The 72,089-nt window shown below is 36.5% G+C and overlaps 6 protein-coding genes and 1 non-coding gene across 7 annotated transcripts; 2 read left to right on the top strand and 5 right to left on the bottom strand.

The window, feature by feature from the left end:
• Window positions 1-5,634: 5,634 nt before the first annotated feature.
• Window positions 5,635-7,865, bottom strand: LOC131662385 (small ubiquitin-related modifier 1). The gene is made up of 3 exons (XM_058932154.1): window positions 7,708-7,865; window positions 6,031-6,180; window positions 5,635-5,949 (listed from the first exon to the last, which is right to left on the bottom strand). Exons 1-3 carry the CDS (start codon window positions 7,792-7,794, stop codon window positions 5,884-5,886), a joined length of 303 nt encoding a protein of 100 aa, XP_058788137.1. The 5' UTR covers window positions 7,795-7,865; the 3' UTR covers window positions 5,635-5,883.
• Window positions 6,801-6,945, bottom strand: LOC131593881 (small nucleolar RNA snoR135). Its single transcript, XR_009281257.1, has one exon. It is a non-coding gene; the product is annotated as a small nucleolar RNA snoR135 (small nucleolar RNA).
• A 4,751-nt stretch (window positions 7,866-12,616) lies between the features above and the next one.
• On the top strand, window positions 12,617-15,303 carry LOC131656577 (uncharacterized). The gene is made up of 7 exons (XM_058926267.1): window positions 12,617-12,772; window positions 12,882-13,031; window positions 13,102-13,182; window positions 13,373-13,522; window positions 13,929-14,009; window positions 14,199-14,528; window positions 14,599-15,303. Exons 1-7 carry the CDS (start codon window positions 12,653-12,655, stop codon window positions 15,130-15,132), a joined length of 1,446 nt encoding a protein of 481 aa, XP_058782250.1. The 5' UTR covers window positions 12,617-12,652; the 3' UTR covers window positions 15,133-15,303.
• An 18,734-nt stretch (window positions 15,304-34,037) lies between these two features.
• Window positions 34,038-35,690, bottom strand: LOC131656575 (uncharacterized). The gene is made up of 3 exons (XM_058926266.1): window positions 35,504-35,690; window positions 35,032-35,423; window positions 34,038-34,753 (listed from the first exon to the last, which is right to left on the bottom strand). The coding sequence occupies exons 1-3, from the start codon at window positions 35,679-35,681 to the stop codon at window positions 34,139-34,141; spliced, it is 1,185 nt and encodes a 394-aa protein (XP_058782249.1). The 5' UTR covers window positions 35,682-35,690; the 3' UTR covers window positions 34,038-34,138.
• A 36-nt stretch (window positions 35,691-35,726) lies between these two features.
• Window positions 35,727-44,197, bottom strand: LOC131658849 (uncharacterized). Its single transcript, XM_058928099.1, has 6 exons — window positions 44,093-44,197; window positions 43,383-43,856; window positions 42,729-42,878; window positions 36,216-36,299; window positions 35,793-35,963; window positions 35,727-35,749 (listed from the first exon to the last, which is right to left on the bottom strand). The coding sequence occupies exons 1-6, from the start codon at window positions 44,154-44,156 to the stop codon at window positions 35,727-35,729; spliced, it is 966 nt and encodes a 321-aa protein (XP_058784082.1). The 5' UTR covers window positions 44,157-44,197.
• A 10,743-nt stretch (window positions 44,198-54,940) lies between these two features.
• LOC131658848 (uncharacterized) lies at window positions 54,941-56,494 on the top strand. Its single transcript, XM_058928098.1, has 2 exons — window positions 54,941-56,128; window positions 56,483-56,494. Exons 1-2 carry the CDS (start codon window positions 54,941-54,943, stop codon window positions 56,492-56,494), a joined length of 1,200 nt encoding a protein of 399 aa, XP_058784081.1.
• A 12,829-nt stretch (window positions 56,495-69,323) lies between these two features.
• On the bottom strand, window positions 69,324-70,796 carry LOC131658847 (uncharacterized). Its single transcript, XM_058928097.1, has 2 exons — window positions 70,407-70,796; window positions 69,324-70,256 (listed from the first exon to the last, which is right to left on the bottom strand). The coding sequence occupies exons 1-2, from the start codon at window positions 70,794-70,796 to the stop codon at window positions 69,324-69,326; spliced, it is 1,323 nt and encodes a 440-aa protein (XP_058784080.1).
• Window positions 70,797-72,089: the final 1,293 nt, after the last annotated feature.

Below are 72,089 nucleotides of genomic sequence, written 5' to 3'. Positions count from 1 at the left end.
TGAACTAGGTCGACCTGTCAGATGCAAAGTTGGTAAAAACTCCATTTTCTTTGAGTCATTCACTTGTGCTCTTGTATTTGATTGCTTGTGATATTTGCCATGAATCAAAAACTCATTTGTGAGTGTATGCTTGTTCTTACATTAATAACCCATTGGCCGTCTACCCTTTTGAGATGCCAAGGTTCTAAATAAGTTGGAGCGCGCAGTATTTCTTGATGCATTTCGAACTACATCTTGACACGATCGCTTTGGTGCATCTCCACGACGTTGAACCGTATGATTGCAGTAGTTGCAGTCCAAACTAATGCATCCTCGGGGTTGGGTTCATGGTCCAAACCCAAATATGGTCTCAAGATAAACTGTGGATAAAATTAAATTAGAATAATGATAACTTAAAAAAGGCCTAAGTTAAAAGTAGAAAAGTTTCGAGTTAATGCGTGCATCATCCGGGCCAAGGTGATCCAAAAAATTACGATATAGAGCCGCATTACTTCTTGGATTCTTGTTGTAATCCATACTCGTTACACAAAACCTAAAGGAATGAATAAAACAATTAATTATGTACATCTATTTAGCGAAGAGAGAAATAATAAATTATTTACGATATAGACTTACCTTGTTGCATAGGGGAACGTGAACGGATTGTGGTTGACAGGGTTAAGGGACTCCATTCTCCATCAACCCCATGCTTGGAGCAAGAAAGGGCATCCATAAAAAGTACATGTGTCGTTTGTTGCATTTTTACATAATGAACTGTATAGATAGGCTAAAACGGCGGAACCCGAACTATACATATTTATTTTATCAAAGTCCCCAAGCAAACTTAAATACATCATATTGATACTATTCCAGGTGCTTTCGGGGAATAACATGGTTCTAAATAGTATCATAATATAATTTCTGGCTTTAATTATTTTAGCTTCATAAGACAAATTTTCATTCAACTAAAGAGACCCATAATACGATTTAAGTTCGGTTAGAAAAATACCTTGGCCCCTAGCAACAGTTATATCCACCATTTCTTTTCCCAACATTTCATCGCATAGAAAATTGCGTTGTTGAACCGACTTATTCGCCTTCTCACCATCAATAGGGAGACCCACTAACATGTGCATGTCCTTTAATGTGATGGTACATTCTCCAATTGGTAAATGAAAGGTGTGTGTGTCGGGTCTCCACCTTTCCAACATTGCATGAATAAATTTGGCATCGATCGTGCAGTTCGAGATCTTAATAACATGTCCAAAAATGGCATCTTTTAAGAGTGGGACGATCAACGGATCCGGAGCAATGTACGCGTGTTTGTGGCATCTAAATCTTTTAGTATTCTAAATTCAAAAATGCAAATAATATAAATGAAAAACATGTGCGACTAAATATAAATGACTAAAATAATTATTTTATAAATATAAATAATTAAATATATGATTAAAACTTACAAACGTGGCAATGTTTGCTTTTTTTCCTCTATGAGAATCGCTGATCATGAGAAGAGACATATTTGAAATTGTATTAGGTAGGAGAAAAATTGTATCAGAGAGAGTGAGGATTGGTGATGAAAAAAAAGTGTCTGGGGCGCCATATTTATAGGCAACTTTGTATAGAGGTGAGTTGTTTGCAAGAAAAGTACGTGTCACACACAAGCCAAGTCAATTGATGACTACATGCAAACTTAGGGGGAGGCGCCATTCAAAGTGGTGTGGGACAGGTTAGGATGCAGAGTGGAGTGCAGGCTAGGGAATCTGGCTAGTGTGCAGGAAAATGGTGCAAACTCAACACACAGATAGTGTGCAGGCCTACATGGGAAGAGCCATCCCAATTGGCGCCTATGTGCATTTTAAAAGGGAGACGCCATTTCACTTGGCTTCCCCTTGGCCAGCCAATTTTGTATTTTTCTGTTCAACTACACCTATTTATTCTCCTACAATATTTTATCAGTGCAAACACCCAAACACTCAATCACACAAACAAAATGTCATGTGCACCACAATATATTATCAAAGCACGTTTCAATGGTGAGACATACCATTGTGATGTATCTGGATTTTTATTTAGAAACACCGATAACATTCAATTTTGTTTAAGTAGAATAGTTCATTTCTTGTATTTCATAAACATCTAGAGGTCAAACTTGAACGAGGTCCAGTGTCACACTTATTCTGCCAACATTCGGTTTTTATTTGTGAAAACAAAATCAATTTTTATATGGTAGAGGTTCAAGATGACGAGGACCTTCAAAATATGTTTTTCAATCATGAGTATTCTGGGTACGAATCGATTGAGTTGTACGTTATGCTCCAAGATCCTCAGTTGTCACAACCAATTGAGTCACAAGTGGTTGAACCCATCGAGGAAGAACTAGCTGAAGTAGATGTCGTTGACGAAGAAAAGGAAGATGAAGAGTTAGATTTTGATAACATGGTAAACGATGATTTCGAAGACGATGGGCTACCTGAAATACCTCCAAATGAAATCTACACACCACCTTCGCACATGAAAAACTTCAACATGGGTGGAGATTAACCGTCATCATATGTTTTCAACAACCCTTATATGTAGTTAAATGAAAATTTAAAAGAGAAAGACAAATTTTCTTCAAGAGAAAATTGTGTGCGAGCTATAAAAAAGTTTCACATGTTAAACTCTGTCGATTTAAGGATAGATCGAACAAATGCGAATAGGTACAAAATAAAGTGTGTCCACCCAGAGTGTATGTTCAGGATCACCGCATCATACAGGATAAGAAGTGATTGTTGGGTGATAGGCTCTATGTCCACCCACACTTGCGTTAATTCTACTCAATCACAAGATCATTGTAACTTAAGTTATGATCTAATATCTCAAAAAATTATCCTCTCGTCAGTAATGATCCGTCATTGAAGGTGAAAACAAGAATCTCTCACATTGTTACAGTTTACAACTATACTCCCTCATACATGAAGGCATGGTTAGCAAAGACAAAGACTATTGAGAAGGTATACGTAAACTGGGAGGATTCATACAAAGAATTACTGTGCTACCTGCGTGAACTTCGCACGTATGCTCCTGGAACAGTTTATATTATGGAAACATTGCCTGCATATGCCCCGAACGGTTCTTGTGTCAACGAAAATGGAATATTCCATCGACTGTTATGGGATTTTCAACCTTGCATCACATAATTTATGTCCTGCAAACCTATTATTCAGATAGATGGGACGTGGTTGTTCGGTAAATACAAAGGCATGCTACTCATGGCAGTTGCACAAGATGGAAACAATAACATTTTTCCAATTGCATTTGCTCTTGTCGAGGGAGAGACGTGTGGTGGTTGGAGTTTCTTTCTCAAGAATCTCCGAACACACGTGGCTCTGCAACCTGGTCTCTGCTTGATCTCTGACAGACATACTTCTATTGAGAGTTCATACAATAATCCAGCTAATGGTTGGCATGGCCCGTTTTCTACGCATGTCTACTGCGTTAGACATATGGTATAAAATTTCACGCGGAAGATCAAAGACAGAGCTCTTTGGAAAATAGTTATGAACGCGGGGTATGCATTAACATAACCTTCGTTCCAACAATATCACAAGGAGATCAGATTGTCAAATTCAGATGCAAATAGGTGGATTGATAGTATTCAAGTCGAAAAATGGACGAGGTCATACGACAAGGTGCCTTCAAAGGCATACGAAACCTCCCAGTAACCGCTTTGGTCCAATCAACATATTTTAGGATGGCTTCATTGTTTGCAAAAAGAGGTGAAATGTGGAATGCGGTGTTACAATCGGGACAACTATGGAGTGAAAGCAACATGGAATTTTTTAAGGCAGAAAGTGCCAAAGCCCACACTCATCATGTGACAAGATTCGACCGACATAACCACAACTACATTGTCAAAGAGACAATCGACCACAACGAAGGATGCCAAGACAAGAGTATAGGGTTATGCTACCATATCGTTGGTGCGATTGTGGAAAGTTTCAAGCCTTTCGTATGCCTTGCTCTCATGTCATTGCGACATGTATGTATGCTCATCAAGATGCATTACTACTTCTATCTCCCATTTACAAGGCAGAGACTTTGCTCAACGTATACAATAATGGCTTTTCAATGGTAGCAAAACCGGATTATTGGCCTGCTTACGAAGGGGAAATAGTTTGGCACAACGATCAAATGCGAAGGAATAAAAAGGGTCGTCCCAAAAGCAAGCGTATCACAACTGAAATGGACTCTCTTGACCAACTAGAAAGAAAGTGTGGTTTATGCCGTCAGGTCGGGCACAACCGAAAAAATTGTCCCACTCGTACTACTAGTTCGACAACAAAAAAATTATATTCACAATATCTGCACTTTTTTATTATTTCAACAGAATGTTTTTTATTACGGACATTTATTACAACATACCAAACACAAACAAGACATTAAATGCCATAAAGACTAAAACAAGAACACAAACACCAGATAAACCAACGACACATACGCCACATAAAAATAAAAGCAACAACGCTACAACAGAGCTAAGAAATTACAACCGTCAAAACAATTTCATCGGATTCGTGCATCATCGAGATTACGTCTCTGTCTGTTTTAACTTCCTCCAACCAACAGCGAGGTTTTCCAATTGCAAGTGAAGTGGTCGTTCTTCTTTGGATCCTTCTAATTTGTTCACCATCTTCGATGTCTCCGTCTAACCATCGCATCAATTCTCTCTTCAGACGCTCCATAGAATGAATGTGCCAAAATTTCATTTTCATCGGAGGTTTGGTGGCAGAGAAAATAACGTACCCATCTCTCGTGAAAATTATGGGAAACGACATGACGCAAAATAAGAAGAGAATGTGAGAAAGTGTGAACAATGTTGGAGAAATAGATGTTTTATTTATAGAAAAATACGAATCCATGTAGGAGCCAAATCAATTGGCGCTTCTTCCCAAAATTATAAAAGAGGCGCCATCTCACATGACTAAGTCAAAAACACATGGCCTGAGGAGCCATCTCATTTGGCGACTCCTTTAAAAATTTAAGTGGTATCGTCCCTCCATATTAACGTATTCTGAAACATGATTATTTACATAATTTACTCCGAAACGTAATTATTTATGTATTTTATTTAATATTTGGTTATTAAAAAAATAAATCTCAATTGACTAATTCATCATTCGAAGAGACAAAACCTACTACTAGACGTAAGTTATTCTAATATATTCATATTAAATTTGATTTATTCCAATACAATCGAAGAAAACATGGCATCTATGTTTGGAGTTTAACTAATGTTTTTAATTTATGTTTCTTTTTTAATAGTTCAAATTCCATGTTATCTAAATGGCAAAATATAGATATAGTCATATTTGTCTGCATTAACATTATTCAAATTCAAAGTTTGTCAGGCATTCATCATGCACCTATTACAAGCATATATAGATCTGGGGAGAATGATTTTAAAAGCAAAAATGCTTCTTAAACTTTGACCCTTTTCGTGTTTAGATAGGAAGTGATTTCCCAGTAACAATATTTACAGACTACCCCCAAAGACGAAATACGAACCATCAAATTTAAAATTCACATACATGATTACTATCAAGTCTAATCCCTTAAAGCCAGCCAAGAGAACATGAGCAAAAAAACCCAATACATGCCTCATAGTAGAGATATATAAACACACATGAATTTATTGAACAAGCTCAAGAGAAATGAGTATGTAAAGCTTTCACAGGTAGAAACATTATAATCCACTCATAATCATATTAACAGAGGAAGCATTGCAGCACTTACAACGTTCAGCCACAAAAGCCGTATCATATGATAGTAGATAATAAAAGATGCATTATATGCATAGCCTAGCTCTAAGTTAAAAACTAATTCTAATCATAATATAGCAGAAACATATCGTTGTTTCTTTCAGACAACAGAACCTCCTGTCTGATGAAGCATGGCATCAATTTCATCCCCATCTTCCATTTCAAGCTGCAACAAAATATATTTTAAGGTCATAAAACATGAATGTATAATTGTTAGCGGTGAAGTAATGATGTTGTAAACACAAACCTCGTCTGGAGTCTGCTCTGCACGGAGCCGACGCCCATCGAAGAGAAAAGCAATGGAGTTGAAGTCCACAGATTGACGATCACAATAAGCATTCATAAGCTTTTTAAGTTGAGTGCTTCTCTTGATCCTGAAGAACACTTCATTCCCATCCTACAGCATCCAAAAACCGACAAATTTAGAATGCATAACTTTAATGCTAATTTCATATCTCCATATTATTGACAGTATCTCGGATAATGCTAAAGTAAATAACACTTGTATTGGATCTCAAATCCAAACACAGTATCCAGCAAGCACCAAGATAGAAAACTCATTCAATTACTATCAAAATTCACAACTTTTGAATAAAAGTAGAACAACCGTCCAATCAAAAAGGAAAACCAACACAAATTATAAAATACAGAAAACAATAGTGGAACAAAATAAGGAGATCTAATAAGTGATGATAACTTGATAAGTGAAGATAGGGAATAGATGAGAAATTACACCGGATGGGGGGTTTAGGGATTTTCCAATGTACAAAACATACTAACTTATGCTATGTAAGACATACAAAAAGTCACCGCTATGGCAATTGTAGCAAAATCGCAAACGCATTTTGGTTTTCGTTGCGGTTGATCCAAATGTGTGACACTGGCTATTTAACAGTGTCTAAATTCAAGTGTCTAAATTCAAGTTGCGTACATTAAGAGATGCACCAAACAACGAAATATTCAAACTTTAATGCAATCCTAATTCATGTGTACTTTTATTTAATTAAAAAAAGAGAGAGATGTAGAGAAAATGATTGTTGTGATTTTCAATGATAAAAGATGAAACACAACTGCCCATTCTCTCAAATTGATATTGCAAGGGAACACTTTCGGAAGAATGCATTGATCATAGCACAACACCGATACACACTATCCCTGCTCTCTAATGAAACATCAACTATTTTTTCTGAAGAAAGAAATATATAAATAACAATCTGTGTTATTAAATAGCAGCACCATCGCCGTTATGGCAGATATACATGGAGGTTTTTGGGCTTCCAACATGATAAACACAAATACATCAAATCAAAAAGTTTACCACAGGGATTGATTACATAAACCTGAGAGACCCTAACAGATTGTTTCAAAGGCTTCTCGACGAAATCAATAGATTATACCAAAACAAGTTCTTAATGTTAAAAAAGTGTCTGCAAGTATCAGAAAGTGTTTGAAACCAACACTGACGCCTGTTATAACCTAACAGGTGTCAGTATCGGTGTACGTGCTTCATAGTTAAAAACAGTCCGATACACATTTGCATCATGATTTCTACAAAATTTACACTTGAAAGATACACAAATTCCCGGAGTAACATACATAAGGAAGAAGAACTACTGCACTGGTTAAAAAGGTTGAGAATAATAAAATTAAATTCCTAGCTTAATACCATAATTAAGAAACAATCATCAATTAAAACAAAATTAACAAAAAAAAAAATAGAAACAATTAATTAAAATCTTCAAAAATTTAAAACCTATACATACAATCAAAACCAACCATCATCAAACCCATCACACAACCAAATTCAAAACATGGAAACACGCATGCATCAACAAACAACCATTAACACCATAAAAGAATTTCAAATATCAAATATGAAAAAATATGCAAAACCCTAGAAATTGAAGGAAGAAATTTCACGAACCTGACCCTTAACTTTAAGGTTGATATGTGCGCCGCCCTGATCAGTGGGCTTCTTGTCTTCTTCGTTGTTGGCCACACCCGACGACATATTCTGAATTTCTGACTGAACAAACCCTCTTTTCCGTCACCGCCGACAATTGCTATATGTGTGCTTTTAAACGCTGATGGCTCTCTTATAGGAGGGATGAATCGACGGTTTCGATTCTTTCGCTTTGGGTGGTTCAATTGTTTCTGGGCCAGGAAAATACAGAATTGCTTTGGGCTTGGCCCGATATATTTTATTCATATCTTTTTTTAAGATAATCTTATTTTAATATATATTTTTATAATCTAGATATAGTTCAAAATATTCATAGTATATTATTTTTATGATACAATTTTAAATTATTTTTTAGAATTTAATTGAAATACATCAACAGTGTAAAAAAGTTTTACACTGTTAGTGAATTATAGTCGTTAAATTTTTTTTAGACGTTTGACTTTCTCTTTACCCACATATAAAGTATTACTTGTGAATGGTTGTGATGCACTAACTATGTAAAATATTTTACATTGACACTGCATAAAAATTATTCTCTATTTTCTAATATTCTGGAGTTAATTATATTTATACATGTAGTAGGTGGATATAGATTAATTCTATTAACATCTATTATGATTTATTATACATTAATCATCTTTATATTATATTAACTGTATGAATATTTATCGAACATCATTACATAAATCAACTTTTGCTATAATATTTTATTTAGAATTATGATTTTATCAAAATAGTTAATTTCAAAATATTTTATAATTTCTCTTCTTGTTTTACTAGATCTTCCTATAAATTGGGTCCCTTCCTTTTGGCATTCTCAATATTGACATGCAAGGCGAGGCTTTTGGCATTCTCACTATTGAGATAAGGTCATTTTCTTATGGCTTCAATATCAACATGTATCATATTAGAAGTATTTGTACCAACTAGGTTCCCATAGAATTGTAGGATTTCTCTTTCAATATCCTTGAATTCCACCAGTTTTGTTCCAGCACTATCTTCCAGCCTATTCAAAGTTGTTTGCTTATTCTTTTCGTTGAGGTTGACATAGAAGTACTTGTTATTTCCATCCCCAAACTGTATCCAGTCAATCTTAGCCTTCTACATAAGAATTTTCTCTTCACTATCAGTCTAGAGGATTACTTCATCAGTCATCTCTTTCACATTTCTGATGCATCTTTTTATTTAGTCCACCCAAAGGGCCCTGCAGTCTCATACACTTCTGCCAAATTGTATACATAGGTCTACCCTGCATATTTATATCACAATTGGTCTTAACAATCTTACCATAATCAGGGTATTCACCTATGCAGTTGAGGAATTTGAATCTAGGTTTCACCTTCTGACCAGTGCTAGCATTTTGTAGTGTGAGTCTCAAGGGGGAATGATCTGAAATATGAGGATTCAGAATTTCCATATCACTATCAGGGTACTGTAGGAACCATTCAGTGTTGCAAAAGGCTATATCTATTTTTGAATAAATCACACCTGTAGTGTGTTTATTAGATTAAATATAGGTATTCCCTCTTGTAGCATGTTCTGTAAGCCCAACTATAATCATCATATTTTCAAGGTCAATGTATTACTTATTCCGAACCTCCTTTCCACCTGCTCTATCAGTGATTTTAAGAACATTATTAAAATCTCCAATAATGGTCCAAGGCCCTTTGAGGTTCCAACTTTGTTCTTCAATATCATCCCACAGTTCCTTCCTTTTAGTGATATGGTTGTGAGCATATATAGGAGAAAGATAGTGGGCAAATTCCCCTATTTGGTTATAAACCTCACAATGTATGACTTGGTCATTTGAGTGGATCAGTTTCAGGTCCCAACAGGTAGGGTTCCACATGATCCATATCCTACCATTCTCATGGTCCTTATAGTTATCTAAGTAATTCTAATGTTTACCCATCTTATTCCTAACATGGTCTACATTATTGAATTTAACCCTAGTTTCTAAAAGAGCAACACAACTAACCTAAAGCTGCTTGAGGTGGGCTCCAACCTCAATACCTCTAGCTTTTTTTATCGATCCCTCTAATGTTCCACCTAAGCATCGTGGCACAATAGTCCCCCCTCAAAGCATTCTTTGACCTTGAGGGCATCAAAACCATTAGTACAACTCACTATTATCTCTGGAGCCTTTTTCCCTTTCAGATGGCTTATATTATCCACAGTCCTCCATTCCTCCTGAGATACTTCATGTGTTACTTCCTCATTTGGTTTCTCTGGTCCTTTAATAGATTCAGGTGCATTACTCTGTTTGGCTTTCCATGTAGGTTTTTGCTCCATACGTTTCATAGGTATATCCACATTTGTTTTGCATATATGTCCAACTTTGTTACATTTACCAAAGAATGGAGGCTTCAACTCATATTCATTTCTCTATGTCAATTTCCCTTCAGTTTCATCCCTTATCACAATTTCATCCTTCAGTCCAACTGTTACATCCACTTCAATTAGTACTCTGGCATATGATACCCTCAGCTTCCTTGTCGTACATTCATCCGTCATAAATGGCTTACCAATAGCACTAGCAATCTTCCCTATACTTATAGCCCCATAATTTCAAAGGAAATTAGGGAAAAATCACCCTAATTGGGAGAACTCGTAGCACATCCTCCTCCAATGTGAAATTCGGTGTCCATTCATGAAGTAGCACTGTCTTCTTAAAGATCTTATATGGGCCACACATAAGAACCACATCTCTCTCCTCCTTTGACTTAAATCGAACTAGGAAGTAGCCCTCCTCATTGTAATACAACTCCGGTAGGGTGACAAAGTTCCACACGCTCATCATGAACTTCTTGACCACGTTCATGGACAATTCGTCTCCAATGGCATACATAATGAGAGCATCCGCGTAAAATTATATTCTAGATTGAACATCTTGGGGTTCAATAACCACCTCGACTTCACTATTTACCAAGTTTAGTGCAGTGTATTCCAGTCCTATTCCATTTGAGGGGAGTTTATTTCCTTTTATTACATCAACCTACAGTTGTGGCTGCTTCAATTGCTTTTCTTCCTCTTCAGTTACCTCTTCTACTTCGCTTCTTTCCTCCACAATGGGTTCAAGGATTGACATCTCCGTGACTTTGATTCCTTGTGTGGTAGGATTATTTCTCTCCCTTTCACTTGAGTTTGTTGTTGGCGAAAGAATCTTAACTCTCGCTGGTGGAGTCTGCGCCGCCTTCTTCTTTGGCCGACCTCGACCCATCACAAACCCTAAAAACGATGTTGTTGCAAACCCTAACTCTCTAAAGCTTCTTCTATTAAATCGATCCCTAGTCCAAAGACTAGGAGTTTAAATCTCCTCAATAGTCGAAGATCTAGAGACCTAACAGAAATGGTGCTTTGCATAAGATACGCCTAAGCCGGAAATCGCTAGAGCTCTTTCAACCAAAGACCTAATTTATTTATTAGAAGTAGTTATGTTTTCTTTTTGTTCTTCTATCATGTCATAATATCATAGAAAATGATAGATTATAACGCATTATATTTTAGTTATATTGACTAATCTAATTTATTAATTATATAATTTAGCAATTCAAACTTGTAACTTTGCATTTTTAACCTAATTTTTACTAATATAAATCTATTATTGATAATGTAACAAATATATATTTTAAAAAGAACATAACAAATAAATAAAATTGATAAATACATAATTATTATATAATATTTTCTACATTTTAGTTAATGTAAATAAATCTTTTATTAGAATTATTGGACTAATATTTTGTGTGTACTAATTATCATATAAAAAATAATTATTTTTTCTGTGTTTGTTTATATTTTGTTAAAATGAATTTGATAAAAACTAATTAAAATTGAATTATAATAATTAATTAGCACTTAGAATTTATTGGATAATTCTATGTTTAAAATAATTAACATATTAATAGATTTTATTTTTGTTACATAATAGTCAACTAAATTTTTTAATGATAAATAAAAGGCATAAAATTAAACCCTTTAATAATTAGAACAACCCATTAAAAGAATGAAATATTAAAAATGTATTTTTATTTCTTTGTCTTCTTTAAGATTTATTTCTATTTATAAAACTAATGCATTAAATTACAATAATTTTTATTAATACAAATTTATTAGTTTTAAACTTGATATGTCAAAATAAATTTTAAAAAATCAATTATAATTAAATTACTTTATTTTCATTTTCATATACCACAGCAACATAAAAAAATTCGATAAGTATTAGTACTTTTTTTGGTTTGCAATGAATGCAAGATTATAGGCCAGTTTATTTCAGCTTTAAAAAAATAATTTTTTTGTATTTTTAAAAATAGATTTTTCAAAACTGTTTTTTAAAATATTGTAAGTTTTTTTATATTCGGATTTTTAAAAATAAAATACTAATTTTTACATCTTATAATATAAACATACATTACTGAAGACCAAAATTTTGTCATAATTGCAATTTTTTCAAAAAAATTATATTTCAAAAATAATTTTTATGAAAATTTATTTGAAATAATTTCAAAATTAAGTGATTTTTTGAAAATTTGATATCCAAATTTTTTTCTATCAATAGATAAAATATTGTATAATTTTTTTTCACAAAATTATGTAATATTATAAAAACCATTTTAAGAAAAATTAAAACAAACGGGTCCATAATATTCTGAGAATAATAAAATAAATTATATAATATATTTATTATTATTAAATACAATTATTATTAATAACAAATATTTCTCACAAAAAAAAATTATAATTAACCAAAATTGATCACATAAAACACATTAATATAAAAAGATTCCGAAAAATAATGGATCATAAATAACACATTATTTTCAAACTTTTACATTGACATCTTTTAAAATAGTTTTTTACTACTTTAAATTTATTATTTACTATTGTCAAATCTTACCACTACAGAATGCAAAACAGCGTTTCTGTGAGTCCATCCGAGAATTTCAAAATGAATTCGGCCATTGTTCTTGATGAAACGGACCCAACCTCCCAAAACAACCACGTCGAATTCACACTCAAAACCTTGGTTCGTTGGAATTCGGTTCTTCACTGTTATTTTTCCATATCATTAATCTCAGTTTTTGTCGAGAATTTCCAAAAACACGAATTTTCTGATTTTTTTTCATATGCTGTAGATCAAGAAGAAATTTTTGTATAGAATGAACAGAACCACTCAACTGACAAAGCTCATGAATCATTCAAGTGATCTTCACGCTTTGGATCCTGAATTATGTAGATTTATCTATAAAGGGAAGCGGCTATGCAGAAAGGAGACTCCAAATGAGGTTTGTGTAATGCTTTGATGTTGATTGGTTATGCTCTTGGTTTATGACTTGGAAATGTATTTTGCTGCAGCTGCACATGGAGGATGGGGATATAATACATCTCGTGCACCGTATTGGCCCCCCAACCGTAGACCTCAAGGTTAAAGATCAGGTTTGATCTTTCCTTAAGTTTCTAGGGTTTCGGTCATATTATTAGTTCATGTTATTATATAAAGGATTGTATTATTTTTCTTTTAAGTTGTTAATGGCGTGGATCCAATGTGGGGCTCCAGAGCAGGGTTGCACTGTACCTATGGCCTCTGGTATATTATAAGTTTATTTTCGGAGTTTTTATTTTGTAGGATGGATATGAAGCTTCCTTCACAATTCTTATGGAATCTCGATTGGAGATGCTTATGGGTTTTTACTGTCGTCAACCTCGTTTGGAAATTAGTGGTGTAGTTTTTCTGTACAATGGGTGTCTCATTCGGGCAGATCAGACTCCAAGTGAGGTTTGTATTTGATGACATTTGTTCATTGTTTCACTTTGGCATTTGTTAATTTTGGGCCAAAGAAAATGCATGATCACAATACTATGATTATGATGGGTTGGCTATTAATAATAAAGTTTGGTGTAGTCAAAATTAGGCTGTTTGTGAAAATCTTTAGCTCAGGACAATCGTTGTTGAATTAAACATAATTAACCTTGGATTCGAATTGCATAATCCATCCGAATCTTTGTCCCAATTTATTTCAAAATAACACCTCTTATTCGAATCACCGACGACATGCAATAAAATGTAATTTTATTTTGGTTCCCATAGCCCATTAACAACATATTACTGTTAGTAATAGTTATACTGGTTTTGTATTTGTTTACATTCTTTGTTTATGACTTGAAATATGCATTTTATGTAGTTTCACATGCTGAAAAACGATGAAATATATGTGGTTTCCTATGATCAGATTGCACTCATCGAACTAAAGACAAAGTGTCAGGTTTGCTCATTACTTTCATATCTCGACTTTTGCTTTTGTGTGTATATTTTGATGAATGCTTGATTATTAACTTGAGAGATTAAAAACTGAATGATTTGTATCAGTTCGAAATAATTATTAAGATACATTGTAGTTCAAGTAATTACAATAATAACAAAGTCTAATTGTTCATGCTTATTTTTATGATAGATGACTGCTAATGTCGATGATAATGACTCAAAGCTTTGGCCTGATTTAGAAACTAAAGCTTTCATAAACATTATGGTTAACGACGTTACATTTGGATATGGTGGATATGGATATGACTGTAAGTCAAACGACGTGTGGACCTCAAGGACTGCTGCGTTGAATTTTGTTACAAATCGTTGCTATAAAAAAGAACAACTAAAGGCAAAAATGCATAGGCTACAAACCATGTATCGTGAATTTCATTCACTCTTGCAAAACTCTGGATTTAGGTGGAATGCCGAAACCAACACTATTTCTGCAAATGCAGAGGTTTGGCAAAATTATCTTCAGGTATGGGATTCAAATTAATTTTACTTGTCAATATTGTTAATGTATTGAGAATATGCTTATATTATTTTAGGCACATGATAAAACTGCCCAGTTTCAAAAGAAAGGGTGTGACCACTATAAATTGTTGGAAATCATATTCGACAAAAATAATGCTAGCAGAGTATATCATCGTTTGCCCACCCAAGGCTCCGCAAATACAAATGGAGAAAATGAGTTTGATAATGAGCCCCTTAAGACCGAGAGTGAGGGTCATGTACATGTTGATAATGATAGTTCGGACGATTATATACAAGAAGTTGAGCGCATCAAGCACAAAGGAAAACGAAAACTTTCAGTAAAAGATCATCAAATGGGAGATGCCCGTGCTGCATCTGTGGCAAGAGCTAAGAGGTATAAGGGTAAAAATGTGGAGGCTGCTCTTTCGAATTCAAATGTAATGTCATATTGTTCTATTACTAAGTGTGTGGCTAATCTTGAAGAGATAGAAGACATTTCCGACGATATCTATGTGAAAGCTTTGGAAAAGTTTAAAGATTGTGATTGGAGGGAAATGTTTATTGCCATGTCTAAGGATAGGAGACGTGGATGGCTATTGAGACTTTAAGGATACAATTTTTTTTGCATGTGTGTTACTACTTACTAGTAACGAGGCATACTTCTCTTAATAATTTGTTTATGGTATTAATGGTTATGTTCTTCTTTCTACTTGGTGCATAATTGTAAGTATAATTAAGGGATATGTTTAATGAAGAGAAAATTATTACATTTTTATTTCTATATTTGATCAAAAAATATGCAGTTGAATAAAGAATCATAGAAATTAGTTGAGGAAGCTATAAAGAATACATTATTAGATCTTTAAAAATGAACCATTTGGCAGGCTGGGAGAGACGCTGAATGTCTTGGATAAGTTGGTATGTTTGAATTTCTTATAGGATTGGGGAAATCATATAAGCTATATTATCCTTTATTCTAAATATAAAATATCATTGATGAAAATAAATCATTCAATTAAAAAAATTGTTTGTAATATTAAATTTATTGGAAATTAATTTTTAAAAATAAAATCAGTTTATGTTTTGTATTTATTATTTTGTCCGTCTTTATAATAAATTTTTTAAGTGACAATTAATTGAATATAAAGAAATATTGCAAATGAAATACTTATATTGAGATAGAGAGAATGCGAATTGTAAAAAAAATATAATGCGTGTAAAATGAGAGATTTAGTGCTCATTGATGACAAATATTTTGACTTAAACTTAAGAATACTCTCGAAGCGCTATAATTAATTTATATGTGAGTAAAATGAGAGATTTAGTAAAAATGATGAAAAAAAGAAAGTGAGGTCAAAATTTGTTTTATGGATGTGAAAAAGTGATAGAGAAGTTCTAAATTTACAGGCCAATGCGTGGAATAAATTTGGAAATGAATGTATTAATCGATTTGGCTAATCGATCATTGACCTCCAATAATCAATTGTTCAAACCACAAATGGAAGGTTTTGATATTTAGCTGTTATCAATCATTAAGAGATTATCTCAATTGATTTAGACTTAATTTAATGAAAATTATCGATTAGGTCACTAGGTCTAATCGATTATTCAGTTGGAAAAAAACTTTCAATCAATCCGACACTCCCCTAATCAGTCGGCTAGGACCTAAAAATATTTCCAGGTGCTTTAAATAAAATATGACTGGCTTCTCAAAAAAATTTTAGTGTGTGTATGATTTTGCCATAGTATTTCCAGAAATAGCATTGTGTTTTTACAAGATACTGACCACTCAAACGGACACGACCAGACAAACTAATCCTTTTTCATCCAAATCGTTAATGAAATTCAAGACAAAACGAGCTAATGAAAGAAAATATTATTTTAAAAGAAAAAATAAATAGTTTTGAAAAAGAGAACTTTGATCTTAGGAGTAAAAGTGGTGTTTTAGAAAAAGAAGTCATTATTAATACTCATATGAACTCAGAATGTGTTTCAAACAAGTATGAATCTTCTTTTAAAAAAATTCTGGTCAAATATATAAACAGCAACAAGATGGCTTCCATGATCTATGGTGTCAGTGGAAATGGAAGAAAAGACATGAGGTAATACTAAACCAAGAGATGAAATGTATTACCCTAAAGTTATAGATGACATGTTGAGTACTCCTACATCCCTAGACTCTCACTTCATCTATGGTCACACACATGACATTGATTATGCACAAAGACTCTCAGTTGATAAAACCTTTGGGAAAACTAACCTTAAAGGATCCAAAAAGACATGGGTACCTAAAGATAAGATAATCTTTGTTGCAGATGTCCTTAGCAGTCAAGTCATCACACCAGTCATGGTACCTGGACTATAAATGCTCTCGACATATGACGAAAAGAAGGCATATGTTTCAAGACGTGGAACTTAAGCCTGGAGGTTCTGTAGGTTTCAAAGGTGATCAGAAAGGAAAAATCACTGGCTCCAGAACTATTAGTAACAGTTCTCTACCTTCTATTTCTAATGTTTTATTAGTTGAAGGATTAATGCATAGCCTTTTGTCTGTAAGACAATTAAGTGACAATAATTATGATATTATCTTCAATTAAGAGTCTTAACGCTCTAAAGGCTACAGAGTATACAATAGTGAAACACGAACTATTGAAGAGTCAATTCATGTTAAGTTTGATGATAAGCATGACCCTGAAAAGTCAAAGCTAGATGAAAATTTGTAGATCTTGATATCTCATGTTCAGACTCTGAAGATAAAGATTCCAAAGATAAAGACTCTGAGGTCAGGAACCCTGGACGCGCTTAACTAGAAGTAACCAACACTCCAGCACCTCTAAGAAAGCACAGGCAACAAATCCCACATCATGAGGAATTGAACATATGGAATAAAACTGAACATGTTAGAACTAGATCTTCATTCAAACAAGATGAATAAACTCTTTAGGGTCTGGTGTCTGTCATAGAACCAACATCTATCAATGAAGCTCTTCTCGAATCTAAGTGGTGTCATACCCCAAAATTTGCCCTCCTATATTCAATCAAATGTTCTTCATTTCATCTCCAATAACTCAAGGCTCTAAGGTTTTCTCAAGTCATCCTCTCATATCCAAAACTAGGGTTTTGTATTTTATCAAAGGTGTTTGAATCTCTGAGGCCTCGAATGAACCTCAAGGTATCTCATATGTCTCAAAGTGTCTCCATGTCAATTATCAAGCTTCAATCCCAAGGATTTCCCATTCAAATGCTCAGATGATCAATAATCGACTATGTTGGCCTAAAAGTCAACCATAGTCAAAATACAGTCAAACTTCAAGGTTTTTGGTCAACATAAAGTATTTGAGATTATATCCATCATTTGATCAAAGGTTGATCATGATCCATCAATAGAAACTCAGAAATGAACAAATTCGAATGGTTCAAATTAGGGTTTTTATAGGAAAAGTCAACTCAACTTTGACTGACCATAACTTCCACATGGAGTATCAAAAATTTCTCACTCAAAGCCTATTTTGAAGGAAATGTGATTCTCCACAATTTTGTCTCTCACAAGCCAAGGCTATAAAAGCTTCGTTTGAGAGATATGGTCCAATAGATTACAGGTCCTTTTAAAAGTCAACAAAAACACCTTTTGGGTCAAAGCTCATAACTTGAGCATAGAAGCTTCAATTGAGATGAAACCAAAAAGGTCTTTTGGAGGACTCTTTGAGCTTTCTAAAAAGTCCTAGAATGCATTCATATGATTAAAATTGAGAGAGATGCGCATGGTTGAAGTTGGGCAATTTTCAAGATATGCATGAAACCCTAATTGCCCAAAACTTGGTTTTTGAACTAATGGGCCTAAGATTTTCACTTCAAACATATTCATGACCCAGATGAAGACCTCTAAATCCATCCCCATATTTTCATCATTTTTATTTATATTTATTTGAATTTTAGTCAAATTAAAATGCAAATAAATTAAATAAAAATATAAAATAGATGGATAAAATCTATGCTTTGGTATTGGATCATATTTGCAGCCCAATTAACACCATGAGGGTCCACAAAAACGTACAAGGCTAGGGCATAAGGAGATACTTCAAAAATAGCAACTTTGGTGATAACTTTCGCTAAGATTTTAAGGGTTTAAAACAAGAGACCAAGCCCAAAAAGAAACCCTAAAGGGAAGCATATATATTCTAAAATATTTACAAGGAGAGGGGGGACGAAAAATCTGGTTTAGAAACCCTAGGGTAAACTTTCAAAAAAGGAGAATTTTGAAGGACGCGAAAGGATGATTTCCAGCAAAATCTGATCGATTCTAACGACTGCATCTTCGTCCTAAAGTAATCAGTAAGCACCTAAAGCTATTGCACAAGCTTGGAGCGCCCTAGAACCGGTCATCTGAAGAGCTCCGATTTGGTGAAAGGTCTTGAATTCGATTTCGATTGTATATGCATTATTAACACGTTTATGGTCTTTATTCATGTTCAGGATCGTATTTAGAATAGGTTTAACGTGCTTCATGGGAGTTTTGAAGCCCATAGCATGGCACGCCATTGTTAGGGTATAATGTATCTTGGGACTCGGTTTCGCAGTTGCAGGGTTTTCAGGTCAAATGAATGATTCCATCAGACTCGTAGCCCCCAAAATAGGGGGACTATGTGTTTTCTTTTTTCGTTATGGCTCTTTTCTGCAGGACGGCCGTCACGACAAGCCGGAGAAGATAACCGGAAATTACTGTTCCGACGGCGTCGTTTTGGAGAAGAGTCCAATAGCTTGCGTGGCGCAACACTACTGGAGGGTCAACAATCTCACTTCTCTCTCTCTGTCATTGGCTGATGCAACACCAACTAGGGCCCACGCGCGTGGCCTTTGACTTGTTCCTATAGTATCTTTAAATTATTCTTTTTTCATTTTTCTGGGTTATTTCTTAAACAACAAAAACAGCTAGCGCAGTTGGTGAACGTGGTGTGTATGATTCAAAGGGTGGTGGGTTCGACCCTCAGCCAAGACAATGTCTTTTTCTCAATTTTCTTTGTAGATTCACACCTTCAGATCCGACGCGCTGCCACCCTGTGCAACCACGGTACACCCTCATCAATGCACCATTGGATCTCCTATATGCCTAATCTAACGTCTAGGAGATGCCTGTGTACCATGGACACTTCAAGGCCAACAACATATGATCATAGCCAGGTTCTTTATATAATTTTTATTATTATTGTTTAATTATTTAGAATTAGATGATGATTAAATATGGTTTAATTTAATTTATTTAAATCAGGATTAGGAAAATATAATTAAATTAGGGTTAGGATTATGATAATTAGTTTCCTGATTATTCGACTATTTCGAGTAATTTGATTTAATTAATTTTAAATTAGTATAAATCACATAGACCCTATAAAAAGTTACCAATGCATTAGGATTCGCCCAATCCCATTGGCCGCTTAGCCCAAAAATTAGGATTAGGGTTTTCCAACCAACTTAGCCAAACAATTTAATTTATTATTCGCTTCGATTAAATCAATTGATCGCGGTGGGTAATAATCAAATAATTACTTAATTCCTAAATATAAATATAAATAACAATTTATTCTGCTAAATGGTTTTAACCGAAGCTATTGGTTACGATGATTAGCATTTCCCCTTTATAAGAATTCGTTATTATTTGTAATCAAAGCCATTGATTATGAGGAGTAACGGTAATTAAAATACACACATTTGCTATTCGTGATAATCGAATCAATCAATTATAGTGGTTAGCAATCCTCCCTTTAATTCGTTAGCCATGGTAATCAAACCTATTGATTATTGCAACTAATGGTGACATATCAAATCAGGGTTGTACGCCCAAATCTTAAAACACTCAAACCAAAACTACGGATTTTCATCCCTTCGATCAGGCAATTCAAAATGCCTTTCAAATCACAAATTCAAAAACTACGATAGGCCATTCAAAAAGCCTTCAAACCATATCAAATCAATTCAAGGCGTACAACCCTGTGCCCGAACTACGTTGACTCTGATTCTCCATAAGGAGATACGTAGGCACTTGGATAACCAAGGCGAGTCCCCCTTCCTAAAATCTCAGTTTTTCCCCTATTCAATTCCTTAGCTATTAACCTTAACTTTTAGCCATAAAACCTTTGCCTTAACATAAAACCTTAGGAAAGGGTTGAGGGTGCCTAACACCTTCCCTCAACCTGATTATAATAATCTTACCCCGATCTCTTAACTTCGTAGGGTTTTCTATTCGCCCTTCAGAATAGGTGGCGACTCTAAAAGTCTATATTTTTAGGGCAGGTTGCTACAGCTGGCGACTCTGCTGGGGACACACTAATGGTGATTACTATGCTCCTATAGGTTTTAGCAGGGTTTAGGTTTTTGGCGAAACATTTAGGTTTTTGGCAAATTTTTTAGGGTTTGTTTAGTTCGCCATTGTAGGGTTTATTTTCATAAATATTTAAATTTTTATTTTATTTATTTATTTATAATTCCGTCTATTTACCTCAGTTAAATAAATGTCTGTTTATTTAAATAATATCTGTTTATTTAAATATTCGTTGTGTATTGCATTTGTAAATTGTAAGCAGCCGGAGTTCAAGGTTAGTTTTTAAAATATTTAAAATTTTATTTATTTATTTATTTCCTTGGCAATTTCATTACCACAATTCTATTTTTTTATAGCAATTTAAATAAATACCTGTTTATTTAAATACTTGCCATTTTACTGCATTTTCTAAATTATGAACGGCTGGGTTTCAAGGTTAGTTTTGAATATTTAAATTTCATTTATTTATTTATTTTCCTTTGCAATTTCATTACTGCAATTTAATTAAATATTTATTTAAGTGAATATTTTTATTTCTATTATATCTGTTGGGTTATTATAAAACTGTTATTAAACCTAAGTGTGGGAGTTATCTTTAAGACCAGGGGGGACTTGAATCGCCTACGAGTCTTATTGATAATTCCACTCAGAGTGGGTTGAATATCCGGAAATGTCCAATACGAAGCTTGACTTTGTTGAGGGTAGGACTTGGTATTTGGCTGATCTCTCTGAGAACCTACCCCAAAAATTCGAACCTCATGGATAAAATGAGTTGTTCTAAAACCTAAAGAGACAAAAAGTCTCGGAGGCTACGAACGACCCCATGAGACCTTCTAGAACACTCCCATGGAAAGGGTAGGCTCCCTAAAGCCGCTACGTCGAACCTATGAACCTAGGACTTTTGTGCTTCTGTGCTCTTTATATGTTTGCAATTTATATACTTCGAATATCTATGCGTTTCAATTTTGCAGGTATCCCTACGTGGTCCCTAGCCTGTAGGGACTCTAATTTCTAAGACCACGTCTTTCCCACGAAGGATATCACCGCCTATGAATTCCCTAGCTTGTAGGGATTTTACTTTTATATCCTTGTATTTCTGTAACTACGTGTCCTTCCCACGAAGGACATTTCTATTAACGCACGTCGATTGGCCTCTCGATGGCCATGAGATATAGTGACTGTCTCGAACGGTCACTCTGTGCTTGCTTCTACGAACCCCCTAGCCAATAGGGATTTTCTTTTACGTTTATGTGTTTCTACAACAATGTGTCCTTCTCCTGAAGGACATCCTCATTAACGCGCGTCGATTGGCTTCACGATGGCCATGAGAGCTGGTAACTGTCTAGAACGATCAACCCGTGTTTATTCCCGCGCACCCTCTAACTTGTAGGGTTCAAATTTCCATTTATGCGTCTTCAATCCCTAGCCTGTAGGGATTTCACTTCGTCTTGTATCGTCCTTAGATAAGTTGTGTTCCACATAGAGAACCTTCCCACGAGGGACAACTTCGTAAGTACACGTCGAACGACCTCTCGAAGGTCATGAGACTTGGTGACTGTCCTGAACGGTCATCAGCTGCTACTTTCCGCGTACCCCTTAATCTGAGGGATTCCCATTGGCGTATTATAATCTCAAGCTCTAACGTATGTCACTAGGGTCTAATGTCATCCCTAAATCCACATAGGCTATCCTCAGGATTATTTATCCCGCGCGCTTGCATTACATATAAGGAGTCACCTTACGCAAAAAAAAGAAAGGAGTCGTGCATTCGCATTTTCATGCATTCATACATTTACATTTACATTTACATTTCTATCTTCGCCCGCCTCCATACTTACCATGCTAGCCGGTTTCCCGAAACTTTCAAAGAAATCAAAGGGATCAGAAACTATGGAGAAAGGAGATTAAAAGGATCTCGGCCTTACTACAAAAAAGAGGATGTCTTCCACCATACCAACCACGTGTTCATGCCTTTTTCGAAACAAGATTATAAATACAACAAAGGCTATCGTTGAGCAAGGATTAGTTCAACAAAGAAGTTCCCTCATAGATACACTCAAGATGTATTTAGTCATTAAGGGGTTCATCTACGAACATAGTAAATTTACAAGGATGCTCTACGATAACCTGGGGGCAAGGATCAGTCCAACTGGGGCAACATCCTGAACAAAGGTGCATAACTACGGTGGAGGGAAAGCGACATATATTAACTCTCCACCAAGGGGCAAAAGGGTCCTAAATTTCCTTTATTAATCTACGAACTACGAGGATTGCGAACGGTGTGATACTATCCTTAGAAAAGCAAAAGAGGTTCAGTCAAAGGAAACTCATGAAGTTCCGATACGACGAAAACCCACCGCTAACAAATTTATTCCCGACAGGTTTGACGTGCCCAAGGAAAGTTCGAGATTACCCTTTACTCCTACAAGTCCGCGAACTAAGGAGTGAAACAAAGTCGACAGACTCACAAAAGATTTTGCCCTAGGATCAATAGGTTTATCATTTCAAGTTGTAACTTCTACGATCCTAAGATGTTATTTGATGTAAAAATGTTGTACCTTTCGAATAGTAATTCAATAAAATATTCATGCATGTTTTGAAATCAATCCATTTGCTTCATTCGCTCACTACTACGACTTTCCACTCGCACCCTTCTATTCTGTTTCAATTTTGACTTTCAATTATTAAAAAACTTAAGGGAGAATGACGAATACAAATAACTAAGTCTCGCTAAACATATGCTTTCAAGGTAAGACCGAACCGACGATGTACAGGCATTGTTTCAATTCCCAAACAGTGGAGACATAAGGATGTTAATCCCTCGTTACCCCCTCGAGCCAGGAGTTGGAGCTTGTTTCTACTTTTCAAATAAACCTTGATTTTAACCAGGGGCAGGGTAGATTTCAATTAATTCAATGGTGTATTTTGGTTGTCAAGAGAATCAGTTAATCCAAGCAAGGATCAAGCAAAGTTTCAAGCATATCATTTTCCTCGCGTTCATCCAAGATTGAGGAAGCAATGGAGATAACATTCACAACATCTTCTTCCTCAATACATCATCCAAGATCGAGGACATATTAGAGCCGAAGCTTGCAAATCCAAACCAACATGGCAGTCCACAACATTCAATATCCAAGGATCAATATTTCCAAAGGAGTATTCAAAAAAAAGGAAAAAACGCCCGCTAAGTCAAAATGGAAAAATTCCATGAAAGAAAACAAAAGCGACTTAGGCAAAAATTAGGGCATCCCGATGGATCAAATTCAAAGGAATTGGTTCACGCAAAAATAAGGGATATAAACAAAACAAAGGCGAAACAACAAAGGATAATTTTGTGACTGCCAAATCATCAAAGCTCCTCATAAACACTTGGATCTTTACGACAATTTTCATCGGTGCTTGGATCTCTACTAAAGCTTCTGCTCAACATAACAACTGAAACGACTCTCTTGCCAACAAAGCACATTCATTGGATTAGGCGAATCTTTAGGATCTGGAGAACATCAAGGAGAAAGGGGTGGGATAAATAAATTTTTGAGCCTTATATCCATTGTTCTTAAAACATAAACCAGGCCAAGTTACAATATTTAAAAGTCCTAATTGAGGAAAGGTTAACTACGAAAGCATATCAAGCAGGATTTTGTTATACTGACTCCTAAGTTTGTTAAAACTATTTCTAACCACTGCGCTTCTTCAAGCATTCATCATCCAGTCCTAATTCATAACGGACTTCGATTTCAAAACTTGCATATGCATCGCATTGGAGTTACTTCTCGAAGGGTACAACGCCATCTATGAATACACACTTAGCATCGAGGAAATCTCGAAATTTGTTTAATCAAAGGTAATCATTTCTAATAAAGACTCTGAAGTGGGGGGAACCACATCTAGGGGGTTCTCCTAAACAGGGGCAAAAAAATTTCAAGGATCACAGGGGCATGCAATCGAACATCCTATTGACTAGGGGCATTCATCCTAAGGATCAATCGACTTGGGGTCACATCTCGAAGCAATAGCAATCAGGGGCATGTCAAAACATGGGAAGAATTCAAATTCAGAAGGATAGAAGACTATGGATAACCTTCCATAATCTGGAAATCAAGGGCATACCCTTTAATCTAAACGTCGAAGCACACGACAAGGTTATTTCTCGGGGCACTTCCTTCATGGCTTGGAGATCATAGGCATCTTTGTCCACTAAACATTGGGGCATGGGGTATCAAACCCATAAGGTGAACAATTTAAAGGTTAAAGGTGTGGAGAGCCCCGAAAGGTTAAAGGCGTGGAGAATCTCGAAAGAGGTGGAGAGTTCCAAAAAGGTGAAGGTGTGGAGAATTACATAAGGTGAATCATTCAAAGGTTAAAGGTGTGGAGAATCCCGGAAGGTTAAAGGTGTGGAAAACCTCGAGAGGTTAAAGGTGTGGAGAACCTCCAAAGGTTAAAGGTGTAATGATCCTCGAAAAGGCTAAAGGTACGAATTGCAAAAAGGTGAAAGACATGGAGGAATTCGAAAATTCAAAGGTGTGGATTAATTCAAAAGAGCCAAACTGGGGCAAGACGCACGGCAAAAGGAAAAGGATTTCTCACACTTTACAACCTCGAACCAATCTCTCTCCTAACTACGATCATCAAAGTTCAAAAGCAGGTAGTGGGAAATCGCGCTAGCATCCAACAACCTTACAACTTTAGCAAGCTATATACGCTCTTGGTTACCAACAACCTAGCATTGGAGCATCATGCAAATACATAAATCATGCATTATATACATGGGTTGATACATTACATTTCTTCAGGTAGTCTCCTTTAAGACAGTCTTTTTCTAGGAACCTTTTCAGGTAGTCTTCTTTAAGACATTCTCTTTCCAGAAACCTCTTCAGGTAGTCTTCTTTAAGACAGTATTTTTCTAAGAACCTTTCTAGGTAGTCTTTGCTAAGACGAGCGTTGTCATTTCCAAAAATCTTTTCAGATAGTCTTCTTTAAGACAAACATTCACATCCATTCCAAAAACCTTTTCAGGTAGTCTTACAGGAGACATTACTTCGTTCCACTCATTACATCAACCAAACATACGCATGAGCATAAGTATTACCCGCATACATAAACATTACCAAGCCGGCATGAGCATAGCCGTGGTGTAGGTGCAAATATGGTTTAAACAAGTTCAATAAGGAGATAAAATCTTGGGGATGATATCAGCATCAGCATCAACATACATACACGCGCATTAGCATATGCATACCATCTAGTGCATTCACATACTACAAAAGCCCAGTTTCATACCCTCGTGTTGTGATAGGTGTGTTTTCCGACCCTCGAGTCTTGAGTTTCCAACCCTCGTGTTGTGACTGGTGTATTTTCCGACCCACGTGTCGTGAGTTTCCAACCCTCGTGTTATGATAGGTGTGTTTTCCGACCTTCGAGTCGTGAGTTTCTAAACATATTGTTTTCTTTCCGACCCTCGAGTCGAGAGTATCATCTTTACACATCTACAGGATACCGTCAAGGATTTTATACGGATTAAACTTGCTAGCGCTATAGCAAGTGAATCTTTTTCATGCAGGTAAGTTTGCTAGAACTATAGCAAATGATTCATCTTATGCAGGTACACTTGTCAGAACCATGGCAGGTAATTCCTTTGGTGCAGGTAAGTTTGCTAAAACTATAGCAAATAATTCCTATTGGTGCAGGTAAGTTTGCTAAAACTATAGCAAATAATTCCTATTGGTGCAGGTAAACTTGTCCGAACCAGGACGAGTGACTCCTATTGGTGCAGGTAAACTTGTCCGAACCAGGGCAAGTGACTCCTATTGGTGCAGGTGAAATTTGTCCGAACCAGGGCAAACGATCCAAATGGTGTAGGTGAAATTTGTCCGAGCCAGGGCAAATGATCCAAATGGTGCAGGTGAAATTTTGTCCGAACAAGGGCAGATGATCCAAATGGTGCAGGTGAGCTTGTCAGAACTATGACAAGTAATCCTATTGGTGCAGGTGAGTTTGCGATAACCCTCGCAAAGGATCCTATTGGTGCAGGTGAGTTTGCGATAACCCTCGCAAAGGATCCTATTGGTGCAGGTGAGTTTGCTATAGCCATGGCAAATGATCCTATTGGTGCAGGTGAGTTTGCTATAATCATAGCAAATGATCCTATTGGTGCAGGGATTTATTTTCCCATATCAGGATTTTCTACACGGAGTTATCAATACATTTCAACCACATAGTGGTCATTCTACCATCAAATGAATATTATCAGTCCTTTTCAGGAACCTTTCCAGGCAGTCTTCTTTAAGACGTATTCCATCCTTTTTAGGAGCCTTTCCAGACAGTCTTCTTTAAGACGTATTCCATCCTTTCTAGGAGATTTTCCAGGCAAACAGGGTTTTACAAAGGATTTTACAACAAGGATCTACAAAAGGGTTTCTCAATTGGGTTTCTTATCACGTTAGTCCCTCGGCAGTGATATCTTTCAAAACATCATCAATAACACGCAAAGGTTTATCTTTCTTTTCAGAATTACTAACATACTTCAACTAACATAACTAACAATCATGCATCATTCAACTAACATACCTCATTCATACATAGTGCATATACATACGTCGCTCTCATTTATTTTGAGAAGCTCACTGCATCGTACATCGCATGCATCATGACATCGCATAAAGTTCAGATTGCCTTTTTAGGCCATGCTACGATCAAAACACAGTGGTTCCTTTCAAAAGCACATGCTTCGCACTCCAAAAGGAGAGGGGTATTTACCTTGGATGGCATCTTTAAAGCCCATCTCCCACATAACTTCTTCCCAACAAATGCAAATTTCGGGGCATTCTCAGTGTCCAATCATCTTCTACCTTTAGGTCACGATAGGCAGACATGCCTATCTGACTCTTCAGGTTCAAGAAGATTGAACAGGGGCAGCTGTCATACCCCAAAATTTTCCCTCCTATATTCAATCAAAGGTTCTTCATTTCATCTCCAATAACTCAAGGCTCTAAGGTTTTCTCAAGTCATCCTCTCATTTCCAAAACTAGGGTTTTGTATTTTATCAAAGGTGTTTGAATCTCTGAGGCCTCAAATGAACCTCAAGGTATCTCATATGTCTCAAAGTGTCTCCATGTCAATTATCAAGCTTCAATCCCAAGGATTTCCCATTCAAATGCTCAGATGATCAATAATCGACTATGTTGACCTAAAAGTCAACCATAGTCAAAATACAGTCAAACTTCAAGGTTTTTGGTCAACATAAAGTATTTGAGGTTATATCCATCATTTGATCAAAGGTTGATCATGATCCATCAATAGAAACTCAGAAATGAACAAATTCAAATGGTTCAAATTAGGGTTTTTATAGGAAAAGTCAACTCAACTTTGACTGACCATAACTTCCACATGGAGTATCAAAAATTTCCCACTCAAAGCCTATTTTGAAGGAAATTTGATTCTCCACAACTTTGTCTCTCACAAGCCAAGGCTATAAAAGCTTCGTTTGAGAGATATGGTCCAATAGATTACAGGTCCTTTTAAAAGTCAACAAAAACACCTTTTGGGTCAAAGCTCATAACTTGAGCATAAAAGCTTCAATTTAGATGAAACCAAAAAGGTCTTTTAGAGGACTCTTTGAGCTTTCTAAAAAGTCCTAGAATGCATTCATATGATTAAAATTGAGAGAGATGCGCATGGTTGAAGTTGGGCAATTTTCAAGATATGCATGAAACCCTAATTGCCTAAAACTTGGTTTTTGAACTAATGGGCCTAAGATTTTCACTTCAAACATATTCATGACCCAGATGAAGACCTCAAAATCCATCCCCATATTTTCATCATTTTTATTTATATTTATTTGAATTTTAGTCAAATTAAAATGCAAATAAATTAAATAAAAATATAAAATAGATGGATAAAATCTATGCTTTGGTATTGGATCATATTTGCAGCCCAATTAACACCATGAGGGTCCACAAAAACGTGCAAGGCTAGGGCATAAGGAGATACTTCAAAAATAGCAACTTTGGTGATAACTTTCGCTAAGATTTTAAGGGTTTAAAACAAGAGACCAAGCCCAAAAAGAAACCCTAAAGGGAAGCATATATATTCTAAAATATTTACAAGGAGAGGGGGGACGAAAAATCTGGTTTAGAAACCCTAGGGTAAACTTCCAAAAAAGGAGAATTTTGAGGGACGCGAAAGGATGATTTCCAGCAAAATCTGATCGATTCTAACGACTGCATCTTTGTCCTAAAGTCATCAGTAAGCACCTACAACTATTGCACAAGCTTGGAGCGCCCTAGAACCGGTCATCTCAAGAGCTCTGATTTGGTGAAAGGTCTTGAATTCGATTTTGATTGTATATGCATTATTAACACGTTTATGGTCTTTATTCATGTTCAGGATCGTATTTAGAATAGGTTTAACGTACTTCATGGGAGTTTTGAAGCCCATAGCATGGCACGCCATTGTTAGGGTATAATGTATCTTGGGACTCGGTTTCGCAGTTGCAGGCGTTTTCAGGTCAAATGAATGATTCCATCAGACTCGCAGCCCCCAAAATAGGGGGACTATGTGTTTTCTTTTTTCGTTATGGCTCTTTTCTGCAGGACGGCCGTCGCGACAAGCCGGAGAAGATAACCAGAAATTACTGTTCCGGCGGCGTCGTTTTGGAGAAGAGTCCAATAGCTTGTGTGGCGCAACACTACTGGAGGGTCAACAATCTCGCTTCTCTCTCTCTCTCTGTCATTGGCTGATGCAACACCAACTGGGGCCCACACGCGTGGCCTTCGACTTGTTCCTTCAGTATCTTTAAATTATTCTTTTTTCATTTTTCTGGGTTATTTCTTAAACAACAAAAACAGCTAGCGTAGTTGGTGAACGTGGTGTGTATGATTCAAAGGGTGGTGGGTTCGACCCTCAGCCAAGACAATGTCTTTTTCTCAATTTTCTTTGTAGATTCACACCTTCAGATCCGACGCGCTGCCACCTTGTGCAACCACGGTACACCCTCATCAATGCACCATTGGATCTCCTATATGCCTAATCTAACGTCTAGGAGATGCCTGTGTACCATGGACACTTCAAGGCCAACAACATATGATCATAGCCAGGTTCTTTATATAATTTTTATTATTATTGTTTAATTATTTAGAATTAGATGATGATTAAATATGGTTTAATTTAATTTATTTAAATCAGGATTAGGAAAATATAATTAAATTAGGGTTAGGGTTAGGATTATGATAATTAGTTTCTTGATTATTCGACTATTTCGAGTAATTTGATTTAGTTAATTTTAAATTATTATAAATCACAAAGACCCTATAAAAAGTTACCAATGCATTAGGGTTCGCACAATCCCATTGGCCGCTTAGCCCAAAAATTAGGATTAGGGTTTTCCAACCAACTTAGCCAAACAATTTAATTTATTATTCGCTTCGATTAAATCAATTGATCGCGGTGGGTAATAATCAAATAATTACTTAATTCCTAAATATAAATATAAATAACAATTTATTCTGCTAAATGGTTTTAACCGAAGCTATTGGTTACGATGATTAGCATTTCCCCTTTATAAGAATTCGTTATTATTTGTAATCAAAGCCATTGATTATGAGGAGTAACGGTAATTAAAATACGCACATTTGCTATTCGTGATAATCGAATCAATCGATTATAGTGGTTAGCAATCCTCCCTTTAATCCGTTAGCCATGGTAATCAAACCTATTGATTATTGCAACTAATGGTGACATATCAAATCAGGGTTGTACGCCCAAATCTTAAAACACTCAAACCAAAACTACGGATTTTCATCCCTTCGATCAGGCAATTCAAAATGCCTTTCAAATCACAAATTCAAAAACTACGATAGGCCATTCAAAAAGCCTTCAAACCATATCAAATCAAATTCAAGGCGTACAACCCTGTGCCCGAACTACGTTGACTCTGATTCTCCATAAGGAGATACGTAGGCACTTGGATAACCAAGGCGAGTCCCCCTCCCTAAAATCTCAGTTTTTCCCCTATTCAATTCCTTAGCTATTAACCTTAACTTTTAGCCATAAAACCTTTGCCTTAACATAAAACCTTAGGAAAGGGTTGAGGGTGCCTAACACCTTCCCTCAACCTGATTATAATAATCTTACCCCGATCTCTTAACTTCGTAGGGTTTTCTATTCGCCCTTCAGAATAGGTGGCGACTCTAAAAGTCTATATTTTTAGGGCAGGTTGCTACAAGTGGATTCTGGCCATGCAGGAAGAATTGAATAAATTCTCTAGAAACGATGTATGGGATCATGTACCACGTCCTAAAGGAAAACACATTATTAGAACTAAATGGGTATTCAGAAACAAGTTGAATGGGCAAGGAGATGTGGTAAGAAACAAAGCCAGACTAGTTCCACAAGGCTATAGCCAGCAAGAAGGAATTGACTATACTGAAATCTTTGCACCAGTGGCCAGGTTAAAATCTATTCGTCTTCTTATTTCATTTGATGTTAATCATAATATAATTTTATATCAAATGGATGTCAATAATGCATTTTTTAATGGCTACATAACAAAAGAAATGTATGTTCATCAACCACCTGGTTTTGAAAATAACAAAAATCATGATTATTTTTATAAACTAAAGAAATCATTGTACAGTCTGAAACAAGCTCCTAGAGCATGGTATAAAAGACTAATTATTTTTCTTTTGAAAAATAATTTTACAAGAGGGATGGTTGACACAACCCTATTCTGCAAAACATTAAAAAAATGAGATCCTTGTTGTTTAAATCTATGTGGATGATATTAATTTTGGTTATGCTAATGTCTCCCTTTGTGAGGAATGTTCTAAGTCTATGCAGGAAGAGTTTAAAATGAGTATGATGGGTGAGCTTAAGTTCTTTATGGGGATTCAGATAAACCAAAGTCCAAAAGGAGCGTACATTCATCAAAGCAAGTACACGAAAGAGCTTCTGAAGAAGTTTGATCTATCAAAATGTAAGACTATTATGACTCCTATGCATCCAACATGTATTCTTGAGAAGGATTAAGCTTGTAAGAAGGTATAACAAAAGTTATATAGAGGTATGATTGGTTCTCTTATGTATTTAACTGCTTCTAGACTTGATATTTTATACAATGTATGCTTATGTGTTAGATTCCAACCAGATTCTAAAGAGTCTCATTTAACAGTTGTTAAAAGAATCTTTAGATATCTGAAAGGTACTACTAATTTTGGTTTGATATATGGAAAAGAAAAAGAATACAAATTAGTAGGTTATTGTGATGCTGACTATGTTGGAGATCGACATGAAAGGAAAAGTGTAACACCCTTCTGAATCCCGCGGAAAATATAACATAAATCAGAGTAATATGTCATGCATATCAATTCAAGGGTGTCACACATAATTCAAAAACCACAAACACCTGTCATGCTCAATAACACTAGATATAATTCATGTTTTCCATAAACCTCTACATATGCACTTTCGCAGCGGAATCACATTCATTCGGACAAAACACAAGTATTGTCTCATAATAAATTCACTTTATTGGAAAACTTAGGTATAAAAGCCAAACATCACATAAACTTATTAAAATGACAAAATCGAAAAAGAATACAAGATACCATTCAAGCTTCTTTTTTCTTAAGAAAATATTCCTAAAAATGTTTTGGAGTCATGCCAGTTGAATCAGGAATTGCCAGAAAGGTTTGGACAAAACTTTGAACTTCCCAATCGATAAGAATTCATACCCAATTGATTGGGTTAGTGCAAAATTTGTCCTTAAACCTTCATGAAAATGCCTTAATGAAAGGGTAACGACTCTATATATTTTATTTCCTTTTAAACCTTCATAATTTTTGTTTTTAGGGCCTCCAATCGATTAGAGCAAGGTGGCAGTTAATTGGCAAATTATTCTGGGCCCATGGAAGTTTCCTTTTTTTTGCCAACCTCTAGTCTATAAATAGAGGCTCTTCCCTTCACAATTTCACATCCAAAAATGTGAAAATTATATCTCACTCTTCACTCGCTCTAAAATATTTTTAACTTTACCTCACATAATTTTAGTTGTAGCGCTTTGAGAACGTCCTTCTTTTTAGTGAGGAATTTTTCTATTCAGGAAAAAGCATTGTTGTAAACTCACCAAAGAGTGTTTTTCTTTTGGTTGAATAATTATCCATAAGAGAGTGTTTGTTGGGGTTCAAAGCTAAACCCTTTAAAATCTTTGGTTTTGGGGATTTAGGTTCTAAGTCATTACTTCAGTTTGTAAGCTCAGTCTGGTTCATTCTATTTGAGATCAACCCGATTCAAAATCTCAATTCGGTTCATGAGCTAGGCCCAACTTAAAAGCCCTCTTTGGTTCGAGATAAGCTTGGTTAGAAATCTCAACTTGGTTCGTGGTGAACTTGGTCAAAACCTCAATTCGATTTCGGATTTTAGCATGGTCAAAAGCTCACCTTGGTTTGAGTTATATCCATAGAAAATATTGATTTAGCTTGGGGGCTAACGACTTCAAGTTGCAATTTGGAAGAGGGACTAAATGCTACACTCTCCAAGTCCGTGTTTGGAAGGAAGACTAATCACTTCTCTCCGTTGTTCGTTGTTTGGTTGGAAGTTAGCCTCAAACTTCATTTTTCCTTGTATATGGGGGTTCAAGAATTTAAGCTACTTAAAGGTCCTAAGTATTAATGGATACTCTAAAAGATTAAATCTTGGGGAAAAGACTAAGACTTCTTGAATGAAGATGTATAAATTTCTGGTGTCTTTTTTTCCTTAACTTTTACTTTCAACATATTTCCGCTGCAGGTTTCTAAAATGTTTTTGAAAATGTTTATAAACTCCAAAAGTAATCACAATTAATTTCAAACTACAGTTTTTCTGAAATCCACAATTCCCCATCTTCTTGTGTAGGAAGTCACATGTTCGACACAAAAGACTTCCCTAGGATAAGTTGTTCCAAGCGGGCAGTGACAAGTGATGCTCAATTGTTCATGTGCTGCAGTACTTTAATACATAAAGTTTATGCTTCAATTCAAGTGCTTTATATAACGAATAATTTAACATTTTATAATACCAACTAATCGGCATAATCATAAGAATGCATAAACATCTTAATAGTACATGTATAGAATAGGTGATATGGGATGTGAATAAGCCATTGAAAGTTCATATCATCCTTATCACACCTTATAGTAATACAAAAGAGTCAAATCACACCATATTCACACCAGTACTCAAAACAATACAAAAGACATTATTCAAGTACAAACAAAAAAACATTAGTTTCAATTCACATAGCAATCACAACAAAGAAAACACCTCTATAGATCAACTCCCTTTACACTTGGTGGTGGAACCTTCTTCCAAATAACCATAACAAGATCAACAAATAGCGAAAATTGCACAGCTGCATATAAAATGATAGGCAAGCAAATGGAAATATATAAATAGAACAAGATACCTCTCTTGTTATATTTATCACTAAGCACAGAGAAATGTCCAGCACAGAAAGACACAAACATATCAACAATCGAAACAAAGAGAGAACTCAAGCCAAAAAGAAGCTTCATTGGTAATTTTCGACGAAAGTCTTCGACTTCTTTCCGAGAAGAGAGTATAGAAAGGAACATGATGAGTGCACTAACAGAAAAGTAAAGTCCAATTAATGAAGATATAGTGAATCCTTCAATGGCTAGATGTCCTTCTAATTTTGGTTCTCTTGTTTGCTGATTTCCACTAGGGGCACTGGCTGAAGTAGCAAAGGAGGCACCAGCAATGAGAGTTGCTACAACTGAGCTTGATTGTGTTGTTTGATTCAACCATTCAATACTTTTTTCAAGGAGTTCTTTGTGTTGATCTTTAAATATTTCACTTGGGGTTTTTCCTTCTTTGTTGTTTCTATGATTGAAATGATCTGGTACTAGTCCTTTTATGTACTATACAAGAAAATATATGTTAATGGTACTTTAAATCCGTGATAAATAAAAATATAGCGATAAGTAATAATTAAACTCATGATCGTCTTAGATACCCTATTTAGTCATGTTTCAACAAACATGAAAAAACAATTAGATACCCTATTTAGTCATGGTTTAACCATGATAAATTATGAAGCTTTATTTAGTCATAGTTTAACAATGACAAATTTGGGGCTCTATGTTGTAACCCACGTTGCACAGCCTTAAAGATAACTTTGATTAAACTATAAATATACCTTGTACCACTTGATGTCCCATATAATTTGCATGGCAGCACCTGATATCCTCCAATTATTTTCTCTTTGGATTGATGTATATGCTGCCAAGTGTAACATGGTATTATCATTTTTATCAACTTCTAGATTTAGGTGATGAAAAACTTCTTTAGGTAAACTCTTCATCAACCACTGAATAACATGTGGTTGCTTATTCTTTACTGCCAAAAGCAATGCATTTTCATTGTTACAGTTGATCTCATGGATCACACTTCTTATCTGTAATTGAAGTGCTAACATCATCTCAACTATTCCATGACTTGCTGCAATCAAATATGCTGTGTCCTTTCCATTACTATTTGTTGAATCTTCAAAAAAATTATTTTCATTTTTCTCTTGCATTGAAGTTTCACCTGTAAATATACAATGATTATTTCATTATTTACATAGTAGTTTTATATCTTCATTAATTTTTGTACTTATTATTATTTACCTCTTTCCAGTTCTTGCTTGATAAACTCTGGAAAATTTACAAAATAATCTTCCATTTTTTCATCATGTTCAATGTCACCTAATTGATCACCCCCACCACCTATGTAAGACTCGTAAGGATTTTTCATAAATTCTTCTAAGAGTTGACGACCATATATGTGCTTTTTTTTAATAGTCATTATTTCCTTTAAGTCTACAAAATTAATTGAGCAAGAGAGTAATGGTTACTTTTTAGTTGATTTGGGCACTATAAATGAAAAATTAAAGTTAGAAGATTTCAATATACATACCAAATAGTGATAGGATTGGCCATCTGAATACAAAATTTTGAATGCGGTTACATAAAGTCTTAACACAACTAAAAAAATCAAGTTGAGCAATAGTATGTTGTACATTGTATGCCTTTTCTAATTCGTGAGCATTGTATACAGATATTGATACTTCACTATAATCATCTATTTCTGCAATATAGACAGGTCTTTAGTAAATAATAGTGAGCACCAACAAATACAGGAAGAGGTAATTTTGTTATTTCTGTTGATTAAAATTCTCATAAAAATGGAAGAGAAAAAGCTCTTCTACAATAATAATGTTATTAACTACACTCTCTACTATTAATAAAACATGATTATCTTTTAATAGTTCACTAATTTTAAAACTCTAAATAAATATGGAAAAAGGATCATTAGAGCTATAAATCATTAGAAGCATACCATTCTTTAAATCTCTGTTAGATATAGCCTTCTTTTGATACAACTCCATTGTAGTCTTTGCGTCCTGGAGGCTTATAGAAAAACCTTTGACACCAAAATTTTATAAAGAATGTTAGACGTTCCTTTAAGGATATTTGACATAAAAGTAAAAATAATGGAAGCAAGTATTATTTATATTTTGAACAGAGACTGATTTAGCAGGTGCATCTTTATTATATTTCCCATTTATGAGATTTTATTTTTAAGAACAAACATTGCATGAGACAGTGTTAGAAAAATAATCAATATAAAATACTAAAGACAAAGAAAAGTAATAGATAATGAACGTGGTTGATTTTTGCTAACATAGTTCGGCCAATGATGTTTAACATATATACTAGGATTTGATGTACCTAAACCTTAATCTCTAGTTACCCACAAAATAAAATTATCCCTACTAATAATAATCTCTACAAAATAAGTTATACTCAACAATAATCATAATACTCTCTATAATATGAGCCATACTTAACAATATCCACCTTGGCAAATATAAAGGCCCTATCAATAATTTATGCATAACAATTCATTCTGCCAATTGAGAGGTACATCTTCTGTTTAACATTGAGATACATGTAACAAGTTCAAGCAATACTTAAACTTGTTACTGATGATTGCCTTGGTCAACATATCAACAACATTCTCTGAAGTATAAAATAAGTAACATGTATCCATATGCAATTAACTTTCCGATCTTATGAAACATCACATAAATATGCATGCAACCAAACTCCTTGCTAAACTTCAATTCTTTCACTAATCCTGTAAGTAAAGGATTCTTCGCCAACTTCACCTATATTCATGTACTCTACTTTAGTTTTCGATATGAACATTATGGATTAAGACAATGACTTCCATCAAATAGGTTCTCTTGCTAAAGTAAATACATACCACATTGTAGATCTTCTATCATCCATATCATCATCATAGTCTAAATCAACCTATCCTACAATTGAAGGCTCATCATGTTCATTTTTAAACATGATCCCATAACTCTTTCCAAAAACACTTCCCTGATAGAAGTTTGTTTGACGATCAGAGAGAAAATATCAATAATTAATCCCCTTTTGTTGTGAGTACCCCTTTTCTATAAGATGATCCTTGAACTTTTCCCCTTATTTTTCCTATTATAACTTGTTTTCTCTCAAACTCGCACTTTAACTAATGACCATTTTTTCCTTTAGGAAACAGAACAAGCTCCCATGTTTGAATTTTCTTCAAGGACTCCATCTGCTCCACCATTTCATCCATCAACTTATATTTTTCTTGGCTAGCAATAGTTTCTCTAAAAGTATAAGGGTCACTGAAACTAGTAAGAACTGCATTGCTTGCCAAGTCTTCGTACCTATTTCTTTCTTGTAGCTCAGCTGAATAGGGGATCTCTGTCACGTACAAGAGTGTAATCATGTACTTCACTTGAAAATTCAATTTCATGGTCAATTTAAGTATCAGTGTCTGGTTCTTAATGTTGTTCAAACACTACATGCATATTGTTCAATGGTGACGAATCAACATTCGCCTAAATCACATGTTTCCTAGAAGTTTCTCCATCAAATGTTGGTAAATATATTGTAACAATTTCCTTCAACATTAATTGTTGATAAAAAACAACATCATTGTTCATTACCATCTTGGTTTTAATCAGATCCTATAACTTTAACCCCTTCACACCTTTTGTAGATTCTAAGAACACATACTTATTCGAGTTTCAATCAAGTTTGGATCGATCTTCATTGGATATATGCTTATAAGCTAGACACCCAAAAATATTTAAATTCTCAAGATCAATAGAATTAGATGCTTATATCTCCTTTTCTACCTTCCCTTACAATGATGCACGTGGTGACTTGTTGATGAGATGATAAGCCATGGTAACTGTATCTGCCCGTAAACTTTTTGATAGTCCAACATTTATCAAGACACATATACCCATTTAAGCTAGATACCTATTTATTATGTCTCCCATACCATTTTCCGAATCTCTTTAACTATCCGTGTTCTCTCTTTTCCCTCAACTCTTTACTTTCCGCACTTTATATTCTGCTAATTTACTTTTTTACTGCTTAATATTAAAAAAAAATCAAAATATTTTTAAACTCTGATTTTAATTCCAAATATTTTTCAAAACCATGTTTTTCTGAACTACACAATTCACTCCCCTCCCCTCCCAACCTGCGTGTGAAGTCACATGTCCAACATACCACAACTTGAATTTGGTAGAGATTTCATATTTAAATTTTAATAAATACAATTCTTTGAGATATTCTCAAACACTTTTCTTTGATCACAACAGTGTGGTATTTTCTAGGATATCGCTCATAATAGAGTGCAAAAGATTTGTTGGGACTAGGTTTTCTATAGAGTTACTAAAACCCTTTTATTCTATTCGGGCCGGCCCATAATCCCAACAATCTAGTGCGGACCAGGCCGTGAAGTACCTTTAAAAAATACGTCCCTGTCTTTTTGGGCCAGCCCATTGGGCTTATGTTTTTTATGGGTTGGGTCGGGCCAAGCGGGCTTCGGGCTGGCCCATTAAAAAATGATTTTGGTAAATTTTGGAGAAAAAAGATTGAGATAAGATATGATTGTATAAATGTGTTTTTAAGTGATAAAGAAAAGTTAAAGAGGAAAAGATATATTTTTAAGATGATGTGATAAAAAAAATGGTTGTGAGATGAAGAGAAAATTTGATAAGTATTGGTGAATAATATTAAGTTACTTTGTACTTTTACATGGATGATTTTGTGGTATTCATATATGGATAAATATTTTAAACATCACTTATATACGTTTATGACGACTTTCTACTTATGATGTGTTGCATTTATGTATTACATCCATTTTTATAAAATTAACACTATAATATTGAAATACGGGTCAGGCTAATCCATCGGACATTTGAAAAATGGGCCGAACTCATTTTATGTAGCCCATTAAACAATTGGGCCGGACCAACCTATTTAAACATCTTGGCCCATCAAACTAAAGTAGGCTGGTCGGGCCGGTCCATTTGACAGCTCTAATCCCCTCCCATAGAATTCTTTAGATCCCACTTTGAGTAGCCTATTACCGTTTTGGTATCATAGGTTACGAATTGGGGATACTTTATATCATGAAAAAATGTTGTAAGTACTTAGTTACAATATCTCTTAATCTTCTATATCTAATTTGTTTTTTTTTTGTGTATGCAAGGAATATATTAAAGGGAGAACTAAGGGTTCTCCAACCTTTTTACACGAGGCACGGGCAAAAACCCGACAAAAAGAAAATTATCCACCAATTAATCTACAAGAGAAAAGAAATGGGATCTTTACAAAAATCATAGAAAGAATAACTGGGATGGGTAATTTTACCGCAAAAAGACCACTTCCAAGCCATCGACTTAATGTTCCAAACCGTATCGTTTAAGCTCCAACCGACGTCCCGAAAGCACACACCATTCCTAACCAACCAAAGGGACCAAGAAGTGGCTAACCAAACAACGTCCGCCTTATTGTGCTTCACCTTGTTTGTCCGGAAAAACAAATGCCAATCCATAAAAGAAGACAAACAATCCTCCTCCACACTAACCAATTTGCCCACCCAAATGGCTATTTCGGACCAAATCCTTTTAACAATGTGGCACTCAAAAAAGGAATGATTCCTACTTTCTAAATCAAGACCACAAAAAATTCACTTAAGATTATCAAAAGAGAAATTAATACCTCTAAACAACAAAAGATCATTTGTTGGAAGTCTATCAAGAAATAATCTCCAACCAAAAGCCTTTATCTTGAAAGGTATTTCCGCTTTCCAAATGATGCCAAAAGCTTCATCATGCTTGTTGGCGGGACCATACGGGATAGAATCTTTCAAGAAAAATTGGTAGCACGAGGCCGCCGAGAAAACGGTGTCTATGCCGAAATTCCAAGTAACCATGTCCGCCCCCTCTCCTTTCTTCGGCCCCCCATGATGTTCCAAACGGTCAAAAAACATAGCAAGATTATCCCTATAAATCACATCATTCAAAATCACCAGAGCTAAACCAAAATCACCCCACTTCCAAGATCCATCAATCCATCCTCCCATCGCTCCTACCGAAACTCCTTTAAGGCAAGAAGCTTCAAACAAATCCGGAAAAACATCCTTCAAGGCATCTTCACCCAACCAACAAGATTCCCAAAAGGGAGTTGTATAACCATTATGAACATCAAATCTACAACACTTAACTAAAGAATCCTTATCATAATCTTTACCAATATTAACAATGTCACTCCACCAAAAAGAAAAAGAAGAGTATTTTGTGCAATTACCTCCACTAAACCCATGAGAAGTTAGATCCCCATACAGGGCCTTCAAAACTCTATACCATAACGAATCTTTCTCTTTAAGAATCCTCCACCTCCACTTGTTAAGAAGTGCTAAATTGAAAGCCGCTATGTTCTTCACCCCAAAACCGCCCAAACCAAACGGTAAGATAATTTTTTCCCAACTCACCCAATGAATTTTCCTTTTATCATCCGTCCCTCCCCACAAAAAATTACTTTGTAAACTTGTGATCCTTTTCGCCACTTTCGAAGGCATCTTGTAAAAAGACATCATGAAAATGGTTAAAGAACAAAGAATAGACTTCAAAAGAGTTATCCTTCCCCCAAGATTTAGAAACCGATTCTTCCAACCTCCCAACCTCTTTTTCATCTTCTCAATCGTAGGAATCCACGTTGTTTCCTTCCTAGGATCTTTCCCAATAGGAATACCAAGAAAAAGAAAGCTACTATCCTCCACTTTACAAGATAAAAAATTGGCCGCCGCCTCCAAGAAATAATTACTAACATTTATACCAATCAACTTACTCTTATGATAGTTAATGCCAAGGCCCGAAACGATTTCAAACGCTCTAAGAATTGCCTTCACCGCCCACACAAGCTTCCAAGAACCATCCCCTACTATTAAAGTGTCATCCGCAAATTGTAACAAATCCACCCAACAAGCTCTTTTAATATCAAACCTATAAAATTCCCCCACTTCGATGGATTGTCTCACAAGCCCCGAAAGACCTTCCGCCACCAAAACAAAGAGAAAAGGAGAGAGAGGATCTCCTTGTCTCAAGCCTCTAGTCACCCCGAATTCTTTAGTGGGGCTTCCATTAAATAGCACCGACATGTTACTATTAAACACCAATAATTCCATCCATAAGAGCCATTTCCTTCCAAACCCCATTCTAATCAACCTATAACGCAAAAAATTCCAATTAACCTTATCATAGGCCTTCTCAAAATCCACTTTAAATAACAAGAAATTCTTACCCTCCACACAAATGAAAGAGCCTAAATGATTTTCCTAATGCCACGAAGAAATCGGAATTCCAAGCGTGAACTGGAATGCCAAACACCCTAAACCACACAACTCTGGATACATCGACAACCTCCCCACTCCATTTCTTAATATCTAAGAACCAGTCTTTCCACCACGACTCTCCCTCCCCAATCAAATCCTCCATAAATCCTTCTTCCCTCTCTTCAAGAATACACACATTGCCTCCCATCGGAGATACCTTGATAGCGAACAACCCCTCCATATCAAAGTGGTTTTGAATGTTATAGGCAGAACCTGGAATTCTGACTCTACCTACATAAGCCTTCTTCAATCTCTCCAAATCTTCCTTCTTAGCAGAATATTTCAAACATGCTGCCACTGATGCTTTGGCCTGCCCAACAACATTCACTCCATGAAGAACCTCCGCATAAGTCTTTGAGCCTACAGCTGCCGACTCACCGCTCCCTACATCAACCTTACCGTGCAACCTGAACAAAACCTCCCCTACTCTATCTCTAAAGGTCCTACTGTTCGACCTGTTATCCTCCACACCCCAGTTGAATCTAGGCACGTTCACATGAATCTTCTTCCCACCAATCAGAATATTATCAAGACGAACCGCTAAGAGGCGACAATCCCCTGCCTCTCTGAAACGCGCGAAGCCGAACCTCTTCCCAATCTTATTCCTCCGCGGCGAAATCAGAACCTCCGCCACATCCCCAACACAACCAAATAGCTCGAAGAGAAGCTTAGCCGTCGTGGTTTCCAGGAACTCCGAAACGTACACAGACGAGATGACTTCCCCTGCGTTTTTGTGATTACGATTTCTTCCACCAGCTGGAAAAATGTCCCACCTAGGTTTCAAATTGCTGAACACTTTCCTCTTTCCTGCTCGCTGCCAACCAAACGCCGGACGCCATTGATAACTATCGCACCTTTGAAACACAAAAACGGGGGAAAACCTAACCCCCTTCTAGAGAGAGGTTAGAGAGACCCAAAAACTAGAGAGAGAATGAAATTTAGAGAGAGAATAGAGAATTTCTATATCTAATTTGTCGCTAGCATTTAAAGTTCAACGATGAAATATTTTTTTAAAAAAATAAAATTTTAAATAATTTTCAATTTCACCTTTTTAAAAATGTTGTGTTTTAATAACATCCATATGTATGTGTCACTTACAGTAGTATAACATTTGCTTCCACCAAGATAGCCTACTTGCACTTTTGAAGGCTGACTTCCTAGTAGCAAGAATTTCGAGAGGAGTGATGTCATTTTTATCCTTTATAGAGCCAAGACTTTCATAGCAATACATTATTATAGTTGCCAAATCTGTTGCACAAGATAAAGATACATAGATTATTATATTGACAAGATGTAATGGTCACTATTATTTTAATTTCAATTAGATTTAGCTTATTGTTTTAATTTAAAATGAAAATGTTTTATAAGAATAAAACTGTAAAGACAATTGTTTAAATGAACATATAATTAAAAAAATATCAAAATTTAGTATTTCATTAATAATATATATATATATATATATATATATATATATATATATATATATATATATATATATATATATATATATATATATATATATATATATATATATATATATATATATATATATATATATATATATATATATATATATTATATTTCTTAACTTATAGGATTTCACCAGTTCTGTATTAAAACAATGGAAAATTTTCATTTTTTCTTTGAATAATTATTTTCTTTTCTTATTTTAGAAAAATATTTTAAAGAAAGTCGAAAAGAATAAAAGAGTAAACAGAAATGAATGAATAAATAAAGAGATAAAAAACTAACCAAACATTTCTCCTCCAATGGCAACATGAAGGATGCTAGTATCATTGTTATTTAAAGCAGCGTTGATATCATATGGAAAAAACTGTTGTAGGTAAACAAACACCAATCTTTTGCCTGCACGCACAGCCCAAAAAAGTGGTGTTTCTCCATCAGCATTCTTCTCTTGAATCAAATATTTCCTTTCACCGTTTTTTCCAATTATAACTTCACACACATCTGTGAACCCTCTATATGCTGCAAGGTGAAGAGGAGTAGCCCCTATTTCATTCATCAATCTCAAACTACTTTCATCCTCAAGCCTTTCTATTGCTGCTACGAGACATTTCACTACGTTTTTGAACCCATTGCTTATTGCCACGTGTAATGCGGTTCCTCGTCCCATGATTATTATCTTGTGAAACTTTGTATCTACTTGGTATTTTTCAATTACCTCGTTCCATTTGTCTTCCATTACTAGCTCACGGAACACCTTAGCTACATAATTCATTTTGCAATATTCCTTATTTAATAACAAAAGAAAAAAAATGCACTGATAATGTAAATTTTTTTTCCTGTCAATCAATGACGATTATATATCCCCTTGAATCAGACTGAATTTTTTTTAATAAATTGTAATATATTTTCATTAGATAACACCATTAAACCCCTAAGAAAAGGTGAAGAAGATAGTGAGTGCCAATATATAAAGAAAGTATAGACTTTTGACATACCTTCTCTACTTTCGTTACCATGATAAGATTGAGCTACGCGTAGATGGGGCACATTATGTGCCATTCTTAGAGATTGAAATACTGAATGAAAGTAGATAGTGTTGCTGGAAGGTACTAGCAAGATATAATGCAAACCTAATTCTCCTATATTAGAAAAGAAATGAATCTGATACTTAGGAAAAACATTGAACATACACGAGTATCACATTAAGGAGTGTCACTTTGTAATAATATATTTATTCCTTTCTTCAACTTTGCAGCTTTTGAAGTGTGTAAGAAACATATAATATGATGAGAAAAGAAAAGTGCAATAGGTTCACTGCTGAGTGAGATTCAAGCTTTAGCAAAACCTTGTTTTATATTTTACTTTGGTCTAAAGTAAATGCTACCTTCTTTTTTACTTTAGCCTAATATAAGGCTTCTAATATCTCTTCGTGTAGAATCTAACATTATGAGAATTTTTATTTCAATAACTATATTTTTCAAAAAAAATTCCGAAATAACCAACTTTTCAAAATAATTACATAAATGACCTAAATTTTTTAGAAATAACACGTTGTCGTTAGGGGGTGGCGACAACACTACCTCCTTAATGCATTCGCCATTGGACCTGGCAAATATGCACCTTTTAAAGCCCAAGTTGCCACTGGGCCTGGCGACAACACCCAAATATGACATTGTTTTAACCGTTGTAATCTCTTAGATTTTAATCGTTTGTTGTGTTGTTGTTTCCGTCGTTGTGTTGTTGTTTCCGTCGTTGTGTTGTTTTTTTAACCGTTGTAATTTCTTAGATTTTAATTGTTTGGTGTGTTGTTATTTTAGTCATTGTGTTGTTTTTGTAATTGTTGATTTTAATTGAAATTTTTTTCGTGTTATTGTTTATGTTGTTTACCATGTATGTTGTAACTCATCTGACTAATGAAAAAAAAGTCAATTTCATTGGTAAAATAAATTACAAATAGCATTGAACCTAAAAACTATGTTGTGGAACTAGATCCATGATTAGGGCACTTGTTCTTATTATGCCCGACCTCACGACATATACTACACCTCCTTTGCATTTTTTCAGTGGCGTCCATTTCGATTCTAATACGCTTGTTGTTTGTTCGACCGCTTTTATTCCGGCGCATTAAATCGTTGTGCCAAACTGTTTCCCCCCTCGTACACAGGCCAATATGCCTCCATCGCTACCACTGGAAAGTAATTGGCGTATACGTTGAGCAACGTTGATACCTTGTAAATGGGTGACACCAATGATAATGCATCAAAGTGAGTATGTGAACATGCTGCAATGACATGGGAGCAAGGCATGCGATAGGCTTGAAATTGGCCACAGTCGCACCAACGATCTGGGATTGAGATCCGATACTGTTGTCGTGGAAGCCCCTGGTTGTGGTCAATTGTTTCTTTGACACTGAAATGTGGCCATGGCGGACGAACTCTATAACTCAATGGGTGTTTCCCTTGGCAGATTCTTGCTGCACATATTTCATGCAGACATCGCTGTACACTTGCTATGTCTGTAACATTGACTCCCACTGCTTACCTCTTGTGGCGAACAAAGTTGCCATCCGAAAATATGTTGCATTCACCAAAGCCGTTACTGGTAGGTTTCATATGCCCTTGAAAACGTCGTTCATCGATTCCATAAGATTTGTAGTCATGTGGGCCCACCTCACACTATTGTCGTATGACCTAGTCCATTTCGCTATGTCAATGTTATCAACCCACCTCCCCGCATCTGGATTTGATAACGCTATTTCACGGCGGTAGTATTGAAATCCAGGTTGGTTTAAGGCATACCCCGCGTTCACCAAATGGTTCTTCAAAAATTTATCTTTGATCTCTCGCATAAAATTTTGTCTGATATGCCTAACGCAGTAGACATGCGTAGACGGGGGTTCGTGTCAACCATTTGCCGGATTGTTGTATGCGCTTTCAATAGAAGTATGCCTGTCCAAAATCAAACAAAGACCAGGTTGTGGAGCAACTTTAGTTCGGAGATTCTTGAGAAAGAAACTCCAAGCAGCAATTGTTTCTCCTTTTACGAGAGCAAAGGCTATTGGGAAAATATTGTTGTTTCCATCTTGTGTGACCGCCATCAGTAACGTTCCTTTGTATTTCCCATACAACCAGGTTCCATCAATTTGAATAATCGGCTTGGAAAAACAAAATCCGATGATGCATGGTCGAAACGCCCAGAAAAGTCTATGGAAAATTCCATTACCTTTGAGAGGGGTTCCGTCTTGGGATTGTGCCGGCAATGTCTCTAATATAGTAACCGTCCCAGGTGAATATAATTGAAGTGCGGCCAAGTAGCGAGGAAGTTGTTTGTAGGATTCCTCCCAATTGCCGTAGACCATTTCAATTGCCTTCTACTTCGCTAACCAAGCCTTTATGTACGACGGTATATATTTGAACACAGAAACGCAATGGGAGATAGTCTTCTTCACCTTTAGTGACAGGTCAGCATCTACGAGAGGTATTATGGTATGGCATATCATGTCATGACTTAGTCTCTGATGATCTTGTGCCATATTTGTGTTAACGCAAGTGTGGGTTTGAGAAATGGAACCTATCACCCAAGCATTAAATTTATTCTTAAATGATGCCTTAAGCCTGTACCCACACTCTGGGTTTCTGCACAAAATGCCACATCTTTCTGGACTTGAGCGGTCAACATTGAAATCAACACAGTTTGCTAAGTGCCAGTTTTTTATTGCTAGCATACAATCTTCCTTTGAACGGAATGTGTCACCCTTTTTTAACTCCTCGTCGGACCTCATATACGGGTTGTAGAACATTTCTGATGATGGTTCATCCTCCCCCAAATTAAGTGTTGTGAAGTGCGCTGGAGGTGAGTACGCATGCGCATCGGGTACTGGAACTTGTTCTTCATCTTCGGAATCACGGTTCACCAAGTCATCAACCACATCTTCTACTTCAGTTTCTTCATCTTGTTCGTCATCAACAACGGGATCAATAACTCGTGACTGCATATTTTGAGACAGAACAAGTTGTTCCAACACTATGTACAACTCCAGATAATCATAACCATAATACTCATGGTTAAGAAACATGTTTTGAACCTCTATGTCAGTTTGTATATGTGATTGATAAAACCTGACCGAGTTGTTATCAAGAACATATGGTTGTTGGTAAAAAATTTGAGAGACTGGTTCTCTAAGTTTGGACTCGATTTTCTTTTTTAGATACGACAGATCTGCTTTTCTATTTAGAGAAAAACGTGTAGAATTAGTGTTTCTAAATTGAAAACTGTTTGTGTCGCAGTGGTAGGTCTCACCATTTATGTGAGCTCGAACTTTGTATTGTGGTGTGGATGCCATTTTTTTAGTGAAGAAATATTTGGTTAAGAAAATGTGTACGTAATGAAGTGGTGTATAAATTTGTGAGAGAAGTGGCGTATAAATATATGATGCAAGACACTAAGTGGAGAAGAAAATACATGCAAGAATCAATTTAGACAAGACTTATGCATGCTTGCTGAACACCTAGCGTATCTCTTCCATACTAGCCTTCACATTTTGCATGCATTCAGACTGACCCATGCATGCCTTCTACAATTGCAGCAAGTCTCCAGTGTGGGAGGAGAATTCAATGAATATTTGCACATAGTCGCCAGTGTGAGTGGCGACTTGCTATGTGTACGAAATCCAAATTTGCATGCACTTGTCTTGTCAAATTTTTTATATGTATTTAATATGTGAATTTGGTTATAAATAGTTGGTAACTCTTATTCATTTTCATCATCACCAAACAGTTTTCATCAGAGAAAATAGTCGGTAACTCCTGCAAACATATCTCTTCTAACTATGGGTCAAGAACACCGGGGAACTATTGCAAGCATTGCAACATACGTAAGTTTATGTTTACTCAATTCAATTATTTATTTATTAAGGTAATCAAATACATTATTGTTTATGTTTACTCAATTCAATTATTTTTTTAATAGGATTTCACTAGATATCACACCCTTTCACACTCGATGGGTGCTCCCGACCCTTGAATTGTGCCTTACATCGAGCGTCCGAGATTCGCTTTTAGTATCATGTTTTAAACAAACATCACTTTTTACAAACATCACTTTTTACAAATATTTCGCTTTTACAAACATCACATTTTACAAATATAACGCTTTTACATCTCATGTTTTAATGTTTAAAAAAAAAAACTCAAGACAAACATATGCATTGCATCTCATGAATCCATTATTATACATATTCTGCTACATAATTTCAAATGTTAGCATCAGAAAGAATTTGCACAAAGGTACAACTAATGACTAAAAGTCATCCCGACAGACAAAATCACTTCAGCAACATTTACTACGCTTGACTCAATGAATACAAGGGGCAGGACATGCTTTGTCCGATCAATCTAGGGCAATCATGTCAAGATTCAAAGAATCTCTCAAGAACGTCGAACAATCAGGGGCATGCACCCAAGTGGGTCTGAAGCTACCTCTCGATCAGTCATGGGCATCATCCTCAGTTTATGATTCCTAGGGGCAGGTCACCCATAGTAAACATCTCATAAGGTTCTCGTGAGGCGGATCTCTTCAAAGTCCCTACTAGCAGGGGCAGATCTATGCAAGTCCATGTTGAACACTTCGATTAATACTCATTAGTGTGTTCCAATCAATACGAGTCCAGGAATGACAGTTCAAGACCTCCATGTCTTCCCACAAAGCCAGTTTCACAGGAACATATCCCCACAGAGTAATCATTAAGAAGATATCCTCAAACACTCTTAACAAAAGACTTAGCTCATCAACGGAATTCACGTCTTCAACATTGCCGATTCTCCGACACTTTGCTCTCCTCCAACATGGTTTATTAATATCTTTTATCCCCAATCAGGGTACATCAAGTTATTGTTCATCCCTAAGCAAAAATCATAAATCCCCAAGCTGAATATCTTCCAGACAAGATAAATACATCAAGGTCCCGACCAAAATACCTCATACGATATGAGTCATAATCATACATCGCATACATATCCATACATTACATATGGCGTCTCATGATAAACTCATAACATACAAAGTTTCTCATTTATTTTGAGGGATTCATTACATAATACATGCATCATGACATTGCATAAAAATTGCTATACCTATTGCAGAATACAGGTACAAACGAATGAACGAAATCTCCAACTTTCCAAGATCTAATTCAACTACTACGAACGGTACTGACACGGTCAACGCTCGAAGATCTAATTCATTTACCACGAACGGTGATGACACGATCATTCTCAAAGATCTAATTCAGTTACTACGAATGGTACTGACACGGTCGACTCTCAGAGATCTAATTCCATCATCACGAACGGTGTGGACACGATCAATTATCTCCTAAAGCCTAATTCAGTTACTACGAATGGTGCTGACACGACAAGAGATCTAATTCTATCATCACGAACGGTGTGGACACGATCATCTTTCCAAGATCTAATTCAGTTACTACAAACGGTACTGACACGATCAACCTTTAAGGATCTAATTCTATCATCACGAACGGTGTAGACACGATCATCCTTCCAAGATCTAATTCAGGTACTACGAACGGTGCTGACACGATCAAATTTCAAAGGTATAACTCTATCATCACGAACGATGTAGACGTAATCAACTGTCAAAGTCTAATTCAGTTACTACGAACGGTGCTGACACGACCAACTCTCAAAGATCTAATTCATTTACTACGAACAACAATGACACGATCAACATTCAAGAAACTACTTCTCAACACTTCAAATCCAAATATGGTCTAACGTACGGCTCATTCTAGTACTTCTCAATACAAAGGATTCAGTCTAGTGCACGACTCATCCTTCAGCCTAACGCACGACTTTCCAGACATCTACCGATACAAATTGGATTCGGTCTAACGCACGACTCATCCTTCAGCCTAACGCACGGCTTTCCAGACATCTACCGATGCAAATTGGATTCGGTCTAACACACGACTCATCCTTCAGCCTAACGCACGGCTTTCCAGACATTTATCAAATGCAAATCGGATCCGGTCTAACGCACAACCCATCTTTCAGTCTAACGTACGACTCATCCCAAGTATATCCTTCAGATACGATCTAACGTACGACGTACTCTGACTCTCAAGTCTATCAAGCTGGATGGCATCTTTAAGCCCATCTCCGATAACACTCTGCCTAGATGGCATCTTCAAGCCCATCTCTGACAAAAGTCCCTACTTCAGCTAGGGCAAATTCCTGGGTATTCTAGTGTTCAATCCTCTTCTACCTTCAAATTCCGAAAGGCACGCATGCCAATCTACATCCTCAGGTATAAGAAGATTGAACAGGGGCAGCTGTCATACCCCAAAATTTTCCCACCACATTTTTATACTCAAGCTTATACTAAAGTTCAAGACTCAAAGGCATACTCTCCTAAACAATGAACTCCTGAACTAGGGTTTTGCTTTCTCTGAAGAAAATCAATAAATTAAAGGCCCCAAGGCATCTCATATGACTTATGATGTTTCAAACTATCTCCATGACAAAATTCAGACCTCAATTCAAAGGATTGGTCACTCAATTGCTCAGAAAGTCAATAGTCGACTAGTTTGACCTAAAAGTCAACTGTGGTCAAAGTACAGTCAAAACTCCTGATTTTTTGTCAACAACCTTATTTTGAAATATCATTCACCATTTGATCAAGAATTGATCATGGTTCATCAAGGAAAGATCAGAAATCAACAATTTCAAATGTTTCTAAATTAGGGTTTTCAAAGGAGAAAGTCAACTGAAATTTGATCAGCCATAACTCCCACATGGAATATGAGAAATTTTCCATCCACAGCTCATTTTGAAGGAAATTGAATTCCCTACAATTTTGTCTCTCACATGCCAAGTCTAAAAATGCTTCATTTGAGAGATATGGAGCAAAAGATTATAGGTCCTTTTTGAAAGTCAACCAAAAGCAGTTTTTTGTCACAGCCAATAACATCAAGATAAATTCTTTAAATGAAAAAAAGATTCCAGAGTGGCTTGTAGAGGACATCTTGAGGTTTCCAAAAAGTACTAGAACTCCTCCATATCTTAAAAATTGAGGGAGTTATGCCTTGTCAAAGTTGGACAATTTCAAGGGGAAAAATGTGAAAGAAAAGGCTTCAAAATGGACTTTCTTGCAAAGAGACCCAATCTTTTTTGGCCCAATCTTGTTCCACAAGTTATCCAAGAGTCCAAAATCCAATTGCCACGAATTTTGATGTTTATTTAATTTTTTATGAATTATTAGTCAATTAAAAGTGATAAATAATTCATATAAATTATGTAAAATCAAATATTTGATTGGGAAGCATATAAAAATCAAATTGGATCACCATTTAAGTCAGATTGCCAATATAATTTCGTGCATAGAGGTAATTGGATCATTTGAGGCCAAAATTAGAAAGATTTAAAGGAAATTTCAATCAAATCTCCATGCTTACAAATCAATGATTCAAAGGAGATTTCTTCTTGTTTTTTGACCTAATGCATCCCTATAAATGCACAAACGTATTCAGAAGCAAAAAAATTCGGTTTTGCAAGGATTGGCAGCCTCCAAGAACTCTAGTTTTGTTCTTGAAATTTGAAGAAAAAGTCAATCACGAGTTCTGTTCAAGAGGTCGATTCAAGGGATTTAAAGAATTCAATCACATTCCCTAACACTCTTGGAAGCTATTTGGATCTCCACCAAGCCTCTACGCTCTTAGAATCTTTACCAATTCATCACGGTTTGCTTCACTTTTTTAAGATCGATTGTATCAATCCACGCATCCTAAACATGTTTCATTGACATATTTGTGTTTATAATGACATATAGATTGTTTCTGGATAGTTTGATTGAACGTTTGATGCAGGAAACATAGAGCGCCATTGTTAGGGTTAACAAGCTCCGAATTAGGGGTTCTCAAAATAGACAAAATTAGACTAAACCATGGGCATAATCATGTTCAAGGGATCCAAGGGGTTCGATCTATGGTCTTGCTTGTGATTTATATGGTGCGTACAGTGTTTTCGTGTTTGCAGGTTTTGTAGCTACGGACAAAATCCGTAGGTAAAACCTTTAGCAACGGTTTGTCTGTAGCTAAAGGCTAAGACGATGGTCACGGGGGAGAAGACGACCACGTAGCCTGGTGCGATTGGCTAATTCAAACAAGAAAGCGCGCGTTCCACTTTTGGTGATCAGACGGATCAGGTGTGCGTCCATCCACGCGAGCATGGTGCATCTCAGCTCCTCCGCCATTAGATCTCCAGTCTCTCATCATCCTTCAATCCAACGCCTACCAGAGCGAGGATGCACCATAGACATTCAGATCTGCGCAGCACCGGATTAAATTTGCTAAGTTCTAATTTTTTTCTTTTTAATTGTATAATCTAGTTTTGTTTATTTATTTTATTTTATATATTGTTTTGTTTAATATATTTCTTTTTAAATATTTTCTTTTAATTAAAACTTTCTTCAAATTTTCCTTTTGTATAAAATTATTTATTTTCAATTTTTTTTTCTTTCTTAATCAACTAATTAATTTATTTAATTTAGTTAATTTTCTAAATTAATTTAATTGCTTAATTGTTTAAACAATTATTACTATTTTATTAAATGATAAAAAATATATTAATGTTAGATATTTAATCGAAACTTATTTTTCACCGATTTAATTAATTAGGTTGAAAAACCAATAATTAATTAAATTGATTCTATTTAATTTTTTAATTCTATTTAATTCGTACCCTGATTAGGGTTTACGAGGATCATTCCTACACTGAAAAACTTTCTTTGCGCAGTTTCAGGGTTAGTACCAGGATTTCCTCCGACTACGAGCCATATCAGATCAAAGCTAAGTCCCTGATTCTGTTCTTTTAGTTTAAATATTTATTTTTGCCTTTTAATTTAAATCTTTATTTTTGCCTTTTAAATTTAATTATTTCTTTTTGCCCTTCTGATTTAAAATTATGATTTTATATTCAACATCAATGAACTGGCCATACACTCACCCGTTTGTGTTATTTTCTTTTTTTTTTTAATTTTCAAGGTTAGCCAACCGTCAAAGCTCGATTAGTCGGTAACCCTAAAATTCAATCTATTTTATTTCTTCTTTAAATTATTACTTATGTCAAACCCTATTGGGGTTTAAGTTTATTGCTTTTCTTTTTTCCCCATCCCCATGGCTGATTATGTAATTGTTCCCTAGTTGTATTGTGTGGCCTTGAAGGCACTTAAAACTGTTATATTATATTAATTGCGTGGTTAGTAATCCTAGGGAGTGCTAACCTCTAATTGAAGTAGAATCATTAATTTTACAAGATAAATTATTTTAAATCTGATCACGTGATTGTTGCACCCACACACCTTTTATGGTACCCCTCTTGTTGCTTGTTGCCTGTTGCCTTGTGATTTTCAGTGCAGAATAGCCAAGTCCCTCGAATACGAGGATACCTCAGCAATGTTGCCCTCAGTTCATTCAGATCATAAGTCCCTAATGATGTTGCCTTCGATTCGCTAATATGATCTCGTCCCTCGAAGTTGCCTACGAAGTGCTGAGGTATCCTCCGGTTGCCTAAAAGTAAATGGCTATTCTGATCCTTCCCCTAGACTACCTGCCTCTTCTATGGCAGGGACAGTCTTGTGGCGAATGATGATTCGACGACCCTTTAACCTCCAAATAAAAGGACTTCCCTACCCTCCTATGGTATGGATAGCCCCAAAAGGCTAAAAGAACATTTTTCATCTAACCAGGTAATTTGCCCCTAATTTCCTTGCTCTGGCTTAAATCTTTTTTCTTACACTTTTTCATAACCCTTCAAAAAGGCTAAGCTCATTTACGAGCTAAAGTCCTTATTTCTTCTTCTATACATTTCTAAATTTTTGGTTTCAAAGAGCAAAGCAATTAAGAGCCCATGGAAAACCATAGATGCAAAGGGTGCCTTACACCTTCCCTTTGTATAAATTACCCCCCAAACTCAGTGTTTTTATTTAAAAGGTTTTTCCTGTTCTTTTAGCCTTTCTGTTAATTTGGATAAAATAAAAGTCGGTGGAGACTCTTGCTTACCGCGACATTTCGAATAAAGTCAGTTCACCGTATTACAGAACTGACGACTCTGTTGGGGATTTATTTTCTTATAAAAGAGGGGTTACCTTAAAAGCTTAGGATTCACTTAAATATTTTCTATTATTTGCTTTGTTTATTTTATTTTTCAAGGGTGCTATGGGAATGAAATGAAGGACGAATCCTATTCTCGGATTCAAGAACACTTAAGATTAGGAGTGGCATAGTCATGGCGACCTCTTTCGCATATGTGGGAGATGAGTCAATAAGAAAGTTCACACTTGAGTTAGGACTCCATAGCCATATTCACACCTTTCTCAAATGAGGGAGGTCTATGTATGTGCCTGTGGGTGCGCCGGAGCTCAAGGACCTTTAGTCACCTTTAACCCATCCTGGCCTTTAGGAACGTAATGGGGGGACTACTCTTGGCAAATGTTGAGAACTAGTCGCTACCCGATGCTACAATTCAGATAGGTTCTCTCTCAAAGTATCATTGCATGGTGCAAATGCATTATGTCCGAGGGTGCTTTAGAAGGGCTGACAATTCTGGATAACTTATAGAACCTGTTGCTGAAATCTCCTTATCCATAGAAGTACCTTTGGGAAGGAAACCTGATCATACTCCATGCAAGCCTTAAGCCAAAATTGTGTGATTTGTGTAGATTTGTTTTTCTGTGATGCATCATGCATACATGCATTCATGACATGGCTAACCCATTTCAAGGAGAAAAAAGGTTTTTTAACCATAATTTGTTTTGTAGGTTATTTGAATATGGGAATCCTAGTCCGTAAGCCTTTCTTTCTCAACTTCAAGAAAGTACCTACTACATTAAAGCTCTTATGTGATGATATTACTGGTTCTCTCGTCCTCACCGAGCCTCTCAATAAGCTGATAAATTTAGTGCGAATCAAAGTGGATGAAGCTCTCCTCAATTCTATGATGCAGTTTTATGATCCTCGTCTTCATTGTTTTACTTATAGAGATTTTCAACTGGTACCTACATTGGAAGAATTTTCTCATATAATGGACATCCCTATACCTGATCAAATACCTTACACTAGTGAGGAAGGAGGTCCTAAGTTGGAAGACATTGCTGCTGCTCTACACTTACCAAGGGCAGAAATTAACAAGGTTTGGATCAATAGAAGAGACTATTCTGGAATACCTGTGGATTTCTTATACGAGAAGGCCAAGATCTTTGCTAAAGCTCTAAGCATGGATGCCTTGGAAAGGGTGCTAACTTTGTTGATATATGGACAAGTTTTATTTCATCGTTGCAACAAAGTTGTTGATAGGGCTGCTATTAAGATCTTCCTTAGCAAGAATCTTGTTCCGACTCTACTTGGTGATTTATTGCATTCCATCATTGCCAGAGTAACAAAGAGACAAGGTTGTGTCTTACGATGCATCCCCCTTCTGCACGAGTGGTTTATTTCGCACTTGCCTCGATCAGTAATAAAGAATGAACAAGGTTTGACTTGGATTCGGAGAATTATGAAGCTTTCTTATGATGACATCATCTGGCATCAAAAAGAGTACGAGGGTATCCAGTTATTTGATTGTTGCGGAGAATTCCCTAATGTGCCTCTTCTTGGTACCCGAGGGGGAATCACTTACAATCCTATCCTCGCTCGACATCAGTTTGGTTTTGCTTTGAAAGATAGGCCACGTTCCATATATCTTAGTGCGGAAAATTTTGACTACGATTCCAATACAACCGGAAAAAAGAGCCATTTCATTAAAGCTTGGTACGAGGTAAAAAAATTGGGTATAAGAGATTTGGGATTAAGAAACTATACTCCTTCAGACCTCTATTTTAGATGGATTTACGATCGAGTTGTTGACTTTGGAATACCATATCCATCTGACACACCTGTAGTTCCAAGGATCACTCCTCCAGATGTTCACGTAGAAGTGGAACCTTATGTACCCGCTCCGGACGAAGACCTTGCTGCCACAGTTGCTCATTTAAGACAAGAAAAGGCTGATCTTGAAGAGCGTTTACAAGAGGTTGAGGCTGAAAAAGTAGTGCTAGTGGCTAATGCTAAAGAACGAGATAGTATGCTAGACTATTTCTCCCGCAAGTGGAAGATTGAAGATTTTATTTCGCCAGATCAAATACAATCATGGGAACGAGAGATTGATAGACTTGTTCAGGAAAAGAATGAAATGATCAAAGCCCATAAGGAAGAGGTCAGGGGGTTGAAGAGGAAGTGCCGACTTGAAGATTGATTTCTTTTATATTTTATTCTGTTTATTATTTCCAGTATCTTTTTCATGTAACCATAAAACTTATAATATATTGGTTTCCAGTTGAATTATTAATTTATTCTTGCTTCTATTTTTGTCTTCTTTAAATGTGTTAAAAGCCTTTAACTCCTTGAAAACATCGCATATGCATAAACAAATCATTCATAAAACATTGCATCACAGGCCTTCATAAAACAGGTGTCTCATCTTTCCGCTGTTTATTTCAGTGAGAAAATGGATCTCGAACAATCTGTCAAGAATCTCCAAGCTCAGAATTCCGAATTCCAAGCTTTGATCCTTAACTTAGCCAAGGGGCAAGAAGAATTGAAGACACTTCTGATCAAGAAAGAGAGGGATCAACATATGCAGCAAGATGGTTAAGACAAATGGAAATCCAAACCCAAGCGATCAATCGCTCTATTGCACATGCCGCTGTCTCAAGTTCTGCAACAACTGCTCAATCAAAACTTGATAACCCTATTACCTCCGTATTCAATTCCTACAAATCCTGCTCCTGGGTACAAGTATCACGCGAGATGTGCCTATCATTCGAATAGTCCCGGTCATGATACAGAGGATTGTGGACCGTTGAAGCATAAGATCCAAGATTTAATTGACGACAATATCATTGACTTCAACTCACCTGAGAAGCCCTACGTGGCTAATACTGTGTACAATCAGAAAGGTCGAGATAAACGCAACCAGCAGGTTGGGGGAGTTCTAATCTCCACACCAGCATCACAACCACAACGTACACATAACGCGCCTAAAAGATAATTCACAAAGATCAACATGACTTTGGCTGAAGCGTTGCAACAGATGCTGAAGAAAGGGCTAATTACTTTGAGGGATCCTCCTCGGAATCCTAACACTTTGTCTCATCAGTATAATCCCAATGCAAGATGTGCTTATCACTCTGACAGCATTGGACATGACACTAATGATTGCTGGCCATTGAAGAATAAGATCCAAGATTTAATCGACGACAAGACCATTGACTTCCACTCACCTGAGGAACCTCATATGGCTAATGCTGTGTACAATTGGAAAAGTCGCAATGAACACAGCCAATCTATGGGGACAATTCTGATCTCTACACCAGTTCCACAACAAGGACACAAGTCAGAGGCACCTAAACGTCAATTCACCCAGATCAATATGTCGTTGGCTCAGGAATTACGACACTTGTTGAAGTCAGAATTGATTACTTTGAAGGACCCTCCGAGGAATCCTAGTACTTCCTCTTCTCGTTATAATCCTAATGCAAGGTGTGCATATCACTCTAATAGTCCTGGACATGACACCGACAATTGCTGGACATTGAGGAACAAGATTCAAGACATGATTGATGCTGGTGAAATTGAATTCAGTCATCCCAAGACTGCTGTAGTGATCACTGCTCCCATGCCTAATCACGACAAGATTGATTAATGTCTAGAAGGATGAACTTTTTAGATCATTAGATTTACTTTCATTTGCAATTTCTTTCCTGTTTGTTCGAACATTCGACTTATGATAGACATTATCTGTTTTAATAATCATCATTAGTGCATTGTATATGTTTGTCTTGAATAAATTATTTCGCTATCACTCATTTTAAATTGTGTATTTACTTTGCAGATGTTTTGTGATATTCGACTCCTGCTAAAGCTGTATACCTTTTGAGGGAGGATGACAAAAATGATACCGCAACCTCATACAGTATGCTTTTGAACGGACTATGCTGACGATGTACAGGCATTGTTTCAATTCCTAAACAGCGGAGATATAAGGATGTTAATCCCTTGCCAACCCCTTTGAGCCTAAGGTGTAGGAGTTTTATTTCTTGAACAATTCAAAACCTTTGATCATAACCTGGGGCAGGGTAGTTATTCAGTTAACTCAGCCATGCCAGTACGCTTTTACACAAATAATGATGGTTTCCCGTAATCATTAAGTCAGAAAGTCAACATCTATCAAAAAGAAAAAGGCTATTAAGTCATCCTGCTGACTGAAATCTCAAAATAAATAGTTCAGGCAAAAGTTAGGGATAGCAAAGTCAAAAAAAAGAGGTTGCTAAAATATCCTCGACGAAAGAAAACACTTCAAAAGAGGTCACTACAAATCCTCAACAAAAAGAATTACAACAAAGGATGACTGCCTGTCCAAGTTAAACCTCTGAGACTTTAACCATTATCAAATATCAATGTTACAACTTCAGGCGTTGCTAAGGCTTAAACGCAGAATTAACTGAGCATAGGATCGAAGAACATCACGAAGATTGGGATGGGTACAAATAAATTTTGAGCCTTTATCCTTTGTTTCTTAAACCGTGAACCAAGCCACGTTACAACCCTCGAAAGTCCTAACTGAAGCATGGTTAGCTCGAAAGCATACTGTCACCAAAAAGGTATCCTGACTCCTTAAGGTTTACCAAAAATGCTGAGTTAATATTTCGCTTTTACAAACATCACTTTTTACAAATATCACGCTTTTACATCTCATGTTTTAATGTTTTTTTAAAAAAAACTCAAGACAAACATATGCATTGCATCTCATGAATCCATTATTATACATATTCTGCTACATAATTTCAAATGTTAGCATCAGAAAGAATTTGCACAAAGGTACAACTAATGACTAAAAGTCATCCCGACAGACGAAATCACTTCAGCAACATTTACTACGCTTGACTCAATGAATACAAGGGGCAGGACATGCTTTGTCCGATCAATCTGGGGCAATCATGTCAAGATTCAAAGAATCTCTCAAGAACGCCGAACAATCAGGGGCATGCACCCAAGTGGGTCTGAAGCTACCTCTCGATTAGTCATGGGCATCATCCTCAGTTTATGATTCCTAGGGGCAGGTCACCCATAGTAAACATCTCATAAGGTTCTCGTGAGGCGAATCTCTTCAAAGTCCCTACTAGCAGGGGCAGATCTATGCAAGTCCATGTTGAACACTTCGATCAATACTCATTAGTGTGTTCCAATCAATACGAGTCCAGGAATGACAGTTACTATAATACTAGGGGCAACGTTCAAGACCTCCATGTCTTCCCACAAAGCCGGTTTCACGGGAACATATCCCCACAGAGTAATCATTAAGAAGATATCCTCAAACACTCTCAATAAAAGAATTAGCTCCTCAACGAAATTCACGTCTTCAACACTGCCGGTTCTCCGACACTTTGCTCTCCTCCAACATGGTTTATTAATATCTTTTATCCCCAATCAGGGTACATCAAGTTATTGTTCATCCCCAAGCAAAAATCATAAATCCCCAAGCTGAATATCTTCCAGACAAGATAAAGACATCAAGGTCCCGACCAAAATACCTCATACGATATGAGTCATGATCATACATCGCATACATATCCATACATTACATATGGCGCCTCATGATAAACTCATAACATACAAAGTTTCTCATTTATTTTGAGGGATTCATTACATAATACATGCATCATGACATTGCATAAAAATTGCTATACCTATTGCAGAATACAGGTACAGACGAATGAACGAAATCTCCAACTTTCCAAGATCTAATTCAGCTACTACGAACGGTACTGACACGATCAACGCTTGAAGATCTAATTCATTTACCATGAACGGTGACGACAGAATCATTCTCAAAGATCTAATTCAGTTACTACGAATGGTAGTGACATGGCCGACTCTCAGAGATCTAATTCCATCATCACGAACGGTGTGGACACGATCAATTATCTCCTAAAGTCTAATTCAGTTACTACGAATGGTGCTGACACGACAAGAGATCTAATTCTATCATCACGAGCGGTGTGGACATGATCATCTTTCCAAGATCTAATTCAGTTACTACGAACGGTACTAACACGATCAACCTTTAAGGATCTAATTATATCATCACGAACGGTGTAGGCACAATCATCTTTCCAAGATCTAATTCAGTTACTACGAACGGTACTGACACGATCAACCTTTAAGGATCTTATTCTATCATCACGAACGGTGTAGACACGTTCATCCTTCCAAGATCTAATTCAGGTACTACGAACGGTGCTGACACGATCAAATTTCAAAGATATAACTCTATCATCATGAACGATGTAGACGCAATCAACTGTCAAAGTCTAATTCAGTTACTACGAACGGTGCTGACACGACCAACTCTCAAAGATCTAATTCATTTAATACGAACAGCAATGACACGATCAACATTCAAGCAACTACTTCTCAACACTTCAAATCCAAATATGGTCTAACGTACGGCTCATTCTAGTACTTCTCAATACAAAGGATTCAGTCTAGCGCACGACTCATCCTTCAGCCTAACGCACGGCTTTCCAGACATCTACCGATGCAAATTGGATTTGGTCTAACGCACGACTCATCCTTCAGCCTAACGCACGGCTTTCCAGACATCTACCGATGCAAATTAGATTCGGTCTAACGCACAACTCATCCTTCAGCCTAACGCACGGCTTTCCAGACATTTATCAAATGCAAATCGGATCCGGTCTAACGCACGGCCCATCTTTCAGTCTAACGTACGACTCATCCCAAGTATATCCTTCAGATACGATCTAACGTACGACGTGTTAGAACAAGATTTGTTCTGATCAATATTCTTAGTTTTGATGATAACAATGTATATGAATTTTGCTTGAGATAATGTGGTACTCTAATCCTATGCAATTTCCATTTCAGGAAATATATAAAGAGTATGCACAAAATCAGCGCAAGAAGCACTGACTCAGAAGGTTCAAGTATGCAACATCAGAACATGCTCTCGCAAGACATCAGAAGATGGTCAAGCAGAATCAGAACATGGTCTATTGAAGCATCGGAAGAACTTGAGATCAGAAGCAGAAGCACTGAAGTTCTCATGGTATCACGCTAGAAGCACTTCAAGGTCAGAAGACAAGAAGATGCTCTGCACCAAGCTGTTTGACTCTGATGATATTCAAACGCTGTTCATACAAACATCAGATCAGAAGTAAGTATAAGATGGCAAGCTACGCTGACTGACAAAAGGAACGTTAGAAGCTATTAAAGGCAAAGTCAGTTAAAGCAGGAAAAGCAAGGCTCGAGGTAGTTGACAAAAGAGTGAAACATTAAATGCAATGCTGTACGGATCACGCAACGTATTAAATGCTCCCAACGGTCATCTTCTCAAACGCCTATAAATAGAAGTTCTGATGAGAAGCTGAATACAACACTTTTGCGTAAATATACAGAAACGCTGTCAAATTCAAAAGCTCTCAAACTTCATCTTCAACCTCACTTCATTACTGTTGTAATATCTTAGTGAGATTAAGCTTAAACTTTAAGAGAAATATCATAGTTGTGATTATAGCTTTTAAGAAGCATTGTATAACTCTTGTAAGAATTTGTTTACATTCATTTGTAAAGAACTAGAGGAGATCAAGTTGTGATCGGATTCTCTAGAAAGTCTTAGAGGGTATCTAAGCATTGTGTTCCTAGAGTGATCAGGTTGTGATCAGAATACTCTAGAAGACTTAGAGGGTATCTAAGTGGAAAACCATTGTAATCTCGTGTGATTAGTGGATTAAATCCTCAGGTGAGGTAAATCACTCTAAAGGGGTGGACTGGAGTAGTTTCGTTAACAACGAACCAGGATAAAAATATTGTGTTCATTATTTTTATCTTAAGTGTTTTTAAAGTCACACTTATTCAACCCCCCCCCCTTTTCTAAGTGTTTTTCTATCCTTCAATTGGCATCAGAGCGCCGGTTTTAAGGTGCAAGCACTTAACCGTGTTTAGAGAAGATTCAGGAAGAGAAAAACGCTAAGTCAAGATGGTTGAAACTCCAACACCTACATCTACATCTGGCTCTGGTGAGCAATACAATGGAAATGGTAACAATGGCTACACTAGACCGCCAGTATTCGATGGTGAAAACTTTGAATATTAGAAAGATAAACTAGAAAGTTACTTTCTTGGTTTAGATGGTGACTTATGGGATCTTCTGGTGGATGGTTACAAACATCCAGTGAAAGCTAGTGGTGTAAAGCTCTCAAGACAAGAGATGAGTGATGATCAAAAGAAGCAATTCAAAAATCATCACAAGTGTAGGACTGTTTTGCTGAATGCTATCTCTCACGCTGAATATGAGAAGATATCTAACAGGGAAACTGCCTATGATATATATGAGTCACTAAAAATGACTCATGAAGGAAATGCCCAAGTCAAGGAGACCAAAGCTCTTGCCTTGATCCAGATATATGAAGCCTTCAAGATGGAGGATGATGAAAATACTGAGAAAATGTTCTCTAGATTTCAAATGCTAACTGCTGGATTAAGAGTTCTTGACAAGGGATACACCAAGGCTGATCATGTCAAGAAGATCATCAGAAGCTTGCCAAGAAGATGGGGTCCTATGGTGACTGCTTTCAAAATTGCCAAGAATCTGAATGAAGTCTCTCTTGAAGAATTGATCAGTGCCCTGAGGAGTCATGAAATAGAGCTGGATGCTAATGAGCCTCAGAAGAAAGGTAAGTCTATTGCATTAAAATCCAATTATAAAAAAGGCACTAACGCTTTTCAGGCAAAAGAACAAGATTCTGAAGAATCGGAATCAGAAGAAGAAGATGAACTGTCCATGATCTCCAGAAGGGTAAACCAACTCTGGAAAAGCAAGCATAGGAAGTTCAAAAACTTTAGAAGTTCTAAGAAGCTTGAAAAAGGAGAATCTTCTGGAAGCAGAAGATCTGACAAGAAGAAGGTCACATGCTATGAATGCAATGAGCCTGGTCACTACAAGAATGAGTGTCCAAAACTTCAGAAGGAGAATCCCAAGAAGAAGTTTCATAAGAAGAAAGGTCTTATGGCAACGTGGGATGATTCAGATTCAGAATCAGAATCAGACTCTGAAGGAGAGCAGGCAAACATTGTACTGATGGCCATAGTTGATGATGGATCAGAATCTACATCAGAATCAAATTCTGAAGAGGTATTTTCTGAACTATCTAGAGAAGAGTTAGTTTCCAGTTTAACAGAACTTCTGGAACTCAAGGCTCATCTTAGTATCAAATACAAAAAGCTGAAAAAGCTATTATATTCTGAAACTAAAAAGCTGGAAGTGGAAAATTCTGAACTGAAGGAAAAAGTTTTAACATTATCCAAAGTTCTATGATATATGGTGTTTCTGGAAACAAAAGAGTTGGCGTTGGCTATGAGGGTGATATCTGTAGCAACCTGCCATAAAAATTAAGACTTAGAGTCGCCACCTATTCTGAAGGGCGAATAGGAAACCCCACGCAGTTTAGAGATTCAGGGTAAGTTATTATAATCAGGTCGAGGGAAGGTGTTAGGCACCCTCAACCCTTTCCTATTGGCTTTGAATCTAAGGTAAAGGTTTATGGCTAAAATATTGAGGTTTAATAGCTAAAGAATTGAATAGGGTGAAAATTGAGATTGGACAGAATGGAGGTTTTAGGGAAGGGGACTCGCCTTGGTTACCCAAGTGCCTACGTATCTCCTTAGGGAGAATCAGAGTCAACGTAGTTCGGGCACAGGGTTGTACGCCTTTGAATTAGTATGAGGTTGTTTGAAGGCTTTTTGGATGGCCTATCGTAGTTTTGAAATGCGAAGTTCAAAGGCATTTTGAATTACCTTATCGTAGTTATGAACATCGCAGTGTTGAAGAGATCAATTTTGTAGTGTCGTGGTTTAGTGTGTTTTGAATGTTTGTTTGGGCGTACAACCCTGATTTGATATGTCACCGTTAGTTGCGATGATCAATAGGTTTGATCATTATAGTTAACGGATTACGGGGCATTGCTGGTTACTCTGATCAATAGATTCGATCGTCGCGGCCAGCAAATAAAAGTGTTTTAAATTTTTATGTATTTTTTATCTCTCGTCTAATGCGACTAATAGATTTAGTCGGTTCGAGGAGAGAATTATTTGAGAATCAATTAAATTATTATTTACAAACAAATTAGATTAATCAAGATTATTTCTCGCCTAATGCGACTAATAGGTATAGTCGGTTCGGGGAGAAAATTAATTTGAATTACCAAAAAAAAATAATTAAACAATTAACCTTTTCACAAAATCAATTAATTAAAATTAATTTTCTTAATTCTGCAGGGGGTGTATTTTGCATTTGGGAGCAATTTAAGGGATGTGCAAATAGGAAACGGACTGAGCCCATTAAACGGTTTCTCTTGCGCAGGGGGGTGCATTTGTTAAAGGTAGGAAATAAAATGGGTGTGCAAATAGGAAGGGGCTTGGCCCAATTCACTCTTATAACCCGTCTGATCACGTGTGGCGCAGGGGGTGGCTCTTGGTGGAACTCAGCAATTAGGACCATCGATCTGGATCTAAAGGGCAGCATGTGAGGCTGGTCAAGGGAACACGGTAAGAGATGCACAAGGGATCACCGCTTGATGGACCAATCACGTGGCCCGTAAGTGGCCACGTGTCGCGCTATGGTTGGATGTAAGGAGATAAGATTATCTCTACTCCATTTTCCTAAAACTGTTCCTCTCTTCCCATTCATCCTCGGTTCCCTCTCTCTCTCTCACCTTGTTCTCTCAATCCTCTCTCCTTTCTTTTTCCAGAACAAAAACAAAACCGCCACCTACCACCGTCGTGACACCCATCACCCTCCCTTATACCTCTCATCTTCGGTTAACCCCAACACCTTAACAACCATCAAACTCTAAAACCCTAACAACTTTTGAACCTAATTCAGTGAAGGATGAACCATATACCACACAAATTCCAGAAAAAAAACAAAACGCGAATACGAAGAACATGCATGCAAGCCAAGACGTTAATAAGCTAAGTGTTTGTTCAGATTTACCTCTTTGTTATGAATTCTTTGCGTATTCTTCCTCGATTCCCCTCCGATCTCAAAGGTTCGACCTTCGCAGCAACACTCTTAGGGTTTTCTCCCCATCTCAGAATTCCGTTCCCCCTTTCTATTAAGTTTTTGGTTTGATTTTCTAACATTAGGGTTAGTGATTAGAATTAGGAATGATTAGATTTCTTTGTGTTATCAGAGCATTAAATTTAGATTTGGTTTGATTTGTTCTTGTAATATTAAGATTTGATTCGGTTTCAATTTTGTGTTTCGATTTGATTTACTCAGATTTTTTATGGTTTCAATTTGTATGTATCTGGGCTTGTATTCACTCAATAAAATCAGATATTTCCTTTTCCATTCTCGGTTTGATTGATTCATATGCTTGGGCTCAGATTGGAATTAGGGTTTGTGGTTCGTAGAGGTGGGGGGCGGCGGCTGAAAGTTGTGTTTTGGAAGAAGATGAACAGTGGCCGGGTCGGTTCTGACCCGGTCCACTACTTGATGGTCCACACCGAACCGGCCCAAGTTAACCCTTGGCCCACTCCTTGCTATGTTTTAACCCAAACACCATACTAAACAATTATCTTAATAATAACAGCAAATAGTTAAAAACAATAATAATTCTGTTAATTAATAATAAATCTAATCATTTTAAAAAAGGTCATTACGTTATAAACCAATATATTAATAATTAACAACAATTTTCACCATTAGTAATGCCCTAAAATAGCCATCGTTAGTAAAAATAAATAACAATAGGCAACTATTACTTTCTACTAATTTTTTTTTTTAAATATATACATAATTAATTGAAAGTCTAGGCATCTATTATTTATAAAAATAAATAGAAGGACACAAAAACACCCTTAATGGTTCAAATAATTGGGCCCAAATGTCTACTAACCACACCTCCATATCTAATTAAAGATGGATTTATAAGAGATTGGGTTTAACAATAGATATGTTAAACTCCATGACTCTTAATTTTAATACCCTCGATAAATTAATAGACGTAAATCGTATCGGGTAAATTTTGGGGTATGACAGTTGCCCCTATTTAATTACCTTGGATCGAATGGCGTGAGAACACGCAGGTCTCATGCTTTCCGGATCGAAGAGTAATTAAATAATGGAAGACCCCTAAATTTACCTTATACTTGAGTGTGAAAGAAAGGTCGTCCTGCTAAAGCTTGTGCAAATTTCTTAGCATATCCGCTGAATTTAGAAATGTGAGAACCAGTGACCTGGCGTTGTACATGTTGTATGTACAAAGTTATGTCGTATGATTGTAGATGAATTGTATGTTTACACATGTAAAAGTTGCATGCACGCGAATGATTATGTATGGTAGTGCTTATATATAATGCCTGTGCGTAGTTTATCTATGAGTAAAAACGAACAACAAGGTTGTTATCATCGGCAAGGTTACCGTGAAACATCAATCAGGTGATTGGAAAGAATATCTCAGTAAGGTTACTGGCATCGGTAGGGTTACTGGAAAACATCAATCAGGTGATTGGGAAGAAAATCTCAGTAAGGTTACTGGCATCGGTAGGGTTACCGGAAAAAATCAATCAGGTGATTGGAAAGAAAATCTCAGTAAGGTTACTGGCATCGGTAAGGTTACCGGAAAACATCAATCAGGTGATTGGGAAGAAAATCTCAGTAAGGTTACTAGCATCGGTAAGGTTACCGGAAAACATCAATCAGGTGATTGGGAAGAAAATCTCAGTAAGGTTACTGGCATCGGTAAGGTTACCGGGAAGCAGGCGAACAGTATGGTACTTGTGTTGGTTTTTAGAAAATATTTGTGTTTGAGGGAATAAAATGACATAAGGTCGAGCACCAATCAAGAATAAATGATTTGAGAAAAACCTGTGGGGAATACTGCTCGGGGTAGTTGAGGAATAAAGATTTCTTCTGGAGAAGTGACACTGACCTAACTGAGGATGTAAAGGGTGTTTGATAAGAACTTGAATCTGGCTTATGCTTTGATGCATGTTTGAATCCCTTTTTTAGGGTAATGTTCTACCTAAATGAAAATGCTATGCGTTTTTAGGAGGATGCAGTGCGATATGCAATGATATCTATCAGGAGCTCAAAGGGTGAAGTCTCCTGACTGTTGAGGAACGCCAACCATTTGGATTTAAATCTTGATTCTTGCTAAGGATCATGAATTCCCGACATTCTCTTCGTATATACAAGTTGTTTAGCCTACGCCTGAACTTAACTGGATCAAATAGTTGAAGAGGAGGATATGCCCCTGCCTATTGTCTAGCCCCAGTCTGTAGGGCTTTTGAAGAGATCGCCTCGAGAGGCTTTTGGAGATCCGTGACATCGAGATAGAATGCCCCAGTGTTATGGACTATGGAATAGCGCCCCTGACTAATCGAAGTTAGAGATGGTTTCACCCACGCTTGAGTAACAGCCCCTGATTACTCAATACTTTGAGACATTCTTCGAACCCTGAGTGATTGCCCCATTTTTTGGATTTGCAAAAGATATGCCCCTGAGTGTTATTGCTTCGAGACTCGACCCAAGTCGATTGGATCTTAGGCGGGTGCTCCTAGTTAATAGGATCTTTGTATACCCCTGTGATCATTGGGATTTTGCCCCTGGTTAGGAGAACCCCCTGGACGTGGTTCCCCTATTCAAGAGTCTTTATTAGAAAGGATAGCCTCTGCATTCTCACCCAACGGAGTATTCAACTGCTTCTCTGCTCCTTAGGGTAATCCACTTTGAGATATTTTTGCCCCCCAACTTGACGGAGTTATGAAGACAACTTGTTCTTGGGGAAGATATACCTTTTCACCTAAAGTTCATCATGGGGGCTTCTTGGATGTCAAGCACTTGTTCGTATGCAAATGATGTTTATTATGAGAATGATAATTCTAATGCAAAGTTTATGTTTGTCTTGAAATTTAAAGAAATTTTTATTGAAACGATGTCGTAACATCGATTTTTTTTTATTTTTAAAAGTTGTATGATACCAACTCAAAAGTTTTAGCAAGCCTCTTAGGAGTCATATTACCGTACTCTCGTTTAGTATGCTTTCGAATAAACCCTACTTCAATTAGGACTTTTGAAGGTTGTAACGTGGCCAGGTTCACGGTTTTAGAAAAAAGATTTAAGGCTCAAAAATATTTGGTGCCCACCCACTCTCCGTGATATTCTCCAGTCCTAAGTTCAATTAACTCGACATGAGTGTTCATCCCTCAGAAGGAATTTTGGCATGGTTGGGGAATCAATGAGGCTTTTCGGACATGGCAGTCGCTCACCTTTCTTCTTTGAACATGTAGTCACACGACTTTGTCTTCACCTAGCAATTTTATCATTATTTTTTCTTTGCCTTTCACTTTTTTTATTTTTCATCATTTTTTTTACAAGTCGTGTGACTTTGCATTGTCTTTGATTTGTTGGAAATGATTGTGACTGCCTCATTCCATGATTGACGGGGAATTACAATTGTGGCATCAACATTTTTGACCTCTTGAAGAATAAAGGATAAACATTGTGATTTTGACATTCCTTAACCTTTTTGGACGGATAACTATTGTTGTATCCTTAGATGCATACCCTTGATGAGTTTTGAACACTCGGTCAGATTAACTGAACACTACCCTGCCCCTGGGTTAAAATGAAGGTTTTTTCTAAATAGAAACGAAACTTCTACTTCAAGGCTCAAAGGGGTTAACGAGGGTCTATCTCCCTTATATCTCCGGTGTTTGGGGATTTAAAACAATTCCTGTACATCATCAGCAAGGTTTTATTCGAAAGCGCACCATTTGGAATTCTTGGTATCATGCTCATCATCCTCCCTCCAGAGTTACTTGCCTTTTTTATTTACAAGAATTGAGTATAACAAGAAAATAAAAGCGAATGGATTGTTTCAAGACAAAAATATTCAATGTATTATGATTATTATTAAAAAACAAACGAGTTTTGCATACGAGAAAGTGCTGAACGAAACAAGAAAATTACAAATGAGAATGCAGAATGAAACACAGATTGCCAACATTGAAGAGACTTGACTCCGTCTGGATCTATTGCTTCAGAAGGTACATCTTGCAATCTCGACCTCCACTCAGGCGTGGGAAATTCAATTTATGCGCAGGCCGTTTAGCGTGAAGCAGATTGCCTTGGAATCAATGAGGTTTTGAACTGTGCCTTTGAATACATTGCAATCTTTAATTGAATGGCCAGGTGCCCCGGAATGGAACTCACAGTAGGCGTTGGGATCATATCCTTCAGGATAAAGAAAAGGAGGAGGCCCCAGCGGTTTTAATTCCACTAAAGAATTTCGAAGTAAATGAGAGAGCAACTGACTATGAGGCATTGGGATTGGTTCATGTACCCTTCTTGGCCTTCTCAGATTCTGCCCACCTTGTGGTCGAAGATTTTGTTTATATCTTTGCTGTTGTTGCTGAGCATACTTAACTGATTGATTATATAGAACAGGCTCTTGTTGCATAAATTGAACTGGTGGCTGGCTAATAGTTGCAACACAGATTTGCGGAGCATCCTGATCAGGGATAATTCCTGTCATCTGATAGCAAGGGATCTGAACTGGAGAATAAGCATGATCTTTCTCGTCAACTTCGGAAATTGTACTTGTTTCTTCACCGTCCTGTTCTGGGAATTCAAAATTAGTAGCAGTATTCTGAATCTTACCAGTCATAAGACCATGCTCAATTCTTTCTCCTATGACAACCAAAGTTGAGAATTCAGAAGCGGCACATCCAACCATCCGATTCAGATAGGGATCTTGTAAAGTGTCCATGAACATGTCTATAAGTTCTCGTTCCAAAAGGGGAGGTTGAACTCTGGCAGCTAGCTCCCTCCATCTTTGCGCATACTCTCTAAAGGATTCGTCAACCTTCTGAGTCAAACCCTGAAGTTGAATTCTGGTAGGAACCATATCACTGTTATGTTTGTAATGCTTAAAAAAGTTTCTGGCTAGATCTTTCCAAGTTCGGATGTTGGTCCTTTCAAGCTGGGTATACCATTCAAGAGATGCCCCACTAAGACTATCCTGAAATAAGTGCATTAGAAGTTTATCATTTTCTGCATAAGGAGCCATCTTGTTGCAAAATGCCTTGATGTGTGTTATTGGGCAAGTGGTACCCTTGTACTTCTCAAAGTTGGGGACTTTGAACTTAGGAGGAATCTTGATATCAGGCACCAGGCATAAACTAGCAGCATCCAAAACAAGGCAATCACGATCCTCAACAGCTTTCAATCTCTTATCCAAAAGACGAAGCTTACCCTCATCTTCATCCATCGGAAACTTAAAAGTATCATATGATGAAACAGAAAGATTCTCACGGTGCGGAGCCTCGTTGACGGGAACTCGCATAGTGTTTCTGACATTCTGATTCAAAGGGACCTCTTGGGTAGGATTGACGACTTTTTGATGAACGCCACTTGGATCAACAGTAACATCCGGCCTCTGAACAGGATGCCTTAACTCTCCTTGTCCACGGGTAACGATTTGGATAGCTTCCAAAAATTGACCCATAGTAGTCCCTATCTGAGCCCTAATCTCTGCCATGTCTGTCTGAATTTGTTCCATGATTAACCTCAAATGTCGGGAAATCAATTTCGCAGTCTCTCTTTCCAAATACAAGTTAAGATGCGAATAAGCTCCTGGTAGAAATGCATGTCATGTATGAATGATAAACTCCTATGATGCAATGGTATACGAATATATTTTATTTTATATTTTTTCATGCAATGCAATGTGGCATAGAGTAGGGGTTACAATAAGGATGCCCCACGCATTTTAAGGGATAAACCCAAGGAAACCCCTTAAGGGCTATGGATAATGATAGATAGATGGAAATCCAAACCCTACAAGTTAGAGGGTGCGCGGAAACAAACATGGAGTGACCATTCAAGACAGTCACTAGATCTCATAGCCATCGAGAGGCTAATCGAACGCATGCTAAAGAAGTTGTCCTCCGTATGAGGGATGTGGTTTTTTTTATATAGAATCCCTACAGGCTATGGGACACGTAGATGTAAGCACAAGGTGACCGCTCAAGACAGTCACTAAGTCTCATGGCCATCGAGAGGCCAATCAACGTGCATAAGTGGAGGTGTCCCTCGTGGGAAGGACATGGTCTTAGTAACAGAGTCCCTGCGGGCCAAGGAACACGTAGGAATACCTGCAAAACTTAAAACGCAAGACATTCGCAGTATATAAGTTGCAAACACATAATAAGCATATAAGCACATAAGCCCTAGGTTCATAGGTTCGACGTAACGGCTTAGGGTGCCTACCCTTCCCATTGGTATGTTCTAGAAGGTCTCATGGGGTCGTTCGTAGCCGCCGAGACTTTTTGTCTCTTTGGATTTTAGAACAACTCATTTATCCATGAGGTTCGAGTTTTAGGGGTAGGTTCCCAGAGAGATCAGCCAAATACCAAGTCCAGCCCTCAACAAGGTCAAGCCTTGTATCAGACCTTTCCAGATATTCAACCCACTCTGAGTGGAATTATAATAAGACTCGTAGGCGATGTAATTCCCCTCTGGTCTTAAATATAATTCCCACGCTTAGGTTTAACTGCAATTTATATATCCCAACAGAATACAATAAAATAACAAATATAAAAATATTTAATTAAATTGAACGTAAATGAATGAAGTTGCGGTAAATGAATGAATAGATTGCAGATGAATAAATAAATAAATAAAAATTTAAATATTTAATTAAAAAAAGGGAAACCTAAATCATAAACCAAACCCTAATTTAGGCAAATTAGCCAAACCCTAAAAAAAGTTCGCCAAAAACCTAAAAAAAGTTCGCCAAAAACCTAAAAAAGTTTGCCAAAAACCTAAACCCTGCCAAAACCTAGGAACATAA

The sequence above is a fragment of the Vicia villosa genome, linkage group LG3 (assembly GCF_029867415.1).
Source record: "Vicia villosa cultivar HV-30 ecotype Madison, WI linkage group LG3, Vvil1.0, whole genome shotgun sequence".
NCBI lineage: Eukaryota > Viridiplantae > Streptophyta > Magnoliopsida > Fabales > Fabaceae > Vicia > Vicia villosa.
Note: the sequence above shows the minus strand (reverse complement) of the source record. Positions and strands in the feature narration are given on the sequence as shown.

Excerpts from the sequence above, each read along its gene's own strand:
- LOC131658847 (XM_058928097.1), bottom strand. The coding sequence starts at position 70,796 with ATGGAACAAATTCAGACAGACATGGCAGAGATTAGGGCTCAGATAGGG. Across the intron at positions 70,257-70,406 it reads ATGCTGCTAGTTTATGCCTG|GATAGTCTTAGTGGGGCATC; the intron begins GTGCCTGATATC and ends CACTTATTTCAG.
- LOC131656577 (XM_058926267.1), top strand. The coding sequence starts at position 12,653 with ATGCAAAACAGCGTTTCTGTGAGTCCATCCGAGAATTTCAAAATGAAT. Across the intron at positions 13,032-13,101 it reads GAAAGGAGACTCCAAATGAG|CTGCACATGGAGGATGGGGA; the intron begins GTTTGTGTAATG and ends ATTTTGCTGCAG. Across the intron at positions 14,010-14,198 it reads AACTAAAGACAAAGTGTCAG|ATGACTGCTAATGTCGATGA; the intron begins GTTTGCTCATTA and ends TTTTTATGATAG.
- LOC131656575 (XM_058926266.1), bottom strand. The coding sequence starts at position 35,681 with ATGACTATTAAAAAAAAGCACATATATGGTCGTCAACTCTTAGAAGAA. Across the intron at positions 35,424-35,503 it reads CAAGCAAGAACTGGAAAGAG|GTGAAACTTCAATGCAAGAG; the intron begins GTAAATAATAAT and ends GTATATTTACAG. Across the intron at positions 34,754-35,031 it reads GGGACATCAAGTGGTACAAG|TACATAAAAGGACTAGTACC; the intron begins GTATATTTATAG and ends TTTCTTGTATAG.
- LOC131658849 (XM_058928099.1), bottom strand. The coding sequence starts at position 44,156 with ATGGCACATAATGTGCCCCATCTACGCGTAGCTCAATCTTATCATGGT. Across the intron at positions 36,300-42,728 it reads GAAGCAAATGTTATACTACT|GTTTTTCTATAAGCCTCCAG; the intron begins GTAAGTGACACA and ends TTGGTGTCAAAG. Across the intron at positions 35,750-35,792 it reads GCCAATCCTATCACTATTTG|TGCCCAAATCAACTAAAAAG; the intron begins GTATGTATATTG and ends TTTCATTTATAG.
- LOC131658848 (XM_058928098.1), top strand. The coding sequence starts at position 54,941 with ATGGGAATCCTAGTCCGTAAGCCTTTCTTTCTCAACTTCAAGAAAGTA.
- LOC131662385 (XM_058932154.1), bottom strand. The coding sequence starts at position 7,794 with ATGTCGTCGGGTGTGGCCAACAACGAAGAAGACAAGAAGCCCACTGAT. Across the intron at positions 6,181-7,707 it reads ACCTTAAAGTTAAGGGTCAG|GATGGGAATGAAGTGTTCTT; the intron begins GTTCGTGAAATT and ends TGGATGCTGTAG. Across the intron at positions 5,950-6,030 it reads CAGAGCAGACTCCAGACGAG|CTTGAAATGGAAGATGGGGA; the intron begins GTTTGTGTTTAC and ends ATTTTGTTGCAG.